Here is a 72,089-nt window from a genome sequence, read left to right as displayed (position 1 = left end):
TCATCTTGGAAGTGAGGAAGATTCTTTCCACTCATTCTTTAAGTCCCTGTATGAACTTTCAGAGAATGGACTGATAAAGGTACATTTTCTTGAGGGAGGAAGGTGAGTGATGGCTGCAAAGAACAAAAGGAGAAATATAAGAATATTAACATTTCAATACATCTTTTTCAGTCCTTTACTCAGGGGACTGAACTACAATACTTTTATTTATTTATTATTATTTTTTTAATTTAAATTTATTTATTTTAATTGGAGGCTAATTACTTTACAATATTGTGTTGGTTTTGCCATACATCAACATGAATCCGCCACAGGTGTACACGTGTTCCTCATCCTGAACTCCCCTCCCACCTCCCTCCCTGTACCATCCTTTTGGGTCATCCCAGTGCACCAGCCCCAAGCATCCTGCATCCTGCATCGAACCTGGACTGGCGATTCATTTCTTTATGCAAGACAGCAAAAGAGACACAGATGTATAGAACAGTGTTTTGGACTCTCTGGGAGAGGGAGAGGGTGGGATGATTTAGGAGAATGGCATTGAAACATGTACAATACTTTTAAATTGTTTTAGACAACAAAGTTTCGTCTTGAGTTATCAACTTTGTGCTAAACTTAAAAATTGATTCTTCTTATGACTTCGAGTACAAAACTATTAATGACTCCTATTTCCTAGAAATTAAAAAAAAAAGAACTTTTCAAGATTTGTCAGTTCATTGAGAAATCAGAGATACTCTTTTACAGACATTGCATTTTTACTATTTTTTTCTAACATTGTCTTTCATAAGTATATCCTTTCCACATTTATTCTAATCATAAAAGTCATGGAAAATTTTATTCTTATTTTATATTAGTCTGGCATTTTGAAGTAACGATTCAACAGCCAACAATCACTTACTGAACAATCACTCCAGATATATGTTAGGGACTAAATCATTTCCTAGGGATACAAGGACAGAAGCCCTAGATAGAAGCCCTATTCTTTAAATGTGAGTAATAGTGAAATGCATTTTGTCCTAGTCACTGCATAAAAGGGTATACTTTATGAGAATTACAATTCCTATGTGATCATAATGATGCATACCCAATTATATTGACTTGTGCCATATTCTGGGTGTTTCTTATGGGAAACATGAAATCAGAGGGTTAAAAAAAAAATCCCCCTCAAGAAAAAGGGGCAACTCTTATTTTGTCTTATTGTCATGGACAATTAAGATGTTGGGAAAGGGTATAGTTATCAGAGAGAAACTTAGGGCTTGAGAAGGGTGTTGTAAAGGGCAATAATAATCCAAATTAGTGGCCTTTAGGACAGGGAGGGAAATGGTAACCCACTCCAGTATTCTTGCCTAGAGAATCCCATGGACAGAGGAGCCTGGTGGGCCGCTGTTCATAAGGTTGCATAGAGTCAGACATGACTGAAGCGACTTAGCATGCATGCATGTGTTGGAGAAGGAAATGGCAACCCACTTCAGTACTCTTGCTTGGAGAATCCCAGGGATGGAAGAGCCTGGTGGGCTGCTGTCTATGGGGTCGCGCAGAGTCGGACACGACTGAAGTGACTTAGCAGCAGCAGCAGCAGCAGCAGCAGGACAGAGGGACCAAACTACTGTTTTCTTGAAGGAGAAATGTATACTTTTCTAGGCTGAAGCACAATTATACATGAATTGGGACTTATCTAAGAGAAAAGATGAGTTAAGAAATAAGAATATAGTTAAATGGAAGATTTAATTATGAAAATATCAGTAATTAGGTTTAAGGGTTCACCATTCATTCATTGATTCAGCAGTATTTATTATCTACATGTTCCATGTCAGATGCTAAAAATAAAGCAATACAAATATAGACCCCCCCACCCCCATCTCCCATCTGTGGGAACTCAGTCTAGGAATTTTTAAAAAATGTACATTTGTATTTTTTTAAGTGAGTAGTGTCTACTAAAGTTCTGTAATAAGCAGGTACTTGTGAAATACTCAGTGAGTAAGACCTTAATGTCATTCATTAATTATTTGCTTAAAAAAAAAAGATACATTCCCTGACCATAAAAAAGATATTCAGTTCAGTTCAGTCACTCAGTCGTGTCCAACTCCTTGCGATACCATGGAAAGCAGCACACCAGGCTTCCCTGTCCATCACCAACTCCCTGAACCCACTCAAACTCATGTCCACTGAGTTGGTGATGTCATCCAACCATCTCATCCTCTGTCATCCCCTTCTCTTCCTGCCTTCATCTTGCCTACCAGCATCAGGGTCTTTTCCAATGAGTCAGTTCTTCACATCAGGTGATCAAAGTGTTGGAGCTTCAGCTTCAATATCAGTCCTTCCAATGAATAATCAGGACTGATTAGAATTGACTAGTTTGATCTCCTTGCAATCCAAGGGACTCTTCAAGAGTTTTCTCCAACACCACAGTTCAAAAGCATCAATTCTTCAGTGCTCAGCTTCCTTTATGGTCTGAATCTCACAATCATACATGACTGCTAGAAAAACCATGGCTTTGACTAGACAGACCTTTGTTAGCAAAGTAATGTCTCTACTTTTTAATGTTCAGTTTGTTCATAGCTTTTTTCCCAAGGATCAGGCATCTTTTAATTTCATGGCTGCAGTCATCATCTGCAGTGATTTTGGATCAAAAGGAAATAAAGTCTGTCACTGTTTCCAACAGGAGAAAAGGAAAGATATACCCATTTGAAGGCAGAGTTCCAAAGAATAGCAAGGAGAGATAAGAAAGCCTTCCTCAGTGATCAATGCAAAGAAATAGAGGAAAACAATAGGATGGGAAAGACCAGAGATTTCTTCAAGAAAATTAGAGATACCAAGGGAACAATTCATACAAAGATGGGCACAATAAAGAACAGGAACAGTATGGACCTAACAAAGCAGAAGATATTAAGAAGAGGTGGCAAGAGGACATAGAAGAACTGTACAAAAAAGATCTTCACAACCCAGATAACCATGATGGTGTAATCACTCACCTAGAGCCAGACATCCTGGAATGCAAAGCCAAGTGGGTCTTAGGAAACATCTCTATGAAGAGAACTACTGGATGTGATGGAATTCCAGTTGAGCTATTTCAAATCCTAAAAGAGGATGCTGTGAAAGTGCTGCACTCAATAAGTCAGCCAATTTGGAAAACTCAGCAGTGGCCACAGGACTGGAAAAGGTCAGTTTTCATTCCAATACCCAAGAAAGGCAATGCTAAAGAATGTTCAAACTACTGCACAATTGCACTTATCTCACAGGCCTGAAAATTAATGCTCAAAGTTCTGCAAGTGAGGCTTTAACAGTATGTGAACTGAGAATTTCCAGATGTTCAAGCTGGATTTATAAAAGGCAGAGGAACCAGAGATCAAATTGTCAACAAATGTTGGATCATAGAAAAAGCAAGAGAGTTCCAGAAAGGCATCTACTTTTGCTTTATTGACTATGCCAAAGTCTTTTATGTGGATCACAACACACTGTGGAAAACTCTTAAAGAGAAGGGAAAGCCAGACCTCCTCACCTGCCTCCTGAGAAATCTATATGGAGGTTAAGAAGCAACAGTTAAAATCAGATATGGATCAGCAGACTGGTTCCATATTGGGAAGGGAGTACATCAAGACTGTATATTCTCACCCTGTTTATTTAATATATATGTAGAGTACATCATGCAAAATGCTGGGCTGGATGAACCTCAAGCTGGAATCAAGATTGCCAGGAGATTATCAATAGATATGCAGATGACACCACCCTTATGGCAGAAAATGAAGAGGAACTAAAGAGGCTCTTGATAAAGGTGAAAGAGGAGAGTGAAAAAGCTGGCTTATAACTCAACATTCAAAAAACTAAGATCATGGTATCTGGTCTTATCACTTCATGGCAAATAGATGGAGAAAACAATGGAAACAGTGACAGAAACAGCCATAACTCACATTTATATAGGCCTTGCTAATTGCTAAGCAGTGGTAAGTGCCTTCTGTTGATTTAAAAAAAATGAATTCTTGCTATATCTCTATAAAGTAAATACTGCTGTTATAGATGAGGAAAGTAATTTATAGAGGTTAAGTAAATTGGTCCTAAGATTCTATTGCTACCAATGCCAGACCTAAATTTTGAAAGTAGCAGATATTCCAGGTTCTTCTCTTAATTACTATACCACACTGGATTATATTGCCTTCCATATGGTTGGCAGGTTCCCAGGATCTGAAAGTCTTATATTTTTTTACTCTCTATTGTTGATATTGTTCTAATACAGAATACAGAAAATAATTTAATCCTTGCATTATTTCTATGAAAATTTTCTTATAATGATTTATGCCAAACAGGTCATCAGTCATCTAAAGGAATAGAGAATGATCTACTTATTTAATTGGCATGTTGTCTCCATCAAAAAACATAAACCTACCACTTGCTGTCTGTCAGAGTTCCCACTATGAGTTATATTTCTAGGATAAGACCTCCAACTCTCAATGAAAAAATAATTAACAAAATAGTATGGTACTGGTGCAAAAAAAGAACTCATAAATTAATGGAAAAAAATAGAGTCCAGCAAATACCCATGCACAATAATGGTTAGTTGATCTGTAACAAAGGAGGCAAGAATATATAAGGCAAGAAAGACAGTCTCTTCAATAAGTAGCATTAGGAAAACCAGACAGCTACATGTAAAAGACTAGGCTCTTTTCTCACAACATATACAAAAATAAACTCAAATGTATTAAAGACTTAAAGGTAAGAACTTAAACTCTGAAAAGCCTAGAATAAAACAGAGGCAATATGTTCTTTCCCATCAGTATTACCGGTATTTTTGGATCTATCTGCTAAGACAAGGGAAACAAAAGCAAAGTTAAACAAATGGGACTACATTGCACAATGTGGGAAACCATTAAGACAACAAAGAGGCAACCTACTGAATGAGGAATATATTTTCAAATGATATTATGTTCAATACCAAAAATATAAGAAATTTAATTGAAAAATAACCATAAGATCTTTCTAGACATTTTTCCAAAGAAATACAGATGGCCAACAGACATGGGAAGAGATGCTCACCATCACTCATAATCAAGGAAATGCATGCAAAGTCACAGTGAAATATTACTCCACATCTGTCTGAATGGTTGTCATAAAAAAGCCAACAAATAGCAAGTGCTGGCAAGGATGTGGAGCAACGGGAACTCTTGTGCACTGTTGATGGGAATGGAAATTAATATAGCCATTATGGAAAGCAGTATAGAGTTTCCCCCCAAAAATAAAAATAGAACTACTATATGACCTAGCAATTTCACTCCTGAATATTTATCCAAAGAAAACTATAACACTAGCTTCAAAAAATATGTGCACCCCAAGTTGGAATCAGGATTGCCAGGGGAAATATCAATAACCTCAGATATGCAGATGACACCACCCTTATGGCAGAAAGTGAAGAGGAACTCAAAAGCCTCTTGATGAAAGTGAAAGTGGAGAGTGAAAAAGTTGGCTTAAAACTCGACATTCAGAAAACAAAGATCATGGCATCCGGTCCCATCACTTCATGGCAAATAGATGGGGAAACAATGGAAACAGTGACAGACTATTTTTTGGGCTCCAAAATCACTGTAGATGGTGACTGCAATCATGAAATTAAAATACGCTGCTTGGAAGAAAAGCTATGATCAATCTAGGAAGCATATTAAAAGGCACAGACATTATTTTGCCAACAAAGGTTCATCTAGTCAAAGCTATGATTTTTCCAGTAGTCATGTATGGATGTGAGAGTTGGACCATAAAGAAAACTGCACACCGAAGAACTGATGCTTTTGAACTTTGATGTTGGAGAAGATTCTTGGGTTTCCTTGGACTACAAGGAGATCAAACCTAAAAGAAATCAGTCCTGAATACTCATTGGAGTGACTGATGCTGAAGCTGAAGCTCCAGTACTTTGGCTGCCTAATCTAAAGAACTGACTCACTAGAAAAGATCCTGATGCTGGACAAGATATAAGGCAGGAGGTTAAGGGGACAACTGGGGATAAGCTGATTAGATGACATCACCGACTCAATGGACATGAGTTTGAGCAAGCTCTGGGAGTTGGTGATGGACAGGTAAGCCTGGTGTGCTGCAGTCTATGGGGTTGCAAAGACTTGGACACAACTGAGCAGCTGAACTGAGAAGCAAGCTAAATGCCCATTGACAGATGAGTGGGTAAAGAAGATGTGGTATGTATGCAGGATGAGATATTACTCAGAGTTAAAATAAAATGAAATTTCGCAATTTGCAACAACATGGATTGACCCGGAGAGTTAGCTTTCAAACCGAGAAAGACAAAAACTATTTTCACTTATATGTGGAATCTAAAAAATGAAATAGACAAACAAATTGAACAAAAGAGAAACAAACTCACATATAAAGGGAAGAAACAAGTGATTGCCAGAGGGGAGGCAGATAGGGGTTGTTGAAATAGATGAAGGAGATTTAGAGGTACAACTACCAGTTATAAAGTAAGTTATAGGAATATAATATATAGCATAATGAATATAGTCAGTAATATTTTAATAACTTTGGTGCATAATATACTGTAAGTCAAACATACTTCAATTAAAAAAATAAATTTAGTTGTTTGTGGTTGTTTAAACCCCTCGTCTTCAACTATTTCCAGTAATTTGTTGGACAAATTCTACTCAGTATTCTGTTTACTAAATTGAGATGATGTTTGGGTCATCTTTTATTTGTCAGGTACTATTTAGATACTGGAAATACCAGAGTGGGGGAAAAAAAAAAAGTACACATTGTCTCATGGAACTGTATTCTTGGTGGGATGGGAATGGAGACAAAATTCTATCTATCTGTCTAATATCTCTATCTATCTATGTGGTTATGTTAAATATTAAGAATAAAACTAAAGCAGAGGGAGAGAAAAGTCAAGGAGGGTGCAGTTAATAGGTGGATTAGGGAAGGTTTCCCAAATGAGATGACATTTGAGCACATACTTGAAGTGAATATTAGCTGTGAGGACATCTGAGAAGAGCTTTCACATAAAGGAACTTTTGGGACAACTCTGCTAAATATGGGAATGCTGAAACTGATGAAAGAGAATGCAATAGTATATAAATTGTCTGTGAGCCAATTTGACTATTGAAAGTTTTCACCTGTTTGTAAACACACACAGCAGTGATTTTCAGATCCCTTTGAATATATTTTAAATTATATCTCTTATGATAACAGTAAAGTAATTGTTCATCCTGTTTAGGGACTTATTGGCCCTTCGATTTTGAAAGTTGATATGTAAGAAGTACAGCATTCACTGAATTTTTCTTTTGTGAATGTGACTCCTCCACAATGACATATATTAGCTGCAAACACTCTCTGCATTTCTTTGTTCTTTTATTATATATTGCTTTCTATGGTTGCATATCGTGAGTCTCAGTGAACTCCGGGAGTTAGTGATGGACAGGGAGGCCTGGAGTGCTGCGATTCATGGGGTCACAAAGAGTCGGACATGACTGAGCCACTGATCTGATCTGATGGTTGCATATTTTATAATTGTTCTATCTTTTACATGAATAGCATATTTCCAAACTTCTAGCTTGCTCAAAGGTATTAGAACTTATAGTTGTTTGTGCTTAGTTACTCAGTCGCATCTAACTCTTGGTGACACCATGGACTGTATAGTCCAGAGGCTCCTCTGCCCACAGGGATTTTCCAGGGAAGAATACTGGAGTCGGTTGCCATGCCCTCCTCCAGGGGATCTTCCCAACCCAGGGATCCAACCCAGGTCTCCAGCATTGTGGGCAGATGCTTTGCCATCTGAGCTACCAGAGAAGCCCAAGAATTGTGGAGTGGGTAGCCTATCCCTTATCTATGGGATCTTCCCAACCCAGGAATTGAACCAGAATCTCCTGCATTGCAGGCAGATTCTTTACCAGCTGAGCTACCAGGGACTCTGTTTAACTGCAGAAATTTTAAAATGATTTAAATAAATCATTTTAAATGATATATTTATGGTATATAAATGGTATATAAAATAAACCACTACATTTTGACTTTTCTGAATAAATGACACTTTTTTTTAAAAGTTTATTTTGTCAACCGTAGCAAGATTTTCCACTAATAAACTGGTTCTGGATCAGAAAGTAAAGTAAAGTAAATATTTCAACTAGCAGTTACAACTGATTTGTGAATGCTACAGCCAGTAAATAGTTATTCCTCCTTTAAAAAAATAGATAAGCATAAAAACTCATTTGAGATGTCAGGGGCATTTTCTCTAAGCACTGAAGCTCTTTAGAATATCATTTTAAGAAGTTAAAAGTGAGAAAAGTGCATTGGCAAAGAAATATAACTATGTAATAATGATACGATTGGCATTTTAAACTTTTACTGAATAATTTAGGACTCTTGTAAAGTAATGACAATTATTTCATTATAATAGATGAAGTCAGAAGGTCAGTGCAACCATTTTGCTTTTACTTGGGTTGATGGCACAGCCTTATAGGGCTGGTCTTTAATTTATAGTGTGGAATAAACTGAAGTTTGTTATCAGATTAACCCCATTTATGATAGTAAATCAAAACATAGAAGACATAAATTTGCCAAATTTATTAAAACAGGGTTTTAGAAAAGGCAGAGGAACCAGAGATCAAATTGCCAACATCTGCTGGATCATGGAAAAAAAGCAAGAGAGTTCCAGAAAAACATCTATTTCTGCTTTACTGACTATGCCAAAGTCTGACTGTGTGGATCACAATAAACTGTGGAAAATTCTGAAAGAGATGGGAATACCAGACCACCTGATCTGCCTCTTGAGAAATTTGTATGCAGGTCAGGAAGCAACAGTTAGAACTGGACATGGAACAACAGACTGGTTCCAAATAAGAAAAGGAGTTCGTCAAGGCTGTATATTGTCACCCTGTTTATTTAACTTATATGCAGAGTACATCATGAGAAATGCTGGGCTGGAAGAAGCACAAGCTGGAATCAAGATTGCCGGGAGAAATATCAATAAGCTCAGATATGCAGATGACACCACCCTTATGGCAGAAAGTGAAGAGGAACTCAAAAGCCTCTTGATGAAAGTGAAAGAGGAGAGTGAAAAAGTTGACTTAAAGCTCAACATTCAGAAAACGAAGATCATGGCATCTGGTCCCATCACTTCATGGGAAATAGATGGGGAAACAGTGGAAACAGCGTCAGACTTTATTTTTCTGGGCTCCAAAATCACTGCAGATGGTGACTGCAGCCATGAAATTAAAAGACGCTTACTCCTTGGAAGAAAAGTTATGACCAACCTAGATAGCATATTCAAAAGCAGAGACATTACTTTGCCAACAAATGTCCCTCTAGTCAAGGCTACGGACTTTCCTGTGGTCATGTATGGATGTGAGAGTTGGACTGTGAAGAAAGCTGAGCGCCGAAGAATTGATGCTTTTGAACTGTGGTGTTGGAGAATACTCTTAAGAGTCCCTTGGACTGTAAGGAGGTCCAACCAGTCCATTCTGAAGGAGATCAGCCCTGGGATTTCTTTGGAAGGAATGATGCTAAAGCTGAAACTCCAGTACTTTGGCCACGTCATGCAAAGACTTGACTCATTGGAAAAGACTGATGCTGGGAGGGATTGGGGGCACGAGGAGAAGGGGACGACAGAGGATGAGATGGCTGGATGGCATCACTGACTCGATGGACGTGAGTCTCAGTGAACTCCGGGAGTTGGTGATGGACAGGGAGGCCTGGCGTGCTGCAATTCATGGAGTCGCAAAGAGTCGGACATGACTGAGCAACTGATCTGATCTGATCTGATTAAAACAGGCCATAGAAATGTTCTCCTGCCAGTTTCAGTCAACTTATTTGTATCTATACATGCACCACCAAGGCGCAGAGTTTATCCTTATTTTATGAGAAATATGATTCCACCTGGAACAAAGGTATTTCCCATTAAAATTTGAATTATTTTGATAATATAATTTATTATTTTGTTTGACCTTGAGAAGCAAGTGACAAATAGGCTCATTTCAAAATAGTTAAGGTCCGTGATCTTTCATCTATATTAATTTGTTTTTGATTGTGAATTTAGTACATGAAGTAATACATATTAAAGTTTAAAATTATTTTGGATTTATTTTGATGTTCTTTTCATAATGATTATCAAAAGGTACTTTTGAACAAATGTTAACTACAGAGTTTATTCTTTTTGTAGTTTGTTTTGGAGACATTTTCTTTTTAATTAAACTTGTCTTAATCTAAATGAAGATATGCATATTTTAATATATTGACTACATCAAAATGAATGTTGCCAATTAGACAATCAACAGTCATACAAAATTGTGTGTCATAAAAAAGTAAACCTTGCCTTTGGTATAGAGTTACAAAGGAATCATAGTTCTCCTTTAGCATCAAAATCTCCATCAAAAAGAATAATTAGCACGTTAAAATGAAAATAAAAGGGGGGGATAATGATATCGAAAGATCTCTGTATTGAAGTATAGGTAAAGCTTTGTTAGGGAAAAAAAGGATGTAAGAAAGAGATAAATTTGAGGCATTTTCTGGGAATATTTATTTTTGTTTCTTTTGAAAAGTAAAACATCCATGATAATTTAAAACAGTAACGAAATTAAAAAAATTAAAAGCAACTCATCTTCCCATAGTTGACCTAAGTCTTCCAGACTCTCTACTAGAGGCAATCCTTGAAATAGTTCATTTGATTGTATCATTCTAGAAATGTTTTACACAAATGCAAGCAAATAAATGTACATATACATACATTTAAAAGTAGAGAGATGCACACTTGCATTAGAAATATTTTGTACTTGGTATTACTTATTCATACATCTTGGAGATAGTTCCAATTCTACTTAGAAAAATACTTCATTCTTTTTTGTTTTGCTTTGTTTAATTTTATTTGAGCAAGTAATAGAGGCATTGTCACAAAACTCAAAACTCAATAAAACTTTAAAGCTGAAAATTAGCTGCCTGTCCTCTAGCCACGCAGTTCAGTTTAGTTCAGTTGCTCAGTCGTGTCCGACTCTTTGTGACCCCATGAACTGCAGCACGCCAGGCCTCCCTGTCCATCACCAACTCCCGGAGTTCACTCAGACTCATGTCCTTTGAGTCAGTGATGCCATCCAGCCATCTCATCCTCTGTCGTCCCCTTCTCCTCCTTCCCCCAACCCCTCCCAGCATCAGTGAGTCAACTCAACTTTTCCAATGAGTCAACTCTTCACATGAGGAAGAGCCACTCAGTCTTACAGATTTGCAATAACCATGTAACCTATTTCCAGAGATTTCCAGATACTGTATTTTGAATTTCTTACTGCGGCTTTAAAATTTCTTTCCTTTAGTCAATATAACTTTCAAGTCAGGCTTCTGCTACTAAAACTGGCTTTCACCACTATAAGTGCTAATAAAGTGAAACAAAAACAGTTTAGGTTATACAATCCATTTTTAGTAGCATTATTGTCAACACAATCTAGATGAGTTAACAAAAACAGCAACAAAAAGAAGCACATGAATTTTTCATGTTAAAAACTTTAAATATTGAAAAATACAGTGTTTATTTGAAGTGTCCATTTAAGTAGTCATTCAATATGGAGAATCACTCTAAAAATTAGTGCAATAACAACTCTGTATCAATTATATCCATATAACCAATAAACAACATATACAGTTATGTCATTTTCCTATTTTACTTTTTATATTTTAGACTGCATTTATTAAAATATAATTTCATGTCTTTTGAATCTAACTATATCAAAGGTAATTATACTTTGTAGGTCTTTTTTCTAGTAACTCATTTTTATTTTTTTTAATTTTTTATTTTATTTTTTAACTTTACAATATTGTATTGGTTTTGCCATATATCAACATGAATCTGCCACAGGTATACACGTGTTCCCCATCCTAAACCCTCCTCCCTCCTCCCTCCCCATACCATCCATCTGAGTCGTCCCAGTGCATTTTTTAAATTAAGGTATAATTTATAGAGAATACAGTTTACTTCCCATAAATGTCCTGCTCAGTGATTTTTAAGTAAATACATACAGTTTTGCAACCATTATTACAGTTCAGTTCTAGAATACTTTATAACCCAACAAAGTTCCCTTGCATTTGCAATCACTCCGAGTTCCCCTTGCCAGCTTCAGGCAAACACTGCTCTAGTTTATAGTTTTGTCTTCCCTAGACATTTCATGTAACTGGAATCATACAATGTGAAGTCTTTTGTATCTGGCTTCTTTTGTTTAGCCTAATGCTCTTGAGTGGCTTAAAAGCTGTCAGAAGCAAATACAACAAAGCATGGAGTCAGACTCATTATACCCTATCACACTGACAGAGTGCTTGCTGTGAGCATGACTTAACTGTGTCCTTCCATATGGAACACAACCTTTCCAGACATGCACAATGCTTGCTTAACAGATTGTACGGTTCTAGCCCAATCTACTCTTATGGCTCCAAATGGAGCACTGATGATTTTGTATCTTGTGGTTGACCATTCGTTACTCACTAAGTCAATCTGCAGAGGATACACAGATCTGCATCATTTGGCAGTCTCTCTCCACATCCTCCCACACCTCTTTTCATCTTCACTGTTTATCAGCCTTTCTTCTCTTAATGGTTCTTTGTGGATGAACCAGCCTTGATGATTTCAGTTGATAGTGAAAACATCAAGACTAAACAACTTCACTCACATACCCTATTCTGCAACGTTACAAAAATTGCTGACAGTCTAGTATGTAACCCTTGCATGAACTTTTCTTCACTATCACTGTATGGAGAATGACTTAAAGAAGTCATACGAGTAGTATAAGAAATAGGTAAAGGTGGCTTGGACTAAGGTGGTCGCAATGGAGATGTTGAAAGACAATACCTACGAGACATTTATTGGTTATTATTTGCTGATATTGAGTGTGTTATATTATCCCACTTAAATCATACCAGATGAGCAAGCTAAGTCTCAGAGAAACTAGGAAACTTTCCCAAGATAATTTAATAAAAACTTGAACTGTATTTTGACCTCCAATCAGTCTGACTATATGTTTTGTTCTATTTTCTGTTTATTTGAAATATCAAAAGCTCTTTATCCATGAAAACAAAAGAGAACAAACAAAATACCTGTGTCATGGAGGAGGGAGATGTAAAGACAAATCTTTCATGCAATCCAGTATAAACACTGAAGCATTTCAGTGAGTATTTCTACACAATCCTTTTATTTTCTAATTTTTTTCCTGTATAATAAAATAAGTGTCTTTTCTCTCATATCAATTTTATAATCTTAACATTTATGTACAAATTTAATATAAGCAGTTTCCTATCTCATCAGAAATTTGTAGAGGGGTTCAAAAATTTTTATACATATATAAATATATATATAAATATTCAGATATTTTTATTCAAGGCAATAATATGAAAAACTCTTTGAAATGATGAGACTAAATCTTCCACATATCAAAAGCAAAATTAAATTCCAAAAAATGTTGAATAAGGAAAAAATCTTCAAAAATACTGGTATATTCTATAAACATTATTGTAATTCAAGTAAAAATAAAGGATTATTTAAGCAAAAAATCTATAACCCTGTAAAGAGAAAAAATATTCAGTTGGCTTTGTATTTTTAAGCAGAAATACCCAATGGTATGACATAATTAGGATCAGTTCAGTTCAGTTCAGTCACTCAGTCGTGTCTGACTCTTTGTGACCCCATGGACTGCAGCACGCCAGGCCTCCCTGTCCATCACCAACTCCTGGAGTTTACTCATACTCATGTCCATTGAGTTGATGATGCCATCCAACCGTCTCATCCTCTGACATCCCCTTCTCCTCCTGCCGTCAAACTTTCCCAGCATTAGGCCTTTTCAAATGAGTCAGTTCTTCACATCAGGTGGCCAAAGTATGGGAGTTTCAGCTTCAGCATCATTCCTTCCAATGAATATTCAGGACTGATCTCCTTTAGGATGGACTGGTTGGATCTCCTTGCAGTCCAAGGGACTCTCAAGAGTCTTCTCCAACACCACAGTTCAAAAGCATCAATTCTTTGGTGCTCAGCTTTCTTCACAGTCCAACTCTCGCATCCATACATGACCAATGGAAAAACTAAAGCTTTCACTAGATGGACCTTTGTTAGCAAAGTAACGTCTCTACTTTTTAATATGCTGTCTGAAAAGTGAAAGTGAAGTTGTTCAATCGTGTCCAACTCTTTGTGACCCCATGGACAGTAGCCTACCAGGCTCTGCAGTCCATGGGATTTTCCAGGCAAGAATACTAGAGTGGGCTGCCATTTCCTTCTCCAGGGGATCTTCCCAACCCAGGGATCAAACCCTGGTCTCCTACATTGCAGACAGACGCTTTACTGTCTGAGCCACTAGGGAAGACCACAATACGCTGTCTAGGTTGGTCATAACTTTTCTTCCAAAGAGCAAGTGTCTTTTAATTTCATGACTGCAGTCACCATTGGCAGTGATTTTGGAGCCGCCAAAACAGTCTGTTACCATTTCCATTGTTTCCCCATCTATTTGCGATGAAGTGATGGGACTAAAAAGCCTCTTGATGCACGTGAGAGAGGAGAGTGAAAAAGTTGGCTTAAAGCTCAACATTCAGAAAACGAAGATCGTGGCATCTGGTCCCATCACTTCATGGCAAATATATGGGGAAACAGTGGAAACAGTGTCAGATTTTATTTTGGGGGGCTCCAAAATCACTGCAGATGATGACTGCAGCCATGGAATTAAAAGATGCTTACTCCTTGGAAGAAAAGTTATTACCAACCTAGATAGCATATTGAAAAGCAGAGACATTACTTTGCCAACAAAGGTCCGTCTAGTCAAGGCTATGGTTTTTTCAGTGGTCATGTATGGGTGTGAGAGTTGGACTGTGAAGAAAGGTGAGCCCTGAAGAATTGATGCTTTTGAGCTGTGGTGTTGGAGAAGACTCTTGAGAGGCCCTTGGACTGCAAGGAGATCCAACCAGTCCATTCTAAAGGAGATCAGTCCTGGGTGTTCTTTGGAAGGAATGATGCTAAAGCTGAAACTCCAGTACTTTGGCCACCTCATGCAAAGAGTTGACTCATTGGAAAAAACTCTGATGCTGGGAGGGATTGGGGGCAGGAGGAAAAGGGGACAAGAGAAGATGAGATGGCTTGATGGCATCACCAACTCGATAGACGTGAGTCTCAGTGAACTCTGGGAGTTGGTGATGGACAGGGAGGCCTGGCGTGCTGCTGTTCATGGGGTCGCAAAGAGTTGGACACGACTGACTAGCTGAACTAAACTGAAAAATATCTCTTTTAAAACATTTAAAACAATAGCTATTTTACAAATATCATTGCAAACTTATAATCACTTATGGACAGCCTTTACTCAAACAGAACAACTCTTTAATTTTGAAAATTTTCCTAGATCCTCCTTTCTAGTTAAGCATAGATATATATGCATGCTTATACATACATTACATATAAATATTTTGTCTGTGTATTTGTATTAAATCAGTCAATGTACTTGATAAAATAATACATTTATTAAGAAATTCTTACCTTCTTTTTGTAAAACAATTATCCTTCAATTTAAAATAAATTAATTAAAAAAAGAAACTCTAATTCTTTTTAAAACGTAAACGTTTCTCCCTTCTGGTTGTGTAAATGACTTGATAAAGTAAAGAGCCTCTGGTGTTTGGTCAGCAATTCATTTCATTCCTAGAGGGTCTGGGAGTGAAACATCTGTTTGAAATGTGGTTTGCTTTCTTTTTGTTTACATTTGTTAACTTTGCTACAATGTTTTCTGAAGACCATGAATGTTAACAATGTTCAGTCACTTTTTCTTTTCCAATAGTTATTGCTTCTTTAATTACATCTCCACAAACTATGAATTATTAAGTTACCTGAAGTTATTGAATTTGTGTTTCTTGCCTCCTAGAACTCACATATCTGAATCACAGAGCAGGCTGCATTTTCTCTGCATTTCCCTTCATTCACTATATTTTACCTTAAAAACTAATGTAAAAAATATGAATAAATGTATAACTCTAACATAATGCATTTGAAAAAATATGGATTTATTCTTTATTTTATATTGTTTTCATGTGTTTCCTTTAATGATGCTTTTCTCAAGGGATATGCTAGTATCAAAGCCCTAAAGAAAACCCTTTTATCCACATATCAAATTTCCTATAGATTTTTCATATCTTATAACCTACTTTAGCATCTCTTTTCATAAAACACATCCCTCTCCCTGTGCTACATTTATGCTCCCTTTGGTCACATGTATATATTCAGTTTTTCATTAGAGTTTATGAGACAGGATAAACTAAAAAGCCAATTTTTTTGTGTGTGTTTCAGATATAGATACATTTAACAAAAAGTTTTATCAGTTTCATTAGTCCTTTTCCAAGTTTGGTTTTATTTGATAGTTAAATTTCCCACATAAATCCTTCTCAAATTTTATTGTGCTACAAGACTATTGTAATAATCCATTTCATTTTCTATGTTGTTTAAATCTAAATAATATTTGAATGTGTATTTTCATATAAAGATTATATTACCTTTCAACTGATTTTTAGACTGGATCTTGACATGTGTAATTTTTTCTTAATAATAGGCTCACTAAATAATACCTCTTTTATTAAGCTATTTTTCCTTTCAATTGATATCCGCCTGGCTGAACTGCATAACTTTCTTATCCCTCGATACTAAAAAGAACATAATTTCAGTCATCATAAAGCTTTTTCATATTTTGCTAGCTAGCTATACATTTTTCTTGGACTATTATTTACATCAGTGATATTTTAAAATACAATATTACATAAAATTCTTTTGTGTATTAAAGTCTTGATCAGTCTCTATTTTTTAATATTGAGAGCTACACTTCCTCACTTTTGGGAAACATTTCACTGTCTCTTGGTTTGCATTGTTGATGTTTATAAATCTGCTGTCAATCTAATTGTCATTTCTTTTCTCTCTGAATGACCATTTAAAGCTCCATCCTCTAATTGTGGTTTTCCACAATTTTATGACTAGGTGTTTACTTGTGGATTGAAAAAAAAAAAAAACTTGTTTCAAGTTTTTGTGCTACCTGAATTTTAAGATTTATATTAATCTAGGAATTTCTTAGCCAATATACTTTAAAATACTGCAACTAATCTGCTATCTCTATGCTTTTTTCATATACCTAAATCGGAAGCATATGCTAACTTTTTTTGTTGTTCCTTTTTTATATCTTCAATCCTCTCTTTTATCATTTTTGTAATTTTATTTCTGTGTGCTGCATTCTTTGCAATCTTAAAGATTTATTTTGTAATCCACTAACTTTCTTTTCAGCAATATCTAATTATATTTCATGTTCACTGAAACTAATCAACTAATTTTTAATAACTATATTTTTAGAGAAGTTTAAAGTTTATTTAAAAAATTGAATATAAAGTAAAAAGAGTCCTCATATATTCTCTCTCCCTCTTCCAAGTTTCCCCTATTAATAAAATCTTGCTTGTGTGTAGTATATTTCTTAGAGTTGATGAACCAATATTGATACAATACATTATTATTAACTATGGTCCAAAGTTCACATTAGAGTTTACTCTTTATATTGTATGGTCATATGGATTTTGACAAATGCATAATACCATTACCGACTGTTACAGTACATACAGATCAGTTTCAATGCCCCAAAAATGCTCTTTTCTCTACCTATTTGTTCCTCTTTATTCTTCTCTCCTATCCCCACACTAAACCCTATCAAACTCTTGGCAAACACTGATCTTTATAATGTCTCTAGAGATTTGTTTTTAGAACACCATATAGTTGGAATCACACAGGATGTAATCTTTTTAGACTGGCTATGTTTACCTAAGAATGCACATGTAACTTTCCTTTTTGTCTTTTCATATCTTGATAGCTCATTTATTTTTATTATTAAATGATTAACATTCCATTGTGGAGATGCATCACAGTTTGCTTATCTATTGGCCAATTAAAGAATGTGTTGCTTGCTTCCATGTTTTGGTATTATGTATAAATATTTGTTTATATGACAGAATGTGGTCCACTGGAGAAGGGAATGGCAAACTACTTCAGTATTCTTGCCTTGAGAACCCCATGAACAGTATGAAAAGGCAAAATGATAGGATACTGAAAGAGAAACTCCCCAGGTCAGTAGGGGCCCAATATACTACTGGAGATCAGTGGAGAAATAACTCCAGAAAGAATGAAGGGATGGAGCCAAAGCAAAAACAATACCCAGTTGTGGATGTGACTGGTGATAGAAGCAAGGTCCAATGCTGAAAGGAGCAATATTGCATAGGAACCTGGAATGTCAGATCCATGAATCAAGGCAAATTGGAAGTGGTCAAACAGGAGATGGCAAGAGTGAATGTCGACATTCTAGGAATCAGAGAACTCAAATGGACTGGAATGGGTGAATTTAACTCAGATGACCATTATATCTACTACTGCGGGCAGGAATCCCTTAGAAGAAATGGAGTAGCCATCATGGTCAACAAAAGAGTCTGAAATGTAGTACTTGGATGCAAACTCAAAAACAACAGAATGATCTCTGTTCGTTTTCAAGGCAAACCATTCAATATCACAGTAATCCAAGTCTATGCCCCAACCAGTAATGCTGAAGAAGCTGAAGTTGAACGGTTCTATGAAGACCTACAAGACCTTTTAGAACTAACACCCAAAAAAGATGTCCTTTTCATTATAGGGGACTGGAATGCAAAAGTGGGAAGTCAAGAAACACCTGGAGTAACAGGCAAATTTGGCCTTGGAATACAGAATGAAGCAGGGCAAAGACTAATAGAGTTTTGCCAAGAAAATACACTGGTCATAGCAAACACCCTCTTCCAACAACACAAGAGAAGACTCTATACATGGACATCACCAGAAGATCAACATCAAAATCAGATGGATTATATTCTTTGCAGCCAAATGGAGAAGCTCTATACTATAGTCAACAAAAACAAGACCAGGAGCTGATTGTGGCTCAGATCATGAACTCCTTATTGCTAACTTCAGACTTAAATGGAAGAAAGTAGGGAAAACCAGTAGACCATTCAGATATGACCTAAATCAAATCCCTTATGTATACAGTGGAAGTGAGAAATAGATTTAAGTGACTGGATCTGATAGAGTGCCTGATGAATTATGGTTGGAGGTTTGTGACATTGTACAGGAGACAGGGATCAAGACCATCTCCATGGAAAAAGAAATGCAAAAAGCAAAATGGCTGTCTGAGGAGGCCTTACAAATAGCTGTGAAAAGAAGAGAAGTGAAAAGCAAAGGAGAAAAGGAAAGATATAAGCATCTGAATGCAGAGTTCCAAAGAACAGCAAGAAGAGATAAGAAAGTCTTTCTCAGTGACCAATGCAAAGAAATAGAGGAAAACAACAGAATGGGAAAGACTAGAGATCTCTTCAAGAAAATCAGAGATACCAAGGAAACATTTCATGCAAAGATGGGCTCAATAAAGGACAAAAATGGTATGGACCTAACAGAAGCAGAAGATATTAAGAAGAGGTGGCAGGAATACACAGAAGAACTGTACAAAAAAGATCTTCATGACCAAGAAAATCACGATGGTGTGATCACTCACCTAGAGCCAGACATCCTGGAATGTGAAGTCAAGTGGGCCTTAGAAAGCATCACTACGAACAAAGCTAGTGGAGGTGATGGAATTCCAGTTGAGCTATTTCAAATCCTGAAAGATGATGCTGGAAAGTGCTGCACTCGATATGCCAGCAAATTTGGAAAACTCAGCAGTGGCCATAGGACTGGAAAAGGTCAGTTTTCATTCCAATCCAAAAGAAAGGCAATGCCAAAGAATGCTCAAACTACCACACAATTGCACTCATCTCACATGCTAGTAAAGTAATGCTCAAAATTCTCCAAGCCAGGCTTCAGCAATATGTGAACCATGAACTTCCTGATGTTCAAGCTGGTTTTAGAAAAGGCAGAGGAACCAGAGATCAAATTGCCAACATCCGCTGGATCATCGAAAAAGCAAGATGGTTCCAGAAAAACATCTATTTCTGCTTTATTGACTATGCCAAAGCCTTTGACTGGGTGGATCACAACAAACTGTGGAAAATGCTGAAAGAGATGGGAATACCAGACCACCTGACCTGCCTCTTGAGAAACCTATATGCAGGTCAGAAAGCAACAGTTAGACCTGGACATGGAACAACAGACTTGTTCCAAATAGGAAAAGGAGTATGTCATGGCTATATATTGTCACCCTGCTTATTTAACTTATATGCAGAGTACATCATGAGAAACGCTGGGCTGGAAGGAACACAGGCTGGAATCAAGATTGCCGGGAGAAATATCAATAACCTCAGATATGCAGATGACACCACCCTTATGGCAGAAAGTGAAGAGGAACTCAAAAGCCTCTTGATGAAAGTGAAAGTGGAGAGTGAAAAAGTTGGTTTAAAGCTCAACATTCAGAAAAAGAAGATCATGGCATCTGGTCCCATCACTTCATGAGAAATAGATGGGGAAACAGTGGAAACAGTATCAGACTTTATTTTTTTGGGCTCCAAAATCACTGCAGATGGTGATTGCAGCCATGAAATTAAAAGACGCTTACTCCTTGGAAGGAAAGTTATGACCAATCTAGATAGCATATTCAAAAGCAGAGACATTACTTTGCCAACAAAGGTCTGTCTAGTCAAGGCTATGGTTTTTCCAGTGGTCATGTATGGATGTGAGAGTTGGACTGTGAAGAAGGCTGAGCGCCGAAGAATTGATGCTTTTGAACTGTGGTGTTGGAGAAGACTCTTGAGAGTCCCTTGGACTGCAGGGAGATCCAACCAGTCCATTCTGAAGGAGATCATCCCTGGGATTTCTTTGGAAAGAATGATGCTAAAGCTGAAACTCCAGTACTTTGACCACCTCATGGAAAGAGTTGACCCATTGGAAAAGACTCTGATGCTGGGAGGGATTGGGGGCAGGAGAAGGGGACGACAGAGGATGAGATGGCTGGATGACATCACTGAGTCAATGGATGTGAGTATGAAGGTGGTAAAGTCAGTGTATATACTAATCAGTTTTTCTAGATGTCATTTTATTGTTTGTCTTCATGTGGATGTTATTGTTCCAGCACTGTTTGTTGGAGAAAACTATCCTTTCTCCATAGGATTGTCCAAGCTTCTTTGTCAAAGATCCGTTGACAACATTTATGTGGTCTTTATTTGGTCTCTGTACATTGTTACATTGATCTATTTGTCTGCTTTCACCAGTATCATGCTATTCTGATTACTGCAGCTTTGTAGGAAGTCATTTAGGTAGTGTCTGTCCTCTGACTTTGTTCTTCTTCAATGTTGTGTTCACTATTCTGGGCCCTTGCCTTTCTGTATAAACTTCAGAATAAGTTTCTTGATATAAACATCTATTTAGATTTGAATTCTAATGGTTTTACACGTAGACAGAGATGGAAGTCCTAATATTTGCATGGTGTGTGATTGTGTGTTTCTTTTTAAATCTTCTTTACTTATTTACAGAGCAACTGGATTGCTGCTGCTGCTGCGTCGCTTCAGTCATGTCCGACTCTGTGTGACCCCATAGACCGCAGCCCACCAGGCTCCCCCGTCCCTGGGATTCTCCAGGCAAGAACACTGGAGTGGGTTGCCATTTCCTTCTCCAAGGCATGAAAGTGAAAAGTGAAAGTGAAGTCGCTCAGTCGTGTCTGACTCTTAGTGACCCCATGGACTGTAGCCCACCAGGCTCCTCCAACCATGGGCTTTTCCAGGCAAGAGTACTGGAGTGGGGCGCCATTGCCTTCTCTTCTTCTAAATTCCATACATATGTGTTAATATACTGTATTGCTATTTTTCTTTCTGAGTTACTTAACTCTGTATAATAGGCTCCAGTTTCATCCACCTCAGTAGAACTGATTCAAATGTGTTCTATAGCTGAGTAATATCCCACTGTGTATATATACCACAGCTTTCTTATCCATTCATCTGCTGATGGACATCTAGGTTGCTTCCATGTCCTGGCTATTATAAACAGTGCTGTGATGATGAACATTGGGGTACATGTGTCTCCCTCAATTCTGGTTTCCTCAGTTTGTATGCCCAGCCGTGGGATTGCTGGGTGGTATGGCAATTCTATTTCCATTTTTTAAAGGAATCTCCACACTGTTATCCAGGGTGGCTATACTAGTTTGCGTTCCCACCAACAGTGTAAGAGGGTTCCCTTTTCTCTGTATCCTCTCCAAGATTTATTGTTTGTAGATTTTTTGATAGCAGCCATTCTGACCTGTGTGAGATGGTACCTCATTGTGATTTTGATTTGCATTTCTCTGATAATGAGTGATGTTGAGCATCTTTTCATGTGTTTGTTAGACATCTGTACATATTCTTTGGAGAAATGTCTGTTTAGTTCTTTGGCCCATTTTTTGATTGGGTCTTTTATTTTCCTGGAATTGTGGCTCAACATTCTTAGAGATTTTTTTTCATCATTCAAATGTCAGTCTAAGAGGATTAGTTTCTTGTCTTTATTTGATAGCAGGATAGTTTCATTTCCAGTTGACACAGGTCAGGTTCCCTAGATGTAGAATTTGAAGTGGGGAAGCTTATTAACAAAATTTATTTGTGACCATCTCTCAGGAAAAGAAGACTTATCCTGAAATTTGCTTCTTTATTGGCTCTTCTCCATGGGATAGTGTCTCATGGAAAATTGCTCATACTTTGTACCTATTCTCAAAGTTCCATATGTATGCTCCTTCAGTTATCTTTCAATACCGTTCTTTTCAAGCTCCCGATCAATGATTTAAAACTTTTGCCACTGCTCAACTGCTACTGCTGCTAAGTTGCTTCAGTCGTGTCTGACTCTGTGCGACCCCATAGATGGCAGCCCACCAGGCTCCCCCATCCCTGGGCTTCTCCAGGCAAGAACACTGGAGTGGGTTGCCATTTCCTTCTCCAATACATGAAAGTGTAAAGTGAAAATGAAGTCACTCAGTCGTGTCCGACTCCTAGCAACCCCATGGATTGCAGCCTACCAGGCTCCTCTGTCCATGGGATTCGCCAGGCAAGAGTACTGGAGTGGGTTGCCATTGCCTTCTCCGAAGTATACTTCTGGCCACTTCTTTTTCTAAACAAAAAGAGATGACATGATTTGTTATCTAAAAGTTAGCCCTTAAGGACCCTTACTGTGATCCTTTGGGGCCCTCCTGAATGGAGTAGTCCAGTAGTAGTCTAGTTTTGACTTATACCCATATAGCAAGCTGATCCATCTTTGAACACAATTTGATATCTGTCCTGCTCTGTCATTTCATCACAGGGAACACCCTTAGGGTCATGCATGTAAGGTGATGGAGTGGCATCAGTGAAAGAGTGATAAGGAATAAGGACAGTTCTGGCTTTCAATTAGAAATATTTTTGCAACTTACTTGTGGTCTCTGGACATGCTGACTCATAATTCCAAATGTACTACATGTAACACGATAGATTGTTGCACAGCTTCTTCAGTCCCTAATCTTGTGACTTGGTGAGTATCTTAGTCCATTCAGGCTGCTATAGCAGAATATTATAGCGTTTTGTAAACAACAAAGATTTATTTCTCACAGTTCTAAAGCCTAAAAGTCCACAATCAAGGTGCCAGCAGAGGGGAGGGGATCATTGGAGAGGGGACCACTTCCTAATTCATAGAAAACTATCTTCCCACTGTGTCCTGGTATGGCGGAAGGGGCAAGCGAGCTCTCTAAAATATTCTTCATACTCTTACGACCTAATCATTTTCCAGAGGCCTATCTTAAAATGTCAGTACTCTCACACTGGGGACTCCATTTCCAACATATGAAATTTAAGGGGACACAGGCATGTAGTCTGCAGCAGTGGGCTTGATAACATTAACTTCATATAGGGCTTCTCAGGTGGTGCAGTGGTGAGGAATCTGCCTGCCAGTGCAGGAGGCGCAAATTTGATCCCTGGGTTTGGAAGACGCCATGGAGGAGGAAATGGCAATGCACTCCTGTATTCTTGCCTAGAGAATTCCATGGACAGAGGAGCTCAGTCATGGGGTCACAAAGAGTCAGACGTGAGTGAGCAACTGAGTACGCACGATGTACCAGGACTTTTTCATACTTACTTCTCACTCTTTAGAGTGAGTGCATGCTTCTTATTAAGGAATTCAGAACCCTTACCATTTATTCTTTATCAGGATCAATTATTATTATCATCAATATAGTGGATTAATGTATTATCCACCAGATGGATCACATTAATTCATATGCTCAAGTAGTTCTTATGCCTTCACAGAATATTCTAATAGAAAGCAAGGTAATTAACAGCCTTCAGATAAAGCCAGAAGTATAGACTTTTGTCTACTTCGGGTGAGTGCAAAACAATTTTGATTTTTTCCTTTTAATAATGATCAAAAAGAAAATTCTCACCAGATCAATGTTTACATACCATGTAAATAGAAATATTTTACTTTGCTGTAGGTGAGATGCTACATCAAGAGAAGCAGTTATAGTTGGGGCTATCACTTGATTAAGTTTGCAGCAGGCTATCATTATCCACTGTGATTTATTCAATTTTTACATGGACCAGACTGATGAATTAAGTGAAGCTACTATGGTAGCATCATTTAAGTCTTTCAGGGTAGCATTAATCCCTGCCATTTCCCCAGGATGCATTATTAACTTGCTATCTTAGCAGAGGGAAGGTATTTCAGGGGCTTTACTTGGCGCTTACCTTGAAAGTGAAGGTTTTGCCTTGTGAGAACTCTGTCCACATCTGTGTATGTTCATTCCTAATATATATTTGGGAACTAGGAAAACCGTCACTGGATGGGTCTGTGAACCCAGTGAACTCACTTGAGAGATGAGGCCCATGAGGAAATAAGCCATCATAGTAGAAAATCAGGAAAAACAAAGGAAACTGTAAAGACTCCCACAGAGGATCCAGATGACACAGCATAAGTTACAGGCCTTAAAATAACTAGCTTAGTCAAAAGAGTAGAAAACTAAAATTGAGAATTTTATTACAGAACTAAAAGATACAGAATGAGTATCTATTCTGAAATCTAAAAAATCAAATAGCTAAGGGAAATAATTGATATGGTTAATGGTAGGTTAAAAAGTGCTAGAATAAAGAACTGAAGCATAGAGAGAAAAAAGAGTGGAAAATCAAGAAGAGAAAGAGAGTAAGATTTTCAAAGAGGAGATGGAATATTTATGTAATTAGAGTCCTAGAAAGAGGAGACAGAGAGAGAATAGGAGAGCATCAATATTTGAGAACATACTGGCTGAAAATTTTCCAAAAATGAACAAAGATTCTAAGTTACAAATTTAAGAAGACTTATTTATAGGATCAGAGCGATATGAATAAAAACAAATCTGTATCTTGGCGCACTTCATAGTAAAACTAGGAAATAAGAGAAATAGTAGATATTAAGAGAAACCAGAGAAGTTAATAAGATTATTCTCAAAGAAACAAATTTCCCAACAATTGGTTCTCAAGGGGAACAATGGAAACACAAGGCTTTGGGAAAATATATTTAGAGTTCTGAAAGAAAGTGACTCATCCAATGAAAAGCATCCTTCAAAATGGAAGCTTGGAGAGCATAATGTGGAAGCTTGGAGAGCATAATGTAGAAGCTTGATAATAATAGCAATTATAAAAACTTGACAAAAAGTAATACCTAAGGGTAATATTTGCTGGCTCTAAAAGAAAATAAAACAGGAAAGAGTTTATAGGGCTGTTGTAATCCTAGAAAGGGTTGGAGCATATGAGGTGAATCTCACAGTTATCATGGATTTTCTCCTGCAAGCATTTTCTAGTTCTGGGAGCACTAGGGGGAAAATGTTTAAACTTCTGATAATATGCTACTAGAATAAGGAGACTGAAATTAGAGTTTGGAGACAGTGGTATGACTGGAAGTTGAGGGACAAAATCCAGGAAAGTAAGGAACCAAAGAACATGCTTTTTCAAGCATTAGCATTTTGATGTGCTCTTATTCCTTATCCCAATTCTTGAATTTTATGCCAAAATACATTTTATAGAGTATGGAGCTTACAGAACCTTCTTTTTCTTGCTTTGCACTATGAAATAATTGTAATTTCTCATTTTATCTATACTTGTACTCTGACATTTTGGGCCTTGGAGTGGGGAACCCCCCCACCAGAGTTAACCAATTCCAAGAGCTAACAAACCGCCTGCCACCATCTCTTTGGTGTGCACACCGATCAACTCCCAGTCAGTGGATAACAGTTCAGTTGCTCAGTTGTGTCCGACTTTTTGCGGGCCCATGGACTGCAGTATGCCTGGCCTCCCTGTCCATCACCCACTCCCAGAGTTTACTCAAACTCACGTCCATCAAGTCGGTGATGCCATCCAACCATCTCATCCTTTGTTATCCCCTTCTCCTCCAGCCTTCAATCTTTCGCAGCATCAGGGTCTTTTCCAATGAGTCGGTTCTTCTCATCAGGTGGCCACAGTATTGGAGCTTCAGCTTCAGCATCAGTCCTTCCAATGAACACTCAGGACTGATTTCCTTTAGGATGGACTAGTTGGATCTCCTTTCTGTCCAAGGGACTCTCAACAAGAGTCTTTTCCAACACCATAGTTAAAAAGCATCAGTTCTTCAGTGCTCAGCTTCCTTTATAGTCCAACTCTCACATCCATACATGACTACTGGAAAAACCATAGCTTTGACTAGACGGACCTTTGTGACTCCCCATCAAAAAAAAAAAAAAAGTCTCCCTTTATCAAACTTATACAGTCTGGGACTCTATCTTCTACAGGGCCAGGTAATGGGCAACTGGAGGCCTCTCCTATAGCCAGAGCCCACTGACATTATTCCAACTATCCAATCATAATTAGTTCTGCTTGCTTATCGTGTTTCGCCCATTCCTTCCCTAGAATACTGAAAACCAAAGTAGAACCCCCCACCCTCAGTTCTCATATCTGTCTGCCTGCTCATTTCAGTCAGGTGTTTCTGTGCCTCATGGGCCATGTCTCCTCTTTCTAGGGGACTGTAAGTATAGAAAAAAAAAATTATCCTTCGTTGCAATCATTTCTGTGTCTGTGTGTCTTACTCTATCTGCTCAAAACAAGTCCTGGGTACATTTCTGGAATACTCTGAATTTTAAGTGGTAATCTTTCTTTTTGTTTTCCCCCTAATAAATTGGGAACTTTGCTCTTGATTTGATGCAAGGGCTAGCTTAAAGACATCTTCTACTTCAGTCAAAAATAAGTGGACCAAAAAATGCACAGACTTGGCCTGCTACCAATACTAGCTCTCTTCCTTCTAGCCAATTTGAATGTTAGTCTGATGACATCATCCCTGATTGGGACCATTCAGTTCTTCACATGCACACAAAAAATCTCATATTCTTCAATCTTTAGGATAATTTAGGCTAGCTATTCACTGAATAGGGCTTCCCTGAGAGCTCAGTTGATAAAGAATCCACCTGCAAGGCAGGAGACCCCAGTTCCATTCCTGGGTGAGGAAGATCCGCTGGAGAAGGACAAGCTACCCACTCCAATATTTTAGGCTTTCCTTCAGGTTCAGCTGGTAAAGAATTCACTTGCAGTGTGGGAGGCCTGGGTTCAATCCCTGGGTTGGGAATGTTTGTAAAGTTTGATTCACACATCTTTTCTATAAATAGCACAAAAGAGAATCTTGGTAAAATCTGATCTGGGATTCTGAGAAAAAATTAAAACAAAAAAGGAGATTGCAATATATCTTATGGAAACATAAAAAAAAATTGGTTGAAGATGCACTTGACAGAAATCTTATACCTAATTTTTTTTTCCTGCACTTTGAAAAAGCTAGTTTATTGACTTACCTCTGGATAAATGAAACAATTAATTCAACCAAAAGGAGATTTATGGTTCCAGTGCTCACCTCTTGCTGTCCTCTCTCAAACTAGGAATGCTGCTTTCTTTTTTTGCTTTTATATTATTTTACATTTGTGCACAAATGTTCCACTCATAGGCCTGGATTACAGATTTACTCTTATTATAACAACTCATGACAATATATGAGAAACACTTTGATCTAGATCGAGTATTTGGAGATAAAGCTATAGTATAACATTTGCATTGTAGTGTAGACCCTCATTTAATTAAGTGAATCTTAAAACAATTTGAAAGTGTATGCTTAAGGACCATAAGTTTATCCTTATTGCAACTCAGCTTGTTCCAAATTCTGTAATGGTGACTGGGGAAACCTCTTTACCATTACTAAAGTGCCTCTGTATTGCTAACTTGGACAAGAGAAAATTATTTTTAAAAAATGATTATTTCATTTTATGGCTTGATAGATGCATCAGGTTGATGAAAAAGTAACTGTGGTTTGGACTGTGAATTTTAAATCATTATAACTAGGGTCAAACACATCTTTATTAATTAAAATAGGAATTATTACAATCAACAGATTTTTGCCAGTGAGAAATAAGCTTTATTCCTGTAACATAAAAATCCATGCTTTGGGATTCAACAAGCATCTTGGAAAGCATTTTCAGCATCCTGCTGGCTGTGGAAGTGTTTTCCCTGCAAAAAACTGTCAAGATACTGAAGAAGTGGTAGTTGGCTGGCAAGAGGTTAAGTGATTATGGAAGAGGAGGCAAAACTTTGCATCTCAATTTGTTCAGCTTTTGAAGCATTGGTTGTGTGACATGCAGTAGGGCATTGTTGCAGAAAAGAACTGGGCCCATTCTGTTTACCAATGCTGGCTGCAGGCGTTGCCAGTTTTAGTCCATCTCACCGATTTGCTAAACATACTTCTCAGATTTAATGACTCTGCCAGGATTCAGAAAGTTGTAGTGGATCAGACCAGCAGCAGATCACCATACAGTGTCTATGACTTTTTTTTGGGTGCATTTGACTTTGGGCTTCCCTGATGGCTCAGACAGTAAAGCACCCACCTGTAACACAGGTGGGTTGGGAAGTTTCCCTGGAGGAGGGCATGGCAATCCACTCCAGTATTCTTGCCTGGAGAATTCCATGGACAGAGGAGCCTGGTGGACTATAGGCCATAGGGTCACAAAGAGTCAGACAGGACTGAGCAACTAATACTGTCACTTTTTTTTTTGGACTTGAATAAAAAGTTCACTCAAATTTGCTTTTTGTCTAACTTCAATTCTATACTCTAAAATAAATATAAAATAAACAGCAAGTAACAATTCATTGGCAAAAAAACATAAAATGAGAAATGGGCATTAAAATGATGTATAAGATAATCACATTTATTTTAAAATGTGTTCCAATATCAAATGGCAAAGTTCAACAATGAAAAACCACAATTACTTTTGTACCAACATAATATATTTTTGGAAATATTTTATGTTACTTAAATATATTTCTTTTCATTGTTTTACAATTCTTTGTCTGAGTTTTTGAGACTTTGTAGGATAAACATTTATTCATGCTTTGCATTTGAAAATGAGTGTGCAATTAAGGCAAATAATAATAGTTATACCTAAGACACACTGAGCCCTTACTTGTCTGGCACTGACCTAAACACTCTATGTATATGACTCAAAACAGCCCTTTGATCTGGGTCTTAATGCTATTTACTTTTTAAAAAAGAGTAGATTATTGTGGTTTTTTTTTTTAAGTTTCAGGTTTTTTTTAGAAGTTTTGAGTTCACGGCAAAGTTGAGAAGGTACAGAGGTTTCCTCCTTAGCTATTGTCCTCACACATGCATCATCCCCTCTGTGACCAACACTACCCATAGTTGGAACATTTGTTATAGTTTATGAATTTACATTAGGATCTTGATGAAGGTGAAAGTGGAGAGCGAAAAAGTTGGCTTAAAGCTCAGCATTCAGAAAACGAAGATCATGGCATCCGGCCCCATCACTTCATGGGAAATAGATGAGGAAACAGTGGAAACAGTGTCAGACTTTATTTTGGGGGGCTCCAAAATCACTGCAGATGGTGACTGCAGCCATGAAATTAAAAGACGCTTACTCCTTGGAAGGAAAGTGATGACCAACCTAGATAGCATATTCAAAAGCAGAGACATTACTTTGCCAACAAATGTCCCTCTAGTCAAGGCTATGGACTTTCCTGTGGTCATGTATGGATGTGAGAGTTGGACTGTGAAGAAGGCTAAGCACCGAAGAATTGATGCTTTTGAACTGTGGTGTTGGAGAAGACTCTTGAGAGTCCCTTGGACTGCAAAGAGATCCAACCAGTCCATTCTGAAAGAGATCAGCCCTGGGATTTCTTTGGAAGGAATGATGCTAAAGCTGAAACTCCAGTACTTTGGCCACCTGATGCGAAGAGTTGACTCATTGGAAAAGACACTGATGCTGGGAGGGATTGGGGCCAGGAGGAGAAGGGGACGACAGAGGATGAGATGGCTGGATGGCATCACTGACTCGATGGACGTGAGTCTAAGTGAATTCCGGGAGTTGGTGATGGACAAGGAGGCCTGGCATGCTGCGATTCATGGGGTCTCAAAGAGTCGGACATGACTGAGCGACTGATCTGATCTGATCTGATCATACTCACTCAAAGTCCATAGTTCACATTAGGGTTCACTTCTATGAGTCTAGAAAAATGTTTGATGATATGTATGAATCCTTCCAGAGAGGGAAATTCCACAGATGGAGGAACCTTGTAGGCTACAGTCCATGGGGTTGCAAAGAGTCAGACAGGACTGAGTGACATCACTTTCTTTTCTTCTATAGTTCCTTTTGGAGAAGGAAATGGCAACACACTCCAGCGTTCTTGCCTGGAGAATCCCATGGACAGAGGGGCCTGGTGGGCTGCAGCCTATGGGGTTGCACAGAGTCGGACAGGACCAAACAACTAATACACACATGCATCCTTCCCAGTGTCACACAGAGTATTTTCACTGCCCTAAAATTCCCCTCTGCTCTGCCTACTCACCTCTCTACTATCCTCCGTAACCCCTTGACATCACTAATATTTTTACATCTCCATAGTCTTGCCTTTTCCAGAATTTCATATAGTTGGAATCATGTAGTATGTAGCTTTTTAAAATTATCTTCTTTCACTTAGTAATATGAACTTAAGTATTATCCATGTCTTTTTGGGGTTTGAGGGCTCATTTCTTGTTAGTGCTGAATAATGTTCTATTGTCTGAATGTGCCACTTTTATTATTTTTAATCCATTCATATATTGAGGGACACCTTGCTTGTTTCCAAGTTTAGGCAATTATGAATAAAGCCACTATAATAATCTATGTATTCAGGTTTCTGTGTGAAGACAAGTGTTCAAATCTGAAAGAATACAAAGCACATAACTGCTGGATCAAATGGTTAGAGTGTGTTTAGCTTTGTAAAGAAACACCAAACTGTCTTCCATGGTGGCTGCACCATTTTATATCCCCTCCAGCAGTAAATGTGTGTTCCTGGTGTTGCATACTCTCTTTTGACCATTCGAATAGACATGTACCGGTATCTTATTTTTTAATTTGCATAATTCCCTGCTGACATACAACGTGGAGAGCATCTTTTTCTAGATTTATTTGCCACCTTTATATCTTATTTGATAAGATATCTGTTAAGGTCTCTGGCCATTTTTTTTTTAACTTGGATTGTTTGTTTTATTATTGTTGAGTTTTGAAAGTTTTCTTGTATATTTTGGATAACATTTCTTTATTTTACATGTCTTCTGCAAATATTTTCCCCCATTCTGTGGCTTTTATTCTCATTCTATTGATACAGTATTTAATTTCAATGAAGTCCAGGTTAACGATTATTCCTTTCATGAATTGTCTTTGATGTATCTAAAAGTCACCCACCAGATCAAAGGTCAGCTAAGTTTTCCCCTATATGATCTTCTAGGGGGTTTATAGTTTTGCATTTTACATTTAGTCTGTGATCCTTCGTGACTTAAATTTTGTGAAGAGCGTCAGGTCTGTATCCAGATTCAGTTATTTGGATTTGGATATCCCCATAAAATTGAAAACAGTAGAAGGGCAGTTTCTTGCCTACCTTCACTCAATGTTGTGTGTCCAGTAATAGTGCAAAGACTGGCACATAGCTGACGATCAATACATGTAGGTTGAAAGAATGAATTTAAACAGATGAATATGGTACCATATGAATAAATGGTAATAGACACATAAATAAACTTCATGGAGTAATGCTTGGCAGGACTAAATCTGGATGTCTCTGTTCAAGACCCAGTTGCATGTTTCAGGGTTTTAGGATCTCAGCAGGAAACACTTAGTTTACTTCCTTGTCAGTCTTAAAGTTTGGGCCAATCTTAAAGAAACCAACAAGGGTCTTGCAGGTTGGCCCTGAAGCCTACAGGGGCGGGGATGAAGTAATTGACCCCAGGGAAGCTGGATGCAGCGTGAAGAGGGCCGTCTGATAGGTGCTGAGGTCTTCCTTCACTAGAGGAACTCATTCGGCTGATGCCAGAATTGCAGGGAGGGACCTGAGAGAAGAAACAGCTTGTACTTGCTCTGTGTATTAGTGTCCTATTGCTGCGATACAAGTCTTCACAATCTTAGTGGATTGCAATAACATACATTTATTATCTTACAATCTTATAGGTCAGAAATCCTACATAGGTCCTACTGGGCGAAAATCAAGGTGTTAGCAAGGCTGTGTTCTTCTTGAAGAATTCAGGGGTCAATCCGTTTCCTTGCCATTTTCAGCTTCTAGAGGGTACTAGAATTCCTTGGCTCTTGGCCCTTTCCTCTATCCTTAAAGCCAGTAGGGTAGCATCTTCACATCTCTCTCTGACTTTCAGACCTCTCCTCTGTCCTTGCATTGCCTTCATTCTCTCTCTCTAGCCCTCCTGTCTCTCTCTTATAAAGAACCTTGTGATTACACTGAGCCCGCCAGGTTTTTCTTGTGGCTCAGACAGTAAAAGGTCTTCCTGCTGTGCAGAAGACCCAGGTTTGATCCCTGGGTCAGGAAGATCCCCTGGAGAAGGAAATGGCACCCCACTAGCGTTCTTGCCTGTGGGATTCCATGGACAGAGGATCCTGGCAGTTACAGTCCATGGGATTGCAAAAAGTTGGACATGACTGAGTAATCAACACTTTCACTTTCCCCGGGGTAGTACAGACAAATTCCCCAATCTCAGAATTCTACCCATACAAATTCCCTTTTTTCATATAAGGTAATATATTCACAGGTTCTAAGGATTAAGATGTGGATATCTTTGAGGGGCCGTTATTCAGTCTACCTCACTCTCTTCTTTAACCTCTTTTCTCCTCCTAGTGTCTTCTTTTGGCTCAACTCAAGTGGAAGCCAGAGGGTAAAGGAATCCATTAATATAGTCTTTATAGATTTGCTTCCCAGGGTACCGTGTTTGATGAATTTGGAAGTATCATAAAATACATGCAAAGAAGATCATAAGTAGTCATTCATATTACTACTAGTTGTCATTTGCTGTATTTGTCATTGTTGTATTTTTTACAACCTGACTAGGATCTTCCATTTATTACATTGATTCCTTTAATAATATGTGCTATGTCTACACTGTATACTTTTTAAAATTTAAAATTATAATAAACATGAAGTAATTATATAGAAATGCTAATATTTGATTTGATATATTTTGGTTCTATTCCTATAAGATAAAAAATCTAGATCCAGAAAAACAAGAGGAAAAGTCAGGTTATTACAGTTTCCTGACTTCAAATGTTTCAAAATACATGATCATTTAAATAATTGGAACAAATTATGATTGCTATATATTTGATGCTGTGGACAGAGATTTTTGTTCTACCCATCTAAAGATAATAGTAATCATGCCATTTTGAGTTCCAGAGAATTACTGTTAATTTAAATAAGTATGTTGATATTTATGTGGCAGATTCTTAGGCTAGGTTTAGATTAATATCTTTAAATATTTAAGGCATATAAACCCAGTAACTCTATAAAAGTCACAATTTAAAACCAGTGCAAAGATCATGTTAAGGGAGAGTTTAGAAAAGAATAAGAGAGAGTGGAAAAATTTTTTAATTTGAGATTGAAGAGTAAAAGACTCAACTTGGAACTAAAGCAATAATTAATTAGCCAAAATGGTACTTGTACACAGTTATGTATTGACCAAGTGGGTGTTGGATCATTTAACTCCTTTTGCAATCTGTCTTCTCTGTTATGAGAGACTCGTGGTAATAGCTGTTATGAAATATGGCTCAAGATTTTGAAGATGTTTGTGAAGTGTGTTATTGTAGTTATGAATCTTCCCAGTTATTACCAATATCTCTTCCTTTCCTGGAGTTAAGACTCAGTTAACCTAACCTAAATGATGTAACACATTGGTGAAGATTTATTAAGGGCAACTATTCTTGAATGTTGTTTTTTCTCTGGCGCCCCTCCTTTTCAGGAGCGCATTTCCCTAGCATATGAAGGCATTTCACACAAATTATTTCTTCTTCGTGGAACTTGACAGACTTTGGCCTTAGATATTGAAACATTTAAATATCCGATTCTCTAAGTAGGCTTGCTGGTACAATTAGGAGTTGGTTTCCTTTATCAACATTTCTATAAGTCACACATAAACCTCATAATAAAACCTCATAATAAACTATACCTAGGATTTACTAAGATATACTTTGCTTCCAGAAAGCTAGTTAGTCTTTTAGTTCTCTTTCCTTACTCTAATCTTTCCTCTGATGTCTAGGTGCTTGATAGATAGTTAAGGCTTTCTTTTGCATTTAGGGTTTGGCAAAATTATTTACCTCTCAGGAAAACTGCAATGTTCTTTTCTTCTAATTTTTTCTAATTATTTGTACATTTTTGTAAATTTTATGCCATTCATCTCATTCTGTTCTATTTCAAGGTGATAAGGGGGAAACAACATTATTACTACTTGTGTGTTAATTGAAAATCTGTATATTTAAAAATATATTTGTACAAGGTGGAAAGTGGATCTGGTATTACTTTATATCAAACAACTGCTCATGATTATTATAACCATTTCAAGATGAAGGCAGAAATAATTTATTTTTCTTCATTTTCATTTAGTCAGTTTAAAAATCTTATCAAACAGGCATTATCTACTTCCACAATAGTATGGTGTGCTCTCTTTGTGGGGGATGGATATGTTTAATACATGCTTTGGTTTCTATATTACAAGTGAACTGTGCATGCTATGAATTTTTTATGCTCAAAACTGGGATAGGTTTAAGGTGAATTTAGTAATCAAAGGTGTTGTACAATTGACGAATTGTAAAATCTGATTCAGAGAAGATGACAATTTTTTACCTCAGAAAAGATAATTTAAAGTTCAGTTGATAGGTTCAGTGACAGAGAAAACTATAGGGTATTTATTGGAGGACACAGGAAAAGGAGTCAGTAAATAAAGATCAATGAAGGGGCCCTTTGGTATTTCCAAAAGTAATGATGGCCAAGTGAGAAGGAAATAGTGATGACCTTGAGAAGGTATCACTTGTTAAAGGAACTGAAGTAGGTAGGCATAGATGACATTGAGGATTTGAGAAGAAGAAACAACTGGCTCCCAAGGAGACTGTGGGCCACGTCAAGGTAGATCTTGTATATTAAGCCAAAGTCTCTGAGAGGATGTGTGACTGATGAAAAGGTATTTACCTCTCTGCGCTTTAGTCTACTTATATGAAAAATGTGGATAATAATGCTGGCTACCTCATATGGTACTTGTGAGAACAGAATGATTTTATACATACCTCCTATAAAACAGTGCTTGGCATAGTAAGTACTGCTTAGATGCCAAGTTAGCTATTGAAGAATTTAAAGCGGGAAAAGGTCACCATACATAAAATCTCATCCAGAGCGGATGTCTTTGTTTATGATATGCTTCTTATTTCCTTTATCATTATAAATTTTTCTGGTATTCTTGAAATAACATGGTAAACTAAGTGAAGAGTTGCTTAATCACCAGAAAATTCATTAAAATGGCTTAATTGGAAGTTAATTTTCAGATCATTTAATTAATATCACTCCACTTTTCCCTTTTAAGGATAATTTGTCATGTTTTTCCACAGTCTGTATTTGGATAGCTACCATAAACACAGCTTGATCAGCTCAATATTCAGCGTAAATTTAACAGAAACCAGAGGTTCTCTTGCTGTATGTTTCCTGAAAAGAACAGTTCATGCCAAGTTTCTGTGGCAAAGGTCAGTACTTAATAGATATTGTGGTATACTTAATAACCCTATGAAATGCTGGATGTTAAACCACAACTTGGAATCATAGCTCTATTTTTCAGATGTGTTCTTTTGCACATAGCTTTAGGTGTAGAAACAGATTTCCTGAACATTTCCAATTCTTTTCTTTAAATTGTCTTTAATATAAAAAAAATTATGCTTTTGAGTTATTTCCACCAGTGCTGCTCTTGTTTCTTTCATTTACACACTCTTTCAAGGTAAAATTAGAAGATCAGTAATTGCAAAGAAGTACTTTATTGAATAACAAAACACAGCTGTTGAAACGTGAAAGTACACAATTGTTAGTGCTATGCAAAAGTATGTGGGAATAAAGATAATGGCAGCCTGGTTTAAGACACTGCAAAGCCTTCCCTTTCCTTCCCTTCTCTTCCCTTTGCTTCCATTCCCTTTGTTTCCCGTTTCTCACTGTATAAGGGATCATCTCTTTAGACAGAACTCTGGTATTTATTTTCATTAAGATTTTCATGTTATCCAAATCATTTTCCATTCAAAATTATGAATAATTAAATGTATAAATAGAACGTATCAATATCAAAACATTCCACTTAAAGAAGAAACATTTGGAACTTTTATATAGCATGTCTACCCATAAATTTGGTGGTGTTTCTTGAATGAGTATATGTTTATGTATATGCTAATTAGGTCAATAACATGATTTTTATGATTGCAAAGATGTTCTATCTTACTCCATCTGTTTGCCTCTTACACTTAAGTGAAAAAAAGAAAGAGTACTCTCTATTCATGGGATTGGAATTTCAATTGAGGCTGTATAGAATATGGCTGCATGAGTTGCTTCAGTCATGTCTGACTCTGTGATCCTGTGGACTGTAGCCCTCCAGGCTCCTCTGTCCATGAGATTCTCTAAGAATACTGGAGTGGGTTGCCATCCTCTTCTCATAGAATATGACTAGTGCAGTGTAATTGCTAGAGGTGCTGTGATGATTTATTTTTGATTTTATATATATATATATATATATTAGATAGATTGCATTTGAATCACATCTACATGAAATCTGATTACACCTTTAGAATTAAAAGCAGAAATGGCCCAGTCCACATGGAGTTTTAATAATCTTAAACTGTGGAAATGAAAAGAGCCTGGGAGATATTCTAGCCCTACCCTGAACAGATGACAAACTACTGTTACAGAGTCAAAGTCCTTACTGCTCACCGCATGACAGGCAAACAAGCTGAGAGATGAAGTACTGGAGCAAAGAATAGTAGCTTTATTTGGATAGCCAGCAAACCAAGAAGATGGTGGACGAGTATCCCAAATAACCATCTTACTCAAGAGGAGATGTGGCCCACTGTTGCAAACTTCTTGATGCCAGAATCATTTGTTCTTGCAGCTGTCCACAAAGGTCTGGTCACAATGTTCCTATAAACCTCTAACAAGAAAAGTGCTATTCTCTGTTCCACAACTTTTCAATCTATATGAATGAAAAGTGTTGTATCTTTAAAGGTCAAACGTGAGAGCCAAAGCCTTGAGAATGGGCTATTGTGTATATTTCAGGCTATAGGCAACATTTTTTTTTTTTTTACAAAATACGGAGCCAGAATGACCATAGGCACAAAGGTTAGCACTAATGGAATAGATCCAATATGGAGTTGGGATTGTTCTTCTCTGTTAAACTAAAATCCAGTAAGGTTAGATTGATCACCATTGTTGTTGGAATAGGGGGGCCACACCTTAGGTGGAAGAAAGGAGCATTCCCAGACTTCTGCTGAGTCCAGCTGGTCTTTCCTCATTTCTTCTTGATAGTCATTACTTTCAAATTAAAAAAAAAATTCATAAAAATAATATGTGCATTTCTGTAAGAGAGTGAATAATTTCTTTTTCACTCTGCTGGTCCCAATAGCCTGTCTTGAGGAACTTCAAGTTTAAAGGAAAAGGTGAAAAAATTCAAGCACTGTCCATCTGCCCAGTTAATCATCCTCCAATCAATTTATACCTATACTTTTATAATACATACTCTCATTTACTAGGACTCCAAACCATAGTAATAATGTTGGGCATTTCCCCCTCCCCATTTTTTTTTCTTAGACTATTTTCTTCTTTTTCATTTTCCTAGTTAACTTCTTTTATAATCAAAGGAATAACAAGCTTGTATTGTCACCCTCCCAACATCACATACATAGTTGAACTAACCAGTGTATTAATGAGAGCCAGAAAATGTATTCATTCTTCTGGAGCTGGAGAATGGAACTTGTTTAGGAGGGCAACTTTTATGTCAGGCTCTTGAGGAGCTCACAGTTCAAAGCAGGCTGCCTGAGAATTCCCACATCCTGTAGGACAGACCTTCTGCAGTGTCTCTGTCGCTCTGTCATTGGCTGGAAGCCTGAGGATAGTGGTGGTGTGACCTTTGTGTGTATTTTGTGCTGGTTCATGGTGCAGCATCTGTGGATGTCAATCAGCGACTCTCCCTGTGGCAGAAGATCAGGTGTGGTATTTCCATCAAATATAACACACACACTCCCATCAAATGTGGAATTTGTTTCTCTTTTGCATCAAAATGTGCTGGGGCTGCTTTAGCTGATAGAATGCAATGTAAGTGATTGTGTATAACTTCTGTGACTGAGCCTTGTGCTGCAGTGAGTTCCTTCACTGCTTATAATGATGTCTTTTGGAAATGAAAGGTCACGTAAGAAGTCTGAATACACTGAGATGACCATGAGGAAGCCCATTTTAGCCACAAAAAGAAAAAAAGTCCACATGGAAGAGCACAGTGGTGCCAAACATGTGAATTTACTTTTTGGATCTTCTTTCTCTGCCCAGATAGCAGAAATGCACTTGAGATACTAACTCTAGCCAATACTGTATGGAGCAGAAGTACGGCCTGAGAATTCTCTGCTCAAATCCTCATCCAAAGAATTATGAAAAAATAAAACGGTTGTGATTTTAAATCACTGTATGTTGCCATATGGATGAACCTGCTGTAGCTTCCCTGCCACACTCAATTACTGGCCATGAGTAGCAAGTGGACTAGTCATGGTGGATTCAAAGAGCAGCAGCTGGGGCTGTCAATTAATCCCACTGAAACAAGCAATCAACTGTAATAAAATCAGTGCCTTTTGCACTAACAAAAACCTTACAAATGAGTTTTTGACTTAATGATCAAATACAGGTGAAGGCCTGCAAAATGGGCAAGAGCCTATTGTGGAGAATAGAAAGGCAGTGAGGAAATTGTTCTTGGAGGCTGAAAAAAATTCAGCCTGTTTCAGTTGTTGGTGGAATGTTAGACAACACTGCACCTATGTTATCGTGGAAGACAGAAATGTATCTAACTCATGGATCCAGCTGTGGGTGTTTGCAAGTAGAATATTGAAAATGCTAACTGACTTCATTTAAGTACATATTTTGAAGCAAGGTGAGAGAAATTAATAAAAAAGAGCCATTTCACTTTCAAATAGAATTAAGAACTCTTTCTAACTTGCCAGGGTAAATAATAAAATTGGTTCTCATTGTCAGCTTCTTGAACTGTACAAAGTACAAAGTCTCCAGGGCTCTCTGGATATACAGCCAAGATCAAACCTAGGTGCTTGCCTGTAAAATGTGACCTCAAATTCAAGTCAAGGATGTTTGTTCCTGGAAGACCCTTTGTTAGGACCTCAGGAAATTTAAAATGGTAGTGTTTTGACCTCTCAGTTTGACAAAAGAGCTTCTAAGAATCTTAAGTAATTTGTTCCATGACACTCTGATTCACAAACTAAAGTAGAGGGAAGTGGTTTTGGAGATATTTGTAGATGTGGCCTTTGTCTACTGGAGTGCATTATAAATTTTTATTTTTTCACCTTGTTATTTCAGTTTTATTGAGATATAATTGACATAGAGCACTATATAAGTTTAAGGTGTACAACATAATTATTTGATTTACATACATCATGAAATGATTACCACAGGTTTAATGAACATCCATCATCTCATATAGGTAAAACAGTAAAGAAATAGAAAAAAATGCTTGCCTTATGATGAGAAATCTTGGGATTTACTCTCTTAATAGCTTTCATTTGTAACATACAGCAGTGCTAATTATCTTTATCATGTCATATATTACATTCTTAGTACTTATTTATATTATAATTGGAATAATTGGAAGCTTATACATTTTGACTACTTTTATCAAATCCACCCCACCCCCTAACATCTGGCTCCAGTAGCCACAAATCTAATCTCTTTTTCTATTAATTTGCTTACTTGTTTTTGAGTATAATTGACCTTTAACATATGTTAATTTGTGGTACACAGCAAAGTAATTCAGTATTCCTCTACATTTCAAAATGATCACCGTAAGTCTAATTGTCACCTGTCACCATACAAAAATATAACATAATTATTGACTACATTCTCCACACTTTACATTTCATCTCTGTGACTCTTTTATTTTGTAACTGAAAGTTTTTACCTCTTAATCTCCCTCACCTATTTCTCGTCTCACCTCATCTAGCAACCACTAGTTTATTTTCTATAAGCATGACTGTGTTTCTCTTTGATTATATTTGTTCATTATGTTTTTTAGATTCTACATATAAATGAAATCACATAGTACTTGTCTTTGACTTATTTCACTTAGCATAATACCCTCTCTGTCCATCCATGTTGGTGCACATGACAAGCTTTCAGTCATTTTTTATGGCAGAGGAATGCCCACTATCACCACTTTTATTCAATATAATAGTGGAGGTTCTAGCCACAGAAATCAGACAAGGTGAAATAAAAGGAATTCAGTTGGGAAGGAAGTAGTAAATTGCCATTGTTTATGGGCGATATGATTCTATACATGGAAAACCTAAAGACACCATGAAAAAACTACTAGAATTCATGAATGAATTTGGTAAACTTGCAAGATTAAAAATTAATATGTAAAAATATGTTGTGTTTCTGCTGCTGCTGCTGCTAAGTCACTGCAGTTGTGTCCGACTCTGTGTGACCCCATAGACAGTAGCCCATCAGGCTCCCCTATCCCTGGGATTCTCCAGGCAAGAACACTGGAGTGGGTTGCCATTTCCTTCTCCAATGCATGAAAGTGAAAAGTGAAAGTGAAGACTCTACACTAACAATAAACTATCAGAAAGAGAAATTAAGAAAATAATCCCATTCACAATTGCATCAAAGAGAATAAAATACCTGAGAATAAATCTAACTAAGAAGGTAAAAGACTTGGACTCAGAAAATTGAGATACTGAAGTTAATAAATGAAGATGAAACAAAACAGAAAAATATGCCATGTTAATGGATTGGAATAATTAATATTGTCAAAATGACCATCCAAGGCAATCTAGAGATTTAGTGCAATTCCTATCAACCTGCCAATGGCATTTTTTCCACAGAACTAGAACAAATAGTTCTAAAATTTTTATGGAAACACAAAAACCCTGAATAGCCAAAACAATCTTAAGAATAAAGAACAAAATAGAAGGCATCATGTCTCTGATTTCAAATTATATACTACAAAGCTACAATAGTCAAAACAGTATGGCACTAACAAAAACAAATGTGTAGGTCAACGAAAATCTGTGTGAATAGAGAGCCCAGAAATGAACCCACAATTACATGGGTCATTAATGTACAACAGAAGAAGTGATAATAAACAATGAGGAAAAGACAGTCCCTTCAAAAAATGGTGTGGGAGGAAAATTGGACAGTTGCATACAAAAGAATCAAACTGGGTTACTTTTTCATACAAAATACAAAAATAAACTCAAAATGGATTCAAGATTTAAATGTAAGAGCTGAAACCATAAAACTTCTAGAAGAAAATTAGCAGTAAACTTTTTGCCATTGGTCTTAGCAATATTTTTTGGATATGTCTCCTCAGTCAAGAGAAACAAAAGTAAAAATAAACAAATGAGATTACATAAGACTAAAAAGCTTTTGCACAACAAAGGAAATTATCAACAAAAACCAAAAGGCCACCTAATGAATGGGAGAAGGGGCTGATATCCAAAATATGCAACTTTGGAAATAATGCAACTCTGGAAATAATGCAACTCAATATCAAAACAAACAAACAAACAAACAAATCCAATTTAAAAATGGGCAGAGGACCTGAATAGACAGTTTCCATACAAGACATACATATAGACAATGACACATGAGAAGATGTTCAACACCACTAATATTAAGGAAAATGCAAATCAAAATCACAGTAAGACAGAATGGCTGTTATTAAAAAAGACAAGAAAAAACAAGTATTGGCAAGAGGTGGGAATGCAAATTGGTATAGCCATTATGGAAAATAGTATGGAGGTTTCTTAAAAAATTAAAAATAGAACTACCATATAATCTGGCAACACTGCTCTGGGTATTTATCCAAAGAAACCAAAAATACTAATTCAAAACGATATATGCACCCTCTGGTGGCTCAGTTAGTAAAGAATCTGTCTGCAATGCTTGAGACCAGGATTTGATCTCTGAGTTGGGAAGATCCCTGGGAGGAGGGCATGGCAACCCATTCCAGTATCCTTACCTGGAGAATCCCCAGCATCATAGGGGCCTGATGGGGTACGGTCCATGGGATCACAGAGTCGGATGTGACTGAGTGACTTTCACTTTCATATCCATTGCAACACTATTTACCATAACCAAGATACAGAAGTATCTAAGTGCTCATCAGTAGAGGAATGGATGTGGAATACATTGTAATTTGATATACAGGAAAGGCACATTCATTTTATAGTAACTGTGCAAGTTTTGAGTTTAAAATGAAAAGAGACAAATGTTGGGCCCCCAAACTTTTACAGGCAAGACACAAGCAGAGAAAACCACTCACCTGAAGTGCTTTATGTAACATAAAATGGAACGCGAGATCACGCTCTGAGAAGAACCATTCCATGGGAGTTGCTGCTGCTTCTGCTAAGTCGCTTCAGTCATGCCTGACTCTGTGTGACCCCATAGATGGCAGCCCACCAGGCTCCCCCGTCCCTGGGATTCTCCAGGCAATCGCACTGGAGTGGGTTGCCATTTCCTTCTCCAATGCATGAAAGTGAAAAGTGAAAGGGAAGTCTCTCAGTTGTGTCCGACCCTCAGCGACCCCATGGACTCCAGCCTTCCTGGCTCCCCCATCCATGGGATTTTCCAGGCAAGAGTACTGGAGTGGGGTGCCATTGCCTTCTCCGTCCATGGCTGCAGCATTAGATATTAATTAAAAGACACTTCTTGTCCACAGAGCAGTAGGAATTGATGATTTAAGCTCAGTGGATTTTAAAGTTGTTATGGATAAGTGACTATTGTGTGCCTCCTATCCCCACTTTTGGAATGAGAAAGTCTACTTCAGCTGTTCTGTCTCTGTTTCCCCATTTTGTTGGGTGACAGTAGGAGAAGACACCTGTTTGTTTTTTATTCATATATCTCTGAAGTGAAGGTGTTGGACCCAAAGAACTGTGTTTGAAGGAACTTATTCTCATCTTGACCCAATTTAGATAAAGAAATCCTGGTCCTCAAGGCTGGGCCTGATGCTGTAATAGCATGAGATTCTGGGGAGGTGGGTAAATGTATTTTACCTGAGGGAAGGAATTTTGGCCAAAGGGCAGGATATGTGTTTCCACAATTGGTAACAAAAATACTTTTCATTCCACCTGCTAGCTTGCAATATGACTTTTACTTGACTTTATTAATTATAGAGTCTATTTCTCCTCTTGCAGGAACCTGGGCTTTCCATCCATGGTCCTTGTTTGACAATAGAATACAGCAGAAATTGCTGCAGTTTCTATCTTCACCAATTAGAAACCAGTGGCCCTATATGAAGGCCCACTATCCAAAGGCCACCATGCTGTTGAGGAAGGCCCAACCAGCCTTGTGGAGTGAGAGCATCCACGTGGAGGAACTCTTAGATACCAGGGATATGAGTGAAGCCTTATTGGATTTTCAAGCCCAGTGCACTTACCAGCTGACTTAATGTCCCTTTTGCTGCAGGAGAACTGTGCTGCCCCAAATCCTGATCCCAAATATTCATGAGAAGATACAATGGTTATTGCTTTAAACACTTTCAGAGAAGTTGGTCGTGTGACAGTACATAACTTTCAGTCTTATAGCTCTAGTTTCCTCTGGGCCAACTTTCAGTTTACTTCGTTGGTATGTGCCTGTCCAGGGACAAGCATAGATGCTCTGATAACTGGAGATATTGATCTGTGCTGCTCTGCAGTTGTAGTTTTTGATCAATTATCTCATTTTGTTCCCCTCCTCCTATTCTGACTTGTTAATTTATCAACTCTAGGACATTTCTCCATAGAAAGCAAACAAAAGAACCAAGTACAAGAAACAAAATTTCCTTCCTTTGTTGCATTTTTCTCCTTTGGACACTTTTGCTTAATATTCCTGAAATATTTTTTTATTCCAGTTCAATAGTTCCCCTCATTCCATTCTCAGAACTTTATTGAATTTGTTTCTAATTTAATACATTTACAATCATTCAGTGTTTAGGTGCAAAGTGGGAGGAATAAGTGAAGTGAAAGTGAAGTAAAAGTCACTCAGTTACGTCCAACACTTTGTGACCCCATGGACTGAACAGTTCATGGAATTCTCCAGGCCAGAATACTGGATGAATAGCCATTCCCTTCTCCAGGGGAGGAGTAAACGAGTATCTAATTTATATTCTGGAACAAGAAGTTCATCCATCCACATTCTAATTAACATTTAATCATTTATTGCCTTATTACATCAACAAAAAGAATTGTATAACATCAAGCATCCAAAGAATATCAAGGAGAGATAAGAAAGCCTTCCTCAGCAATCAGTGCAAGGAAATAGAGGAAAATAATAGAATGGAAAAGACTAGAGATCGCTTCAAGAAAATTACAGATACCAAGGGAACATTGCATGCAAAGATGGGCTCAGTAAAGGACAGAAATGGTATGGACCTAACAGAAGCAGAAGATATTAAGAAGAGGTGGCAATAATACACAGAACTGTACAAAAAAAGAGCTTCACGACCCAGATAATCATGAAGATGTGATCACTCACACTCACCTAGAGCTGGACATCCTGGAATGTGAAGTCAGGTGGGCCTTAGGAAGCATCACTATGAACAAAGTTAGTGGAGGCAATGGTATTCCAGTTGAGCTATTTCAAATTCTAAAAGATGATGCTGTGAAAGTGCTGCACTTAATATGTCAACAAATTTGGAAGACTCAGCAGTGGCCACAGGACTGGAATGGGTTAGTTTTCATTCCAATCCCAAAGAAAGGTAATGCCAAAGAATGCTCAAACTACCACACAATTGCACTCATCTCACACGACTTCACTTTTCATTTTCATGCATTGGAAAGGGAAGTGGCAACCCACTCCAGTGTTCTTGCCTAGAGAATCCCAGGGATGGGGGAGCCTGGTGGGCTGCCATCTATGGGGCACAGAGTCAGACACGACTGAAGTGACTTAGCAACAGCAGCAGTACACACTAGTAAAGTAATGCTCAAAATTCTCCAAGCCAGGCTTCAGCAATATGTGAACTGTGAACTTCCAGATGTTCAAGCTGGTTTTAGAAGAGGCAGAGGAACCAGAGATCAAATTTCCAACATCTGCTGGATCATGGAAAAAGCAAGAGAGTTCCAGAAAAACATCTATTTCTGCTTTATTGACTATTCCAAAGCCTTTGACTGTGTGGATCACAATAAACTGGAAAATTCTGAAAGAGATGGGAATACCAGACCACCTGACCTGCCTCTTGCGAAACCTGTATGCAGGTCAGAAAGCAACAGTTAGAACTGGACATGGAACAACAGACTGATTCCAAATAGGAAAAGGAGTACGTCAAGGGTGTATATTGTCACCCTGCTTATTTAACTTATATGCAGAGTACATCCTGAGAAATGCTGGGCTGGAAGAAGCACAAGCTGGAATCAAGAGTGCTGGGATAAATATCAATAACCTCAGATATGCAGATGACACCACCCTTAATGGCAGAAAGTTAAGAAGAACTAAAGAGCCTCTTGATGCAAGTGAAAGAGGAGAGTGAAAAAGTTGGCTTAAAGTTCAACATTCAGAAAACTAAGATCATGGCATCCAGTCCCATCACTTCATGGAAAATAGATGGGGAAACAGTGGAAACAGTGGCTGACTTTATTTTTCAGGGCTCCAAAATCACTGCAGATGGTGATTGCAGGCATGAAATTAAAAGACAATTGCTCCTTGGAAGGAAAGTCATGACCAATCTAGACAACATATTAAAGAGCAGAGACATTACTTCACCAACAAAGGTCCATCTAGTCAAGGGTATGGTCTTTGCAGTAGTCATGTATGGATGTGAGAGTTGGAGTATATAGAAAGCTGAGAGCCAAAGAATTGATAAAAACTGTGGTGTTGGAGAAGACTCTTGAGAGTCCTTTGGACTGCAAGGAGATCCAACCAGTCCATCCTAAAGGAGATTAGTTCTGGGTGTTCATTGGAAGGACTGATGTTGAAGCTGAAACTCCAATACTTTGGCCACCTGATGCTGAGAGCTAACTCATTTGAAAAGACGCTGAAGCTGGGAAAGATTGAGGACAGGAGGAGAAGGGGACAACAGAGAATGAGATAGTTGGATGGCATCACTGACACAATGGACGTGGGTTTGGGTGGACTCCGGGAGTTGGTGATGGACAGGGAGGCCTGGCGTGCTGCAGTCCATGGGGTTGCAAAGAGTTGGACACGACTGAGTGACTGAACTGAACTGAACTGAACTGAAGCATCATGTTAGGAATTAAGCATATTCTGTGGGCATTTACAGTACAGTAAATGAGGCAAGCATTTGAACAGGTAAGTAACAGAAATCAAGGTGAAAGGAGAGCTGGAAGGAAGTTGCATACTATGTGCAATTTGGTCACAGAGAAGGTAGCCCTTAAATATGATGCGGGCGTGTGTGGATGAATTCACAGGGAAGGGAACCTGTGAGGACCTAGCACTTAGCAATGTATGCTCAGGTAGCCATAGGCGTATATTTAGTTGAAATGCTTAATCTTGAGTCTTGTATAAGTATGCCTTCTGTAGGTAGACAAGAGAATATGGCTTTTCACACCCGGGAAAAACAGGAGCGATAGTGTGAAAGAGCCAATAGTAGTAGTGGGAAGTTTTGTAGAATATCTGGAATACTGGATTTGTGGAGTGATGAAGTGACCCATCTGTCTCTAAAAGGGCAAGAAACTGATGGTAGAACATAATTTGTGAGGAGATATACATACTTCTTTGCAGCTGATACTGGTAAATCATAAATATTCTTCAAAGTAGTAGTAATAAAAGATGAGAAAAAAATAATCATGGGATTATATTGACATGTTAAGATATGTCAAGATATAAATTGTTAAGATATGAAAGATAAAGAATAGAGGAGAAGCAAAGAAAATTTCCAGATTGCTAGCTGGGGGACAGATATTTAGCTGTTTTAACAATGAAGACAAATGATAAACTTAATTTTTATAAAAAATCTAAATCAAAGCTTTCCAGGAGAATCTGTTTTCATATAATTAATATGGAAATTGTGGCAAAGGATCTTTCTGTGGGTCAAAACTCACTCCTCTCTGCCACATCTGTGATCACATGACCTAGATGTGAAACTGAGCTGCCGCTTAGTCTGATTCATTAAACGACATACTAAAAATAGCCACTGAGGTAGTAACGTGAAATCTTACCAATTGGCTGTTAATGGAGATCTAAAATCCCATTATCTGATTACTTTCATATATATTTTTTTCCTGATAAAAATAGCTTATTCAGATCATAGGTAGCTCTTAATTGCCTTTAAAGGAACTCACTGAAAGAACTCATTTCTAGTGGAAACACAATAAAATTCTTTTAGCCTCAATTCTAAGAAAATAAAAAAAAAATGGTTAAGTGACGTTTCAAGCCAAGCTAATTTATTGAATTTTATGGACAATTTAGAAAATGTTGTACCACACTTGTACCTGAATTATCTTAAAATAAATCCCATTGGATTCACAATCTTAATAGGAATTCTGACCTGTTTGGTTTTTATGGGTCTTTATGCCCTGGAGAAGGAAATGGAAACCTACTCCAGTACACTTGCCTGGAAAATCCCATGGACGAAGGAGCCTGATGGGCTGCAGTCCATGGGGTCGCCAAGAGTTGGACACGACTGAGCAACTTCATTTTCACTATGCCACATATATTATTCTATCACTTAAAATTTTTCTGAATTGCTAAGTTTTTCCAACTTTCTCACTCCAGGCTACTTACTTGCAGGTCTTCCTCTCTTGAGTATGCAGGTTTCACCTGTTATCTACTTATGAAAACTTCATTTCAATAAGAGATATAAGTCTTATTGTATGTTACAAATGAGTAAGAGGTAAATGGACATCTGACTGTCCTAAGCCTTGAAATCCTAAAACAATCAACTTTCTGAACTACAAAAAGTCTTTTAATTTCTTTACTCCTCATTCTATGCTCTTCTAATGAAACTAAGTTCATAAATGTGTCCATGGTTGATATTTTTCCCTGTGGATATTTCCACTTTAAAGACTTTTTGAAAGAATACTCAAAATATTGAAATATAATTCTTTGAAAGTGCCTGAAATGTAGAAACAACGAAAGAGATGAGAACTATCAAAATTACTACTGTATAAGTCAATCCTTTGGTCAGGCAGTCACATTTCCTGTGTTTACATTATCTCAGCCAGATCATCTGAAATTTACTATGAAACAGATAGTGAAATGATCAATTATGAATAAAAATCAAACAAGGAAAATACCTTTACTTAGAGTCAGTGGAAAAGCCTTCCTCAGTGATCAATGCAAAGAAATAGAGGAAAACAACAGAATGGGAAAGACTACACTAGGCAGCTCCTCAAGAAAATTAGAGATACCAAGGGAACATTGCATGCAAAGATGGGCTCAATAAAGGACAGAAATGGTACGGCCCTAACAGAAGCAGAAGATATTAAGAAGAGATGGCAAGAATACACAGAAGAACTATACAAAAAAGATTTTCATGACCCAGATAACCACAATGGTGTGATCACTCACCTAGAGCCAGACATCCTGGAATGTGAAGGCACGTGGGCCTTAGGAAGCATCACTAGGAACAAAGCTAGTGGAGGTGATGAAATTCCAGTTGAGCTATTTCAAATCCTGAAAGATGATGCTGTGAAAGTGCTTCACTCAATATGTCAACAAATTTGGAAAACTCAGCAGTGGCCACAGGACTGGAAATGGTCAGTTTTCATTTCAATCCCAAAGAAAGGCAATGCCAAAGAATGCTCAAACTACTGCACAATTGTACTCATCTCACATGCTAGCAAGTTCAGCTCAATTCAGTCACTCAGTCGTGTCCGGCTCTTTGCAACACCATGGAAATAAGCACTCCAGGCTTCCCTGTCCATCACCAACAGTATGAAAAGGCAAAAATATAGGACACTGAAAAGATGAACTCCCCCAGGTAGGTAAGTGCCTAATATGCTACTGGAGATCAGTGGAGAAATAACTCTAGAAAGAGTGAAAGATGGAACCAAAGCGGGGAAAACACACACACACACACACACACACACACACACACACAACCAGTTGTGGATGTGACTAGTGATGGAAGTAAAATCTGATGCTGTAAAGAGCAATATTCCATAGGAACCTGGAATGCTAGATCCGTGAATAAAGGCAAATTGAAGTGGTCAAACAGGAGATGGCAAGAGAGAGCATTGACATTTTAGGAATCAGTGGACTAAAATGGACTGGAATGAGTGAATTTAACTCAGATGACCATTGTATCTACTACTGTGGGCAGGAATACCTTATAAGATAATGGAGTAGCCATCATAGTCAACAAAAGACTCTGAAATTCAGTACTTGGATGCAATCTCAAAAACGATAGAACGATCTCTGTTCATTTCCAAGGCAAACCATTCAATATCATGGTAATGCAAGTGTATGCTCCTACCAGTAATAATGAAGAAGCTGAAGCTGAATGGTTCTTTGAAAACCTACAAGACCTTTTTGAACTAACACCCCAAAAGATAGTCTTTTCATTATATGGAACTGGAATGCAAAAATAGGCATTTAAAAAATACCTGGAGTAACAGGGAAATTTGGCCTTGGAGTACAGAATTTTGTAAGGCCTCCTCAGACAGCCATTTTGCTTTTTTGCACTTTTTTTCCATGGGGATGGTCTTGATCCCTGTCTCCTGTACAATGTCACGAACCTCCATCCATAATTCATCAGGAACTCTATCTATCAGATCAAATCCCTTAAATCTATTTCTCACTTCCACTGTATAATCATAAGGGATTTGATTTAGGTCATACCTGAATGGTCTAGTAGTTTTTCCTACTTTCTTCAATTTCAGTCTAAATTTGTCAATAAGGAGTTCATGATCTGAGCCACAGTCAGCTCCTGGTCTTGTTTTTGTTGACTGTATACAGCTTCTCCATCTTTGGCTGCAAAGACTATAATCAATCTGATTTCAGTGTTGACCATCTGGTGATGTCCATGTGTAGAGTCTTCTCTTGTGTTGTTGGAAGAATGTGTTTGCTATGACCAGTGCATTTTCTTGGCAAAACTCTATTAGTCTTTGCCCTGCTTCATTCCGTATTCCAAGGCCAAATTTGCCTGTTACTCCAGGTGTTTCTTGACTTTTGCATTCCAGTCCCCTATAATGAAAAGGACATCTTTTTGGGGAGTTAGTTCTAAAAGGTCTTGTAGGTCTTCATAGAACCGTTCAACTTCAGCTTCTTCAGTGTTACTGGTTGGGGCATAGACTTGGATTACTGTGATATGGAATGGTTTGCCTTGGAAACGAACAGAGATCATTCTGTCGTTTTTGAGACTGCATCCAAGTACTGAATTTCAGACTCTTTTGTTGACTATGATGGCTACTCCATTTCTTCTAGGGGATTTCTGCCCGCAATAGTAGATATAATGGTCATCTGAATTAAATTCACCCATTGCAGTCCATTTTAGTTTGCTGATTCTTAGAATGACAACGATGGTGTGATCACTGACCTAGAGCCAGACATCCTGGAATGTGAAGTCAAGTGGGGCTTAGAAAGCATCACTACGAACAAAGCTAGTGGAGGTGATGGAATTCCAGTTGAGCTCTTTGAAATCCTGAAAGATGATGCTGTGAAAGTGTTGCACTCAATATGCCAGCAAATTCGGAAAACTAAGCAGTGGCCACAGGACTGGAAAAGGTCAGTTTTCATTCCAATCCCCAAAAAAGGCAATGCCAAAGAATGCTCAAACTACTGCATAGTTGCACTCATCTCACACGCTAGTAGAGTAATGCTCAAAATTCTCCAAGCCAGGCTTCAGCAATATGTGAACTGTGAACTTCCTGATTTTCAAGCTGGTTTTAGAAAAGGCAGTTGAACCAGAGATTAAATTGCCAACATCTGCTGGATCATGGAAAAAGCAAGAGAGTTCCAGAAAAACATCTATTTCTGCTTTATTAACTATGCTAAAGCCTTGGACTGTGTGGATCACAATCAACTGTGGAAAATTCTGAAAGAGATGGGAATACCAGACCATCTGATCTGCCTTTTGAGAAATCTATATGCAGGTCAGGAAGCAACAGTTAGAACTGGACATGGAACAACAGACTGGTTCCAAATAGGAAAAGGAGTACATCAAGTCTGTATATTGTCACCCTGCTTATTTAACTTATATGCAGAGTATCATGAGAAACGCTGGGCTGGAAGAAACACAAGCTAGAATCAAGATTGCCGGGAGAAATATCAATAACCTCAGATATGTAGATGACACCACCCTTATGGCAGAAAGTGAAGAGGAACTAAAAAGCCTCTTGATGAAAGTGAAAGTGGAGAGTAAAAATGTTGGCTTAAAGCTCAACATTCAGAAAATGAAGTTCATGGCATCTGGTCCCATCATTTCATGGGAAATAGATGGGGAAACAGTGGAAACAGTGTCAGACTTTATTTTTTTTGGGGGGCTCCAAAATCACTGCTGATGGTGACTGCAGCCATGATATTAAAAGACGCTTACTCCTTGGAAGGAAAGTTATGACCAACCTAGGTAGCATATTCAAAAGCAGAGACATTACTTTGTCAACAAAGGTTTGTCTAGTCAAGGCTATGGATTTTCCTGTGGTCATGTATGGATGTGAGAGTTGGACTGTAAAGAAGGCTGAGCGCCAAAGAATTGATGCTTTTGAACTGTTGTGTTGGAGAAGACTCTTGAGAGTCCCTTGGACTGCAAGGAGATCCAACCAGTCCATTCTAAAGGAGATCAACTCTGGGATTTCTTTGGAAGGAATGATGCTAAAGCTGAAACTCCAGTATTTGGCCACCTGATGCAAAGAGTTGACTCATTGGAAAAGACTCTGATGCTGGGAGGGATTGGAGGCAGGAGGAGAAGGGGAGGACAGAGGATGAGATGGCTGGATGGCATCACTGACTCAATGGACGTGAATCTGAGTGAACTCTGGGAGTTGGTGATGGACAGGGAGGCCTGGTGTGCTGCGATTCATGGGGTCGCAGACTCGGACAGGACTGAGCAACTGATCTGATCTGATCATTTTGCCTTTTCATACTATTCATGGGGTTCTCAAGGCAGGAATACTGAAGTGGTTTGCCAATGCCTTCTCTAGTGGACCACATTCTGTCAGCCCTCTCCACCATGACCTGCCCATCTTACAAATAGCTGTGAAAAGCAAAGGAGAAAAGGAAAGATATACACATCTGAATGCAGAGTTCCAAAGAATAGCAAGAAGAGATAAGAAAGCCTTCCTCAGTGATCAATGCAAAGAAATAGAGGAAAACAACAGAATGGGATAGACTAGAGATTTCTTCAAGAAAATCAGAGATACCAAAGGAACATTTGATGCAAAGATGAGCTCAATAAAGGACAGAAATGGTATGGACCTAACAAAAGCAGAAGATATTAAGAAGAGGTGGCAGGAATACAACAGAAGAACTGTACAAAAAAGATCTTCAATACCCAGATAATCACCTAGAACCAGACATCCTGGAATGTGAAGGCAAGTGGGCCTTAGGAAGCATCACTATGAACAAAGCTAGTGGAGGTGATGGAATTCTAGTCGACTTATTTCAAATCCTAAAAGATGATGCTATGAAAGTGCTGCACTCCTATGTCAGCAAATTTGGAAAACTCAGCAGTGGCCACAGAATTGGAAAAGGTCAGTTTTCATTCCAATCCCAAAGAAAGGGAATGCCAAAAAATTCTCAAACTACTGCACAATCGCACACGCTTTCAAAGAAATGCTCAAAATTTTCCAAGCCAGACTTCAATAGTACGTGAACTGTGAACTTGCAGATGTTCAAGCTGCATTTAGAAAAGGCAGAGGAACCAGAGATGAAATTGCAAACATCTGTTGGATCATCAAAAAAGCAAGAGAGTCCCAGATAAGCATCTGCTGCTGCTGCTAAGTCGCTTCAGTCGTGTCGGACTCTGGGACCCCATGGACTGCAGCCTACCAGGGTTCTCCATCCATGGGATTCTCCAGGCAAGAACACTGGAGTGGGTTGCCATTTCCTTCTCCAGTGCATGAAAGTGGAAAGTGAAAGTGAAGTCGCTCAGTCGTGTCCGACTCTTATCGACTCCATGGACTGCAGCCTACCAGGCTCCTCCATCCATGGGATTTTCCAGGTAGCAGTACTGGAGTGGGGTGCCATTGCCAGATAAACATCTACTTCTGCTTTATTGACTATGCTAAAGCCTTTGACTGTGTGGATCACAACAAACTGGGAAATTCTTAAACAGATGGAAATACCAGTCCACCTGACCTACCTCCTGAGAAATCTGTATGCAGGTCAGGAAGCAACAGTTAGAACTGGACATGGAACAATAGACTAGTTCCAAATAGGGAAACAAGTACATCAAGGCTGTATATTGTCACCCTGATTATTTAACTTAAATGCAGAGTACATCATGAGAAACCCTGGGCTGGATGAAGCACATGCTGGAATCAAGATTGTGGTCAGAAATATCAGTAATCTCAGATATGCAGATGACACTACCCTTAAGGCAGAAAGTGAAGAAGAACTAAAAAGCCTCTTGATGAAAGTGAAAAAGAAGGGTGAAAAAGTTGGCTTAAAACTCAACATTTAAAAAACCAAGATCATGCCATCCGATCCCATCACTTCATGGCAAGTAGATGGGGAAATAATAGAAACGTTGGCAGACTTTACATTCTTGGGCTCCAAAATCACTGCATATGGTGACTATGGCCATGAAATTAAAAGATGCTTACTTCTTGGAAAAAAAAGCTATGATCATCCTGGACAAGCATATTAAAAAGCACAGATTTTACTTTGCTGACAAAGGTCCATCTAGTCAAGGCTATGGTTTTTCCAGTAGTCATGTATGGAAGTGAGACTTGGACCATAAAGAAAGCCTAGTCCCAAAGAATTGATGCTTTTGAACTGTGGTCTTGGAGAAGACTCTTGAGTGTCCCTTGGACTGCAAGGAGCTCAAGCCAGCAAATCATAAAGGAAGTCAGTCCTGAGTATTTATTGGAAGGACTGATGCTAGTATTGGAGTTGAAACTCCAATACTTGGGCCGCCTGATGCAAAGAACTGACTCATTAGAAAAGACCCTGATGCTGGGAAAGTTTGAAGGCGGGAGGAGAAGGGGAGGATAGAGGATGAGATGGTTGGATGACATCACCGACTCGATGAATATGAGTTTGAGCAAACTCCTGGAGTTGGTGATGCACAGGGAAACCTGGCGTGCTGCAGTCTGTGGGGTTGTAAAGAGTTGGACACTACTGAGTGACTGAACTGTACTGAGAGTCAGTAGGAGTATATGCATCTGTCTTTTGAATGCCATGCTATTGGAAAACAGAGGCAGCTGACAGTGTAACCTGGAAATAATAGCGGAGTTAGATGTGGATATAGAAAAAAAAAATGCACAGAAAGGATTTAACTTATACTGAGAGAAATAAAATGTCAAGTGACAATGTTTTATATTGTTCTATTAAAACAAAGCTCCCAATGTCCAACACAAACAATTCCACCCATGGAATCTCATTATCAATTAATCATGAGTATATAGTCACAAATGAAATTAGAAATAATATTTCTAGAAGTTATTTTACTTCCAAATCTGCATGGACATAGAAACCTTGATCAAATTAACATGACCTATTGTAATTAGAACTCAGCCAAGTTAAGTTACTAAAGACAATTTATGAGATTGGAGCCCTCTAAGAGCTGCATAACCTGATGAATCATTTCCACAATCTCATCTACAGTTCCAGGACTCTCATTATAATTCTAGTGATAAAAAAACCTCATTAAACAGTTCTGAGGCTGATGGATATTTATCAAACTTTACTATCTGTATTATCATTTTACCATCTAGTAGCTGTGCTGATGAGACTCTAAGGGAGGACTGAAAAGTGAAAAGTCAGACACTCAGTCCTGTCTGACTCTTTGCAGCCCTTTGGGCAGCCTGCCAGGTCTCTGTCCATGGGATTCTCCAGGCAAGAATACTGCATTGTAGGCAAATTCTTTACCATCTGAACCACCAGGGAAGCCCCTACCTACTATCAAGGAAAGACTCCAATTCATCTCTATCTTAAAGGAGTAATTTTTCTCCTTTAAAAAAAAATTGGCAGCGAGGGGAAGATTATTCTTTTCTTTCAATCCAAGAGGAACTTGAATCTCAAACTGTAAACGAGTAAATAGGTGTCTTAACCACTTCTTTCCTAATTTAGGTCCCTTTGGCCACACTCCATTGGTTATGCCAATAGTCCCAATTTCAGGGTAAAAGAAAAGCTATATGTCTGGATTTATTTTTAACTATCCAGCTTGGTAAAGATATATTAAAATACAAATAAAAATCTTATTTCAATTAGTATCACAAAATTTATACCCACTATTTTCTGCTTCTCCTTTCCTTATTATTTTTTTATAGATTCAGAGAGAAGCTTATGGAACTGAAAATATACTTTTTAAAAATACATAATTTAATAGGCTTATTTAACTATGGTTTACATTTAGTAAAATTCATCTTTTTCAGGTGTGCAATTCTATGAGTTTTGACAGACTTACAGAGTTATGTGGCCACCACCACAGTCAAGCTATAGAATACAAACGTGGGCTATTTGTTTTATAAAGTTTTTAGAGAAGTAGTAAGTTGAGAAGGGATTGCATTGATGAAGTGGACTAAGTCGATTAGAGCGAGCAAAACCATGAGAAAATAAGACATTGTACAAAGGGAAGAGGAAAGAGGTGGTTAAGAGAGAAAAGGAAAATAAAAGGTAAAGAAAGACTGAAATAAAGATAATGGGCTGCAAGAATGGCACTCAAGGGATCAAGGCTGGGGATTTGGACCCCGTGAAGGACATCCTGTACACATGGTCTCCTTACCACCCCTCTCATTTTTTCCTGTCTCCTCTATTTATCTTTTTCTCTTAATGAATCCTGCTTGGTGGGACACAGCCTTAAAGCACTTATTTCTTTTATTGACCATTTGATCCAATTAACACATGCAGTAGTAATTTTAAATATGATTCATAACTGTCTGTGGAGATTTAAAAAATCTGTATGATTTTTAAAATTTTAAGTATTTTTAATTGGAGGATTATTGTGTTGGTTGTATTCGTTGTGTAGTGTTGTGTTGGTTTCTGCCATACATCAACATGAATCAGCCGTAGGTATACATATGTTCCTTCCCTCCTGAACCCTTCTCCCTCCTCAAAAATCTGTATGATTAGACTCAACTCCCAAAGATCATGATTTAAAAGGGACCCCTTTTAAAAAGTTGAAGGAATACAGCAATTAGGTGTTGGAAAACAGAGTAAAATATTTTAGTATCAAGAATACTTAAAGACCGGAAGTGAGCATATTGTGAGTCGTCTTTCCTCCAAAATGCTAAGATGTACGTCCGCACAACGAAGCGGAGGAGTAGGCTGGGACGGCCGCCAGGCAGCCACCAGAGCCTTTAACTCCTCTCCTTCTTCGCTTATAATAGGTTTCTTTCCTTCCCCTTCTCACTCTTTAAATACATCTCACACAGACAGGGGCTGGTAACCATTTACATTCAGACTAAAACACATTGCTACTTAAAAGGCCAGAGTGAGACTTCTGGAAAGTTACACGGTGTGTTCATCTTTCCTTTCTTCGCATGCCACTCAGTTTGTCTCAAAGTCTGTCTGTGGCATATTTTGGTCTAAAAGGTGCTTTCTTTTTACAACTTGTAGGGAGTCTGTGGATTGCGGGGAGCGAGCTCCGCCCATGGCAAAGGTCATGAGGAAGGAGGCTTGGCATACACAAAGGCGGGATCAAGCCTCAGGAGTCTCCCTGGAAATTCTTGAGCATCTACCCCCAAAACCAGAGTCTGCCTACTTTCTGCTTTGTGCTTTCACCTACACCTCTGACTTTACGGGGGGCTGTCCCCCACTACCTCTCTCTGAAAAAAGAGTTAGCTTACAGCTCCAGTTAATAATTCCTGGGTGTGACAGTGTTTAACTTACAAACTCCTTTGGAAATCCTCTAGCCTGCCTGAATAGGTTTTTCTGGCCACATGTGATTGCTCAGAGCCTCCCAACTGTGAGAGGCAGGAGATGTTCTAAACTGTCTAAACACAGATTCCTTTGATTAGTTAAAAGATTGATTAGAAATTGTATTGGTGAAGGGTTTTTCACTTATTGGGCCAATGTTTGCTGCTAAGTCTCCATACTCCTTACCTACTGTGTCCTTGGCAGTGTATTGATTGATATAACGGGTGTATAGAAATGTAAGTAGTAGCCTCAATGTTTGTAACCTTGGACCCTTGAGTTAATTCTTTTCTTGATTGAGCCCACCTCACCTTTGCCCTATAGGAATGCAGCTTTGTCCAATGCTTTTTTGGAGGCTGGTGCCTGACTTTGGAATAATCACCTTAGAGAAAGATAAGTTTCTTAAAATGTTAACAGGCCTCCTGGCCAGAAGATGATGTAATTCACCTGAACTTTTGCATATGATAAGTTTGAAAGCCTGGCTTCGATTAGGACCAGGAGCTGCTGTCCTTGCATGACTCCACCCCTTCCCCCATTATCCTCTATGCGCAACTTAAGGTATAAAAACTACTTTGGAAAATAAAGTGCGGGCCTTGTTCACCAAAACTTGGTCTCCCCATGTCGCTCTCTCTCCCAAATTCTGGCTGAGTCTCCATCTGAAGCGAGGAACCCGCCATGCTTACTAATTATGCCTGGGCTTCTAAGATCCGACCGGGGAGGCCTCAGTGTCTCCTCTCCTTCGGGAGAACGGAAGGACGCCTGCGGCCTACGTAAGTGGTGCAAACTTCTTGTCTTGAAGTTTTATTGGTCTCCCGCGTAAACCAAGCTACTCAGCCTCTTTTCTCCACTGAATTTTCCTACTGAGCTATCCTCATCCTATTACTCTTTATATCTTTGATAAAATATTTAAATAAATAGGTCGCCGACGCCGTCCCTGCTTCGAATACCCTGAATCAGCCGGGGCTGGTCCCCGGCAGTGGATGAGAAACTAACCTTTACCACCCCTGACTTCTTCGGATGTCACTGCTGTCTGGGAAAAACCTAGGTGTTGTGCCTGCCCAAACAGTATTAGGTCCTCTCGCAGTGTTCTTAAAAAAATGAGGTTTGGCAACTCTGCTGCTGCTGCTGCTAAGTCACTGGGCCCCCACTATTTGAAAGAGAACGACCAGGAAGGACTGAGAAGCAGCTGCATCCTTTACTGAGTCATGTAATCTCTACTTCCCAGGATAAACACCACTTGCTCTTGCCTTAATCCTAGCCTGGTGCTCTTGTTTACATTTCCTGTCTGGCCCCATGGGCATTGGTACCTGTGATCCCTGCCCTGAAGGAATTTTAGATCCCGTCAAACAGGTGTGGGAGCAGATTTAAGCATAGAACACTTACCTGGTGTTCAAAATCGTGCATGTGAATAGCTCTGAAGATAAACTTACATTTATCCATTTTGGTCCTTAGCATGGATTATATAGGCACTGAGGCTCACTGAACTGTTCTCATTCATTTATGTTCGCTTTCCTATCCTGTCATCTTTTTTTTTTCTCCTCCTCTGCCCCTCATATCACAAAGCTGGGGATGCAGAGGTCTTGCCCCTTCCCACCCCCATAGTGCTAATGCTAGCTAATGGAAGCCCTCTATAGCTCGGTGACCCATGACTTTAAACAGGCCAGCAACTAGGTCGCCAGAACTCAGAATGAGTAGATGATTCCAAAGTATTCAAATGAGTATATGGAGGAGGGTACATAAAGGGAAGGATAGGGGTCCTACACAAAGTACACCTGATGGGAAAAAGGTCAAGAGTCTATAACCCAATGTGTGTGTGTGCGTGCACACAAGTTATGGTATAAATACATGGAGTCAGGGAAAATTCGAAGTTTAAATAATGAATGATCAAGGTGAAAAGAGAAAATGAGGCATTACTTTACTATACAAGGGAAATGTTCATCTCTGCCTTTTGAATAAGCTGCCACCTATTCTTAAATTCTTAAATTGTATCATTAAGTATGCTGCTGCTGCTAAGTCACTTCAGTCGTGTCCGACTCTGTGTGACCCCATAGACGGAAGCCCACCAGGCTCTCCTGCCCTTGGGATTCTCCAGGCAAGAACACTGGAGTGGGTTGCCATTTCCTTCTCCAAGGCATGAAAGTGAAGAGTGAAAGTGAAGTCGCTCAGTCGTGTCCGACCCTCAGCGACCCCATGGACTGCAGCCCACCAGGCTCTTCCATCCATGGGATTTTCCAGGCAAGAGTGCTGGAGTGGGGTGCCATTGCCTTCTCCAATCATTAAGTATAAGCACAGGTATAATTATTTATTGATTTAAACATAAATATCTCCCTGCATTGCCATTCTCAGAATTTGTTGCTTGTTTAATATAGTCATATACAAACCTTCATAAGCAGTTATCTACTTAAAACTATGTAGTAGCATAGCAGTAGGAATTTTGTTTCAGTTGTTCAGAGTATCCCCAGTGGTTCAGCTAGTTCTTGGCACATAATAAGATTACTTTTTTGAAATGGGTGAATGGCTATTTATGTGTTTGTGAGAGACAGAGAGAAATCCTGAGGATTTGGGTACAGAAATATGTTAATCTCTGTTATTACATAATTATTTTATTATTGAGTAAACTTGTGGAATAAAATGTATTCTAGTTTCTATGTATACTTTTTTTAATATAAAGATTCAAATTGTTCAAGATTTTCACAATGATAATGTAATAGTGACCTAATGTTGAAATCATTTTTATCTCTTTGTCAGAGAGGGTTTGCATATGAGTTAGTGATTATTTAGTAAGTATTTGACTTCTTGAAAGATGTTAATTGGTGCAAAATGTGATCATATCTAGCACTCTTGAAAAGAAGCACTGTGCTGAATTCAAATCCTTGTCACTTGGTTGATATAAGTGTCAGAAATCTAGCCCTGTGGAATCTAACATCATAATTTGTGATATTTTTCATATTATCCTTGTGTTGAGACCTTGAAGTATTGGGAGGAGAAAAAGTAACATTGATTTTGACCATTCTGTCAGTGTGCTTCTAGATAAGCATGTGGAGAGGCGTGAGAGATAGATAAGATAATGGAAAAATTCAGAGAATTTGATGCAAATCCCCTAAAGTCTAAAAAAAAAACCACAAAAAACAAAACACTTTTTTTTTTTTTCTTTCTTATACCACCTACACTTCTGTACTAATATAACAGTGCCCTTATTCTATCTCTGACCTGGCTCCAGGGAAGGCTGGTTCACTCTCTTCTATGGGGCACATAGCCCTCCTGCACTCCCCAGTATCCAGGGCCCTGTGTGTGTGCTTATTCGCTCAGTTGTGTCCAAGTCTTTGCGACCCCATGGACTATAGCCCACCAGACCCCTCTGTCCATGCGGATTCTCCAAGCAAGAATACTCTTAAAAGGATTATGTATATCCTGAGAAGGCTATCCTGAGAAGGCTAGTCCAGAATAATTCAAATGGAGCTTGGAAAAGTCTCAGGGCACGTATAAGCAGACACTGATTAGCAAACTAGGAAGTCCGCACCACCCAGCACTCATAAGCCAGCCAGAATGACTCTCTGCCCGTCTAATGACAGAATGTGCACACTCAGAGGCATCTGAGATGTCGAAGCGATGTTGTTTTGCTGAGACTGTTGCAAAGACAACTGATATGCAAGACAGGGTGGAGCTGGGGCCCTCTCTCCTGGCCATGTGATCATTTCTAGTTAGTTGTTTTTTCCTTACCAGTCTCTGTCCTTTATCCCCTCCCTCACTTCCTCTACTTTCCTCTAACTTGTTAAATGTTATCTTTTCTAAAGTATAGATGACCTGGGCTTCTTTCATTTTTCAAGGCATTAGCTTTGTGTCCTGAGTTTTTCAGGGCTTGAAATTTTGAAACTCACAAACATTTGCTTCAGTGGTGATGTTCTGATTTAGCTTAAATTCAATGCTATAATGTAAGCAGGGTGTAGGGATCACCATAGACTTCTAAGGAAATTCTGTTTACTTGATTTTGAACAATATAGTGCTTAATAAAAAGGTAAAGTCATTGTGTGTGCTTAGTCACTCAGTCGTGTCTGATTCTTTGCGACCCCATGGAATGTAGCCCACCAGGCCCCTCTGTCCATGGGGATTCTCCAGGTAAGAATACTGGAGTGGGTTGCCATGCCCTCTCCTCCAAAGGATCTTCCCAACCCAGGGATCAAACCCAGGCCTGCCAAATTGCAGATGGATTCTTTACCATCTGAGCCACTAGGAAAACCCAAAAAGGTCATTGTCAGTAAATTAATATTCAGTTGTAATTATCAATTTAAAATTTAATCTATTAAGCAATTTAAATTGTAATAATTAGCTATATAAGTAATTTTGTAATAGTATTTTACACTTCAAATTATGCTTATTTACTTGGACAAGAATCATGTATCAACTTTAGGTTTGCTTTTACTTTAGTGAAAATTAATGTTATCTCTTTCCTTCTTTATACTATTGGAACAAATAGCAATACTGTATTCCTTATAGTATTGACATATGTATAAAAAAGGGGAGGGTATCCTTACAGAAAGGGAACTATAAAATTAATAGATACAAATACTAAAAACATCTTTGAATTAAAAGTGAATAAATAACAATGGATATCAGATGAATGACGAGAAGGGAAGGAGAAAAGACAAATGATTGGATAGAAGAGCATTAAAAATCAGAGCTTGAGCGATTCTAAAATAAGTTAGAAATAAACATGTATTTAACCACACATAGAGAAAAGAAGAAAACAATGCATGATCCACTCACACACACAATACTATGTTTTACCCAATGCTTGATGCATGTTAGAGACTTAGCAGATGTTTACTAAAGGAGAAAATAAAAGAAATACAGGCAGAAGAAAACAAAACTGCATGAAATAAAAAGATCCATACTGTGACCTTTATATATTGCATCCAAAGACTTAAATCCTAATGAAATTTTGCCAAATATGTATTGTTTAGGCATGCCTTCAATGTTTGAAACACAGTTTGGTTCACGTGAAATAAAAGACTGTGCTTGTTTAACCATAGCTAAGTATTGACAATGTATACTTTTGTAAGGAGAAAAATGTGCAATTTAATAAAGAAGGATATTTAAAAGTTTTTATAAAGTACATCATGAAGCAGTGTCTCTGGTTACAGATGTTCAGATAAAGTATTTTCTCTGTTAATCATGATTTTAATAGGAAAACATTAAAATTAGTATTTTTTTCTAGGATATAAAGCTAGTGGATAGGGAATTTTAGGAAACGAAAAAGTCAGACTTATCAAAAAGTTGTCATAAATGTCCAGCCATTAAGAAATAGCTATGCAAATAATGATATAGTTCATTGAGCTTGAAAAACTATACAATCAATTATAAACACTTTTACAAAGAATTATGTTAAAACTATGTATAAGTCATCGAAAATACACAGGGTTTGGGAGAAAATTTTTTTAATGAAAATTTTAATTAAATATTTTATCAATACTTAATTTATTAAATTAATATTCTATTTATTAAAATGGTAGGAGTCAAATTTTTCTGTTTTTATTTACGACTGCCATATCAATTCCATAAAAAGTAAATAGTTGTCAAAGGCTATTCACTAAATTGTTTTCTATACATGAATTTCCCCAAATCAACATTTGCTATATGTTCCTCTGAAAAAACGATAATGAAATTATTACATGAAATTAAGCTTTCCAACTATGGGACTCACCCTTTTTCATTGGATGAATATTGATGATCCTGTTTTTAGCACTTGTGAGGCTATCATTTACCTTTAGTACCTTTTACAATGTCAGTTGTCACTAGTGAATTTGTGAAGGAGATAAGATCCTGTATTTTCAAAACTTTTTCTTCCTTGGATCATATTTTGGCTGTTTGAGGTCATCACTCTGATGGAGGAGATGGATGACGGGTTCTTCAGAGGTGAAAAGGTAAATTAGTCCAAGACATTTCATCAATACCCTTTATGCAAATTCAAAGGCCGTGTAATTTTTACTGCAATTATTGAAAACTAGTTAATCTAACCTTTGACATCGGTTAAGGGCAGTGAGGCTGAAGCATTTATTTGGGGAAAAAAAATCAATGCTATTTTTCTTTTTTTTTCCCTGAAATATCATTCAATAAATTATGCTTAGAATTATCTAGTTACAGAATTCTCAGTACTTAGACATAAAATGTCTATATACTATTAGCAGAAAGCTCATATTGTGGCACTGATTTTAATAGAATTGACAGTAATTCCTAACGGTATCTAGCAAATATATTTTTGACTTGAACAGTTGCCATTAAGTCCACCTTGGTTTATCAGTGCCATCAGGTTTTCTCACTTGTCTTCTGTATCCTTGAATAGTTCTTGAAATCTATAAACTCAGTAGATTGAATGAGAGGCTGAGAGCATCAGAGTCTCTCAAAAACATATCTCTAGATGAAGGAGAAGCAGAGAGCACACTCCTGATTTCATCCTAATTTTATTTATCTTAATGATTGGATGTTGCTGTTGCTCTTCTTTAGTTGTGAAGTCATGTCTGACTCTTGCAGCCCGTCAGGCTCCTCTGTCCATGGGATTTCCCGGGCAAGGGTACTGGAGTGGGTTGCCATTTCCTTCTCCAGGGGATTTTCCCAACCCAGGAATTGAACCTAGGTCTCCTACACTGCAGGAAGATTCTTTACCACTGAGTCACCAGAAAAGTCCATTTCAATGATTAACCTGTATTAAATTTGAAATATATATTTAGAGTTTTAAGAATAAGGATATCTGATCTCGAAAGTTACACAAATTAAGCTGAGCCTAGTGAAAATGGAAAGTAGTAGAAGACATGAGAAACTGAGAGGATGATAAAAGTTAGCTTAAATTGAGGTAGGATGCTGCTGCTGCTGCTAAGTCGCTTCAGTCTTGTCCAACTCTGTGCGACCCCATAGAGGGCAGCCCACCAGGCTCCCCCATCCCTGGGATTCTCCAGGCAAGAACACTGGAGTGGGTTGCCATTTCCTTCTCCAGTGCATGAAAGTGAAAAGTGAAAGTGAAATCGCTCAGTCGTATCCGACCCTCAGCGACTCCATGGACTGCAGCCTGCACCAGGCTCCTCCGTCCATGGGATTTTCCAGGCAAGAGTACTGAAGTGGGGTGCCATTGCCTTCTCCATGAGGTAGGATACAATTATTAATAAATAAAAGTGTCTAAAAATAAGTTTTTTGACATCTTGGAATTGGAATAATGTGAACTTTATTTAGGTTTATTTACGTACTATCCAGCTCAAAACAATTTAATTTCTTCCAATTGTCAATTTAGACTACTTTGTAGACTGAGGATCTGAGCCACTGTTTATTCTGATGGCTGTTTTGGGTGTTATGTGAGCAATTATAACATGAAATAAGGGGGAAGAAAGGTAATTCAGGTCATATTAAATTCCTGAGGAATGTTGTTAATTCTACTTTAATGTTTATCCATTAGCGTATGCATTCTAGCTCCAAGATTAAAATTTGAAATCCTCATGAATTTTTGTAGAATTATCTCAGTTTTTATGCAAATGCTCTATATCTGATATACAACTATTTGTCTATGGACAGGAGGTCCACAGACCTTCCTACTTATTCGTCAGTGAATTTTCTTTATATTATTTTTTTTTCCTCTCTTATTCTTATAGTTATTGGTTATCTTTCCAAAACTGAATTATTTTTCTATTTTTGTATTCTCAGGAGATTTTTTTTTAAAGATCTGAAAGACTTACTTTTAACTATACTAGATTTAGAATTTCATGTCTCTCTTTTCTCTTTTAATTACTCACATTTTATAAAATTGTTTTCTTCTTGGATGAAGAGATTTTAAATAATGAATATAAGAGAATTTACTTGGAGGATGATACTTCTCATTAAAATATGAATAAAAGTAGGAAATCTGGGTAATATTTAATCTGAAAGATGTTAACACGAAAGATAATTTTTTCTTTTGGAAAGTAGATCTGACTTACAATTGCAAGTTAGTTATTTAATGAAAGTTAGAAACTTTTCTGATCTTGCTTTAGAAATGCATGAAATACAGTATTACATTTTTTTTTATAAAATCATAAAGTCTTTAAATATACCCTGCTGCTGCTGCTGCTGCTGCTAAGTCGCTTCGGTCGTGTCTGACTCTGTGCAACCCCATAGATGGCAGCCCACCAGGCTCCACCATCCCTGTGATTCTCCAGGCAAGAACACTGGATATACCCTACTCTCTTCATATTCTCTCTGAAAACTTAATGTTATCCAGTACAGTAACTACAGTTCATCTTTCAATCCTGGAAAATAAGGTGAATTCTTATATATATATATATATATATATATATACATACATACATACATACACACAGAGAGAGAGAAAGAGAGAGAGAGAGAGAGAGAGAGCCCACCAGGCTCCTCTGTACATGAAATTCTCCAGGCAAGAATACTGGAGTGGGAGTGGGTAGCCATTCCCTTCTCCAGGGCATCTTCCAGACCCAGGGATTAAACCCAGGTCTCCTGCATTGCAGGCAGACTCTTCACCATCTGAACCACCAGAGAAGTCTGAAATCAAGGCACCAGCATGGCCCTGCTCCTCTGAAGGCTCTAGCAGGGCGTCTTTTGCTTTTACCAGCTTCTGGTGGCTCCTGACATTTCTTTGCTCGAGGCTACATAACTGTAATCTCTGCCTCAATCTTTATGTGGCCTTTTCCTCTAATGTGCCTCAAAGTCCCCTCATCTTTCTCTTGTAAGGGCACTATTCATTGGATTAGGGCCCACCCTAAATTTAGTATAATTTTATCTGGAGATCCCTCATGATATCTGCAAAAATCTTATTTCCAAATAAGTCCCATTTGCAGGTATGAGGGTTGAGACTTGGACGTATCTTTTGGATGGACACAATTCAACCCACTGCAACCATACACTACATAGGATCATTCTCATTTTGAGGCAATTGACTTTTCATCAATCATTTGAACAACCTATGGCTTTTTCAGTTATTAACATTAAAGTGACCCATTCATTTAAAAAGTGTCTGACTTACAAACCATTTATTTCTATTTTTTCTTTTTTTTGAACATAAATTTATTTATTTTAATTGGAGGTTAATTAATTTTATCCAGTTCCTACTGAATAACTTGGATTATTAACAGCATCTTTTAAATTCCTGTTGCTGCATGATCCATGCAGAGTGTATTATATGAAATTTGATAGAAATGGCTAGTATGTATTTATAGGATATGGTGCATAGAAAGCATAGATTTTGTCTTGATATTAAGCTAGCATGTGATGTTTTTCAGAACTGCAGAAAACTAGAAAGCCAGACATTCATGATAGAGTAAACAATAGTCCTGTAAGAAAAGTCATTTTTGCAGTCATTATTTTACAAACCATTAGTGGAGATGCCATCATTTCCTCCCTGCTTATACCACTTATTTTAGAGATGATACTGTGTCCTGGACACAGATAATCACATCAGGGGAGAATAACTGAGAATTTCTGGCTCAATCAGATTACGTCTCCAAGAAATTTGAAAGTATCTCCAAGCATGAATCAATCACATAATGTTAAGTACTGGGACTGAAAGACTGTGGTAAGATCAGGCCAGATCAGATGACCTGGCCACAGAAAGCTATCTGAAAAATATAAAGGAGGGCTTTGGCTGGGTGGGCGGGGGTGGGGGGGGGCGGGGGCGGGGTGCTTATACAGTTTGCTAAGGAACCTGGATTCACAAAGGTGAATGAAATCCATAAACATTTGCACAGAAGCAAGAAGGAGATTTCATGTGATATGAGAGCAGCTGCCTGACAGAGCTTCAGTTTCTGTGAAATTTCATACACCCTCCTACTGTTGAGGCACCTGAGATTTTCCTAGATCCTTATCCCAAATTTGGCTTGAGTTAGTTTCTGGTTAGCAACCACACGATTTTAAGGTCAAGTTTGACACCCAAAGTGCAAACCTTAGGAGTTCAAAATAGCTGAAAGTGCATTTAAAATTAGAAAAAAAAAAATAATAAAAATGGACTTAATACTTTGACATAACTGTGACTATTTAAAGTATGTATGAATATCATGACTAGTAGTCATGCCCTGCCTGGCTGTATTAAGAGATACAAGTTTTATACAAAGCCATACAATTGAAAGCAAATGAATGTCCACACTTGATATAAAGTAATTGAAAACAGCTTGCCCACCAGGAAGCTGAATACTTTCTCTGGGGATATTTATACTATGTGATTACTTTGCAAAATTTTTTTTGCAAATATCTAAAATGTAAATTTCTATTCCATCTATGTCAAATAATCACAGGTCCTTACTTTTTGTAATAATAGTAATAATGATATAGTAAAAATGTCATTTACAGTATCATCACTGAGAACTTTCTAAGTGCCAAGTCCTGAAAATACACTATGCCATTAATATTCAAAAAGATTATCTGATAGGTACTGTGATTATTGAGATTTATCAGATGAAGAGACTAAGATTAGGAGATTTAAAATATTAACCCACAGATATGAAACTAAAACTTGACAGAGGAGGAATATTGACCTAGGACTGTGTAATTACAAACTCCATACTCGTCTGCTTCAGTAATATAACCGAGTTTTCCTAACAATTCACATCAATATTTTTCTATTATTTTACTGAAATTATACTAAGAAAAATAAAGAAAGCATTCAACTAGCTTCATGACTCAGAGTAAATCTGAAAGCATAGGAATGGAAGAGAGTTTAGAAAATATCAGCTTTCACTCCATTCGTCTTTTAAGGTACTAATCAAATGCATAGATAGTGTGAACTAAGATAATATTTTGGTTTTTAATAATTGTGTAAATGGTTTCTTTAGCAATGAAAGAAATCATTATTAGTTTAAATCAGATACTCATATACAGACTGAAGGCTTCTCTAATAAAGATGTGGGAACTGCTAAAATAAAAGAGGAACTGATCTCTATGAGTTCTTGCCACAAATTTACCATATATGACCTTGAACATACCTAATAATCTCTGTAGGTGTCAGTTATTTCGGTGTAAAACAAGGATAATTAATTTTACCAAGCTTGCCTAGGTTTTGTGAAGATTAATGAGTTAATCAAGTCCAGAGCACATTCTGTTTTTTCTTTAATGACAAGAGTATGAAAAATGTTTAGTACAGTAGTGAGTCTAAGAAAGGCTGTATTTATTATGCATGCTATCTAATGGGCTGTCATAGAGGTTAGGAGTAAGTCCTTATCTCTTTAATATTACTGATGGGAGTAAACTCCTGATAATTACAAAATCCTTTGACAGTATTTTGCGAGGTGGCTGGAAGGGACCAGTGTAACACCTGTCATATAGTCCACGGGCAACAGACTCTCTAATCCTGGCTCTACCCCTAACCATGCTGTAAAATAAGAGAATAACGTCTATCTCAGAGGGCATTTATGACAGTTTATTTAGAACGCGTTCATTACCTACCATATAGTAGGTTGCTGTTTTGGGTTCAGGAGCCACAGAGAAGAATAGAAAAAATCCTTACCCTAAAATGTTTACATTCTAAAAGAAAGACAATAAATAAGGGGCAAGTAAGCAAGCATCTCACACACTAGAAAAGTAATGCTCAAATTTCTCTAAGCCAGGCTTCAGCAGTACGTGAACCGTGAACTTTCAGATGTTCAACCTGGTTTTAGAAAGGCAGAGGAACCAGAGATCAAATTGCCAACATCCGCTGATCATGGGAAAAGCAAGAGAGTTCCAGAAAAACATCTATTTCTGCTTTATTGACTATGCCAAAGCCTTTGACTGTATGGATCAAAATAAACTGTGGAAAATTCTGAAAGAGATGGGAATACCAGACCACCTGATCTGCCTCTTGAGAAACCTGTATACAGGTTAGGAAGCAACAGTTGGAACTGGACATGGAACAACAGACTGGTTCCAAATAGGGAAACAAGTACATCAAGGCTGTATATTGTCACCCTGATTATTTAACTTTTATGCAGAGTACATCCTGAGAAACGCTGGGCTGGAGGAAGCACAAGCTGGAATCAAGATTTCCGGGAAAAATATCAATAACGTCAGATATGCAGATGACACCACCCTTATGGCAGAAAGTGAAGAGGAACTAAAAAGCCTCTTGATGAAAGTGAAAGAGGAGAGTGAAAAAGTTGGCTTAAAGCTCAACATTCAGAAAATGAAGATCATGGCATCTGGTCCCATTACTTCATGGGAAATAGATGGGGAAACAGTGGAAACAGTGTCAGACTTTATTTTTGGGGGGCTCCAAAATCACTGCAGATGGTGATTGAAGCCATGAAGTTGGAAGATGCTGGTTCCTTGGAAGGAAAGTTATGACCAACCTAGATAGCATATTGAAAAGCAGAGGTATTACTTTGCCAACAAAGGTCCGTTTAGTCAAGGCTATGGTTTTTCCAGTAGTCGTGTATGGATGTGAGAGTTGGACTGTGAAGAAAGCTGAGGGCTCAATAATTGATGCTTTTGAACTGTGGTGTTGGAGAAAACTCTTGAGAGTCCCTTGGACTGCAAGGAGATCCAACTAGTCCATCCTAAAGGAGATCAGTCCTGGGTGTTCATTGAAAGGACTTGATGCTGAAGCTGAAACTCCAGTACTTTGGCCACCTCATGCAAAGTGTTTACTCATTGGAAAAGACTCTGATGTTGGGAGGGATTGGGGGCAGGAGGAGAAGGGGATGACAGAGGATGAGATGGCTGGATGGCATCACTGACTCCATGGACGTGAGTCTGAGTGAACTCCGGGAGATGGTGATGGACAGGGAGGCCTGGCGTGCTGCGATTCATGGGGTTGCAAAGAGTCGGACACAAATGAGCGACTGAACTGAACTAAAACAAGCAATATGCTTTCAGAAGTAACAAAAACAACAAGGGAAATTAAATGAGGTAAGGGGATCGGGATGGAGAATGATGTGAGGTAGGAAGTACAACTTCCTATGGTCAGAGTGGTCTATGTTAGTGAAAATGCAAATATTGAGGGGGAACCATACAAAGTGACTTTTGAGTTCTTCCAAATACATATGTACTGGAGCAAGCAGTTATTTATGGGAATGGATTAAGGACAAAGATCTAATTATGTAGTGGGGAAAACGCTTCAGCTATATGAAACTTTGTAAAACTCATAACTGGTATCTTGAATTGAAACTTCAAAATAAGTAAAAGAATATTAGTGGGACTTCCTTGGTAATCTGGTGGCTTTAGTTTATAAACAAAAAGACATTCTTAATAAATCAGTGTTCTAGTCTCTTTCTTCACTGAAACATATCAGAAATATGTTCTTCTGCTGTTAGGAGAGCATGGAATTAGGGAAGCTCAGCTGTAAAGAGAAACCAGAAATGGTACATAAAATGGAAAGGAGAAATAGTTACTGTAAATCTGTTTCTGACTCAAAATTTCTTAGCTTTTGTACATATGAGCCAAAACTATGAATGCAATTGTGTAATGCATCCCAGAATAATAAAATAATGTGAAATTTAGACACAGAGGAATAGAAGTAGGTAATGAATGGCAATCCTGTTAACACTAAGTGGATAGATCATATGAGATTGCTACAGTAATGGGAATCAATTTGGTTACAGTATGAACGTTCAGGGGTCTTTCTTCAATGCAGTCATTTTATTTTCCTTGATAAATAATTTATTGCTGCTGCTGCTGCTACTAACTTGCTTCAGTCATGTCCGACTCTGTGCGACCCCATAGGCGGCAGCCCACCAGGCTCCACCGTCCCTGGGATTCTCCAGGCAAGAACATTGGAGTGGGTTGCCATTTCCTTCTCCAATGCATGAAAGTGAAAAGTGAAAGTGAAGTCGCTCAGTTGTGTTGGATGCTTCGCGACCCCATGGACTGTAGCCCACCAGGCTCCTCAGTCCATGGGATTTTCCAGGCAAGAGTACTGGAGTGGGGTGCCTTTGCCTTCTCTGAAATATTTACTAGTATCTCATAATTTGATATGCCACTATGGGTAAAGATACACAAAGAATTTATATCATTTATGGAAATATTTTCCCTCTACTATTTGTGAATGGAATAAGCAGTTTAAAACTATTATTTATTTCTTGAAAACATATAAGTCTATAAAATGTTTTTATATAACAAGAGTCAAAGTTCTCTGTATAATGAATAAATATTGTTACCTCATGGATAATGATTACAATTTTTGTTTCTCAGCTTGGCTTTTTAACTCTCACTTTAAAATACAGAATTATGAAATATTTTGGAGTAGATGTCATGTGTGTGATATTTTGGATTATCAAAAGTATATATAGTTTTTATTAATCAGGTATACAGTACTGCCATTTATTTTTGTTAAAATTTTTACAGACTTTGTAAAATGTAAGATTTCTGTTACATTTTTTGTGTTTCAGTCAAGAACTTATATTCTTTGCTTGCATTTATCAATGAAAGGGATTCTGGTAAATGGAAATGGAAATTTAATATACATCTGATATAACAATGTTTTTGCTTATACCTCCTCATATACATCTTAAATTTTATTCAACTGAGGACACATTTCTTATTCTTTCAATTTATAACAATTGAAAAATATGAGCAAGAATGAAATTTAATACAGTCTATCAGTGGTCCTGGTTCAGCCTAAGGACTGGTGTCTCATTTACATAAATAATTTATATGAAGAATATGGGATAGGCCTATAAGTAGAATATTTTCAGAAGATATTGTTTGAAGCAAAG

This window comes from Bos indicus x Bos taurus, chromosome 7, assembly GCF_003369695.1.
Source record: "Bos indicus x Bos taurus breed Angus x Brahman F1 hybrid chromosome 7, Bos_hybrid_MaternalHap_v2.0, whole genome shotgun sequence".
Taxonomy (NCBI): domain Eukaryota; kingdom Metazoa; phylum Chordata; class Mammalia; order Artiodactyla; family Bovidae; genus Bos; species Bos indicus x Bos taurus.
The sequence above is the reverse complement of the archived record's forward strand: the minus strand, read 5'-3'. Positions refer to the sequence as shown.